General features: G+C 48.7%; 1 protein-coding gene across 1 annotated transcript; it reads right to left on the minus strand.

Annotated features, from left to right (window-relative positions):
- Positions 1 to 11,024: 11,024 nt before the first annotated feature.
- Positions 11,025 to 57,592, minus strand: IKBKB (inhibitor of nuclear factor kappa B kinase subunit beta). The gene is made up of 22 exons (XM_065899976.1): positions 57,576 to 57,592; positions 56,887 to 57,009; positions 46,215 to 46,309; positions 44,581 to 44,698; positions 42,182 to 42,251; positions 30,119 to 30,207; positions 29,005 to 29,094; positions 26,770 to 26,894; positions 23,430 to 23,537; positions 22,151 to 22,280; positions 21,658 to 21,852; positions 20,914 to 21,028; positions 20,167 to 20,290; positions 19,502 to 19,653; positions 19,282 to 19,343; positions 18,198 to 18,307; positions 16,968 to 17,017; positions 16,783 to 16,882; positions 16,443 to 16,590; positions 14,491 to 14,618; positions 12,161 to 12,251; positions 11,025 to 11,125 (listed from the first exon to the last, which is right to left on the minus strand). The coding sequence occupies exons 2-22, from the start codon at positions 56,989 to 56,991 to the stop codon at positions 11,060 to 11,062; spliced, it is 2,271 nt and encodes a 756-aa protein (XP_065756048.1). The 5' UTR covers positions 56,992 to 57,009; positions 57,576 to 57,592; the 3' UTR covers positions 11,025 to 11,059.
- Between the last annotated feature and the right edge of the window lie 14,210 nt (positions 57,593 to 71,802).

The following is a 71,802-nucleotide window of genomic DNA, read 5'->3' on the forward strand; positions in this document are numbered from 1 at the left end:
ACAGAATATATTACTAAGTGTCCATGTCACTCACATTCTTTCCATTTCTACCATTACCGTCTCTGCCCACACCTTCCTCTTCTCCCCAAGCCCCAGCCCAACACCCATCCACAGAACTGGGCTTCTACCTCCAGGGATTTTTTGTTCTTTTTTAAAAAAACTTTTAATTTTAAAATAACTATAGATTCACAGGAAGTTCCAAACAATTACAGATTTACAAGAAGTTGCAAATACTCTATAGAGAGGTCCCACACACCTTGCACCTAGTTTTTCTCAATGGTCACATCTTACAAAAACCAGGTAACTGACACTGATTCAATGTGTGCGTATAGCTCTGCGTCATCACATGCAGATTTGTGCAACCACCAGCAGAATCAAGATACAGAACCATTCTATTACCAGAAATATCTCCCTTGGGTTATCCCTTAAACACCCCCCCTCCACCCCTCCAACGTTACTAATTCCAGGAAATCACTAATTTCCCTGTATTCTCCATCTCATAGCGCAGTCATCTTGAGAACGTTGTATAAATGGAACTACACAGTGTGTGACCCTTGGAGACTGGCTTTGTTTTTCACTCAGCATAACGTCCCCGAGGTCTATCCAAATTGTTGCACGTGTCAATAGTTTGTGTCTTTTTATCGCTGAGTAGTACTCCACGTTATGACGTACCACAGTCTGTTTAACTATTCACCTGTTGTGGGAAATGTTGCTTCCCGTTTTTGGCTCTTAAAAATAAAGCTGCAATGAACACCTTCCTGTGTGGACGTAAGATTTCATTTCTCTAGGATAAATGCCGGGAATGTGATTGCTGAGTCGTATGGTACCTATTTAGTTCTTTTAAGAAACTGCCAAAGGATTCCAGGGCACCACTTTATACACTACGAGCAACGTCTGAGTGATTCAGCTCCCCACAGGTTCACTAACACTTGATATTGTCACCATTTTAAAATTTACTTGCTTTGTAAGTGATAATGATATTGTATCACTAATTGTTTTAATTTGAATTTCTATTGAACATCTCTTTACATGATTGCCACCCGTGCATCCTTTTTTTTCGTGAAATATCTCTCCATGGCTTTTGTCCATTTTCTAATCAAACTGTCAGTAAAAAAAAAAAAAAAAAAGTTAAGTTTTGAGAATGCTTTATATATTCTAGATGAATCCTTTGTGAGATACATGGTTTGCAAATATTTTCTCCAAATCTATAGCTTGTCTTTTCATCCTCTTAAGTATCTTTCACAGGGCAAAAGTTTTCAGTTTTGATGACGTCTACTTTATTGATTTTTAAAATTTTATGGGCCATGATTTTGATATAATGTCTGAAAACTTCACCAAGCTCTACACCCTGAAGATTTTCCTACAAGTTTTGTAGTTTTACATTTTACACTTAAATCTACGATCCATTTTGAGATATGTGTGAGACAGGTCAAATTTTTTATTTTTGCTAATGGATATCCAATCATTTGTTGAAAAGACTAATCTTCCTCCATTGAATTACTTTTGCACCTTTGTCAAAAATCTGTTGGTTGTACTTGTGTGGGTCTATTTCCGGTTCCTCTTTTCTGTTCAGTTGGTCTGTGTGTCTACTTTTCTAACCACTAGAATGTCTTGAAACTGGTAGAGTCATTAATCCAGTTCACACTTCTCTTTCAGAATTATTTTAGCTATTTAGCTCCTTTGTGTCTCCATATAAATATAAGAATAATCTTGTCTATATCTACCAAAAGTATTGCTTGGATTCTGATAAAAATTGTGTTAAACCTATCAACTTGGGGAGAACTGATACTTTAAAATGTTGAGTCATCCAATCCACAACATGGTATTTCTCTCCATTTATTTAGTTCTTTGGATTCTTTCATCAGCATTTTATAGTTTTCAGCATACAGGTCCTATACATGTTTTGTTAGGTTTACACCTAAGTATCTTTTTTTTTTTTTTTTTTTTGCCTTCGGATCCATTTTTATTTTATGATTTTCAAATTTCTTATTATTCTCATTTTTTTATACAATTTTAAAGATTACACTTCATTTACAGTTATTACAAAGTATTGGCTCTATTCCCCGTGTTGCACACACACCCTTGTAGCCTGTCTTACCCCCAATAGTTTGTATCTCCCACTCCCCCTCCCCTACAATGCCCCTCCCCACTGCCCCCCTCCCTGGTAACCACCAGTTTGTTCTCTACGTCTGTGAGTCTGCTTCGTTTTTGTTATATTCACTAGTTTGTTGTATTTTTAGATTCCACATATAAGTGATATTATACAGTATTTGTCTTTCTCTGACTTCTTTTACTAAGCATAATGCCCTCCAAGTCCATCCATGTTGCTGCAAATGGCAAAATTTCATTCTTTTTTATGGCTGAGTAGTATTCCATTGTATAGATGTACCACATCTTCTTTATCCACTCATCTGTTGATGGACACTTAGGTTGCTTCCATATCTTGGCTATTGTAAATAACGCTGCTACAAATAGTGGAGTGTATGTATCTTTTCAAATTAGTGTTTTCATTTCCTTCAGATGAACACCCAGGAGTGGAACTGCTGGATCATATGGTAATTCTATTTTTAGGTTTTTGATGAATCTCTATATTGTTTTCCACAGCAGTTGCACCAATTTACATTCCCACCGACAGTGTGCAAGTGTTCCCTTTTCTCCACATCCTTGCCAACATTTGTTATTTATGTTCTTTTTGATGATAGCCATCCTGATAGGTGTGAGGTAGTATCTCATTGTGGTTCTGATTTGCATTTCCCTGATGATTAGCGATGTCAAGCATCTTTTCATGTGCCTGTTGACCAACTGCATTTCCTCTTTGGAAAAATTGTCTATTCAGTTCTTCTGCCCATTTTTAAATCAGGTTGTTTGTTTTTTTTACATTGAGTTGTATGAGCTGTTTATATATGTTGGATATTAATACACCTAAGTATTAATTTGGTTTTGAGTAATTATAAATGCTAGTGTATTTTTAATTTGGGGTTTCATGTGCTCATCTAGTATAGAATTTTGAATGTTTATCTTTGTATTCTGTGACTTTGCTTAAGTCACTTTTTAGCTTTAGGAGAGCTTTTGTAGATTCTTTGGGATTTCTACATAAACCATCATGTCATCTGCAAATAGGGACAGTTTTATCTCTTCATTTCCCATCCCTATGCCTTTTATTTCCTTTTCTTGCCTTATTGTGCTAACACTCCTATTACTATGTTGAACAGCAGGGGTGAGAGAGGACATCCCTGCTTTATTTGAAATGTAAGGGGAAAGCACTCAGTCTTTCACCATTAAGTAAAGTGGTTGTTGTTGGGTTTTTGTAGATGACTATTTATTCAGTTGAGGAAGTTTCCTTCTACTTCCATTTTTCTAAGCCTTTTATCTTGAATGGGTGTTAAATGCTGTCCAGAGTTTTTCTGCATCAACTGATATGATCGTGTGATTTTTCTTCTTTAGCCTCTTATTATGTGATTACACTGATGGATTTCCAAATATTGAACCAGCTTTGTATCCATGGAAAAAAACCCCACACTTGGTCATGGGTTATAACATTGTTGAATTTTCATTAATATTCTGTTAAGGATTTTTGCATCTATGTTCATGAGGATGTTTATGTGTTAACCTTCATTTTCTGTACTGTTTTTGTCTAGTTTGGTACAATGTGAATAGTGCCTTCACAAAATGAATTGGGAAGTATTTCCTCCTATTCTGTTTTCTGCAAGAGATAGTGTAGCATGTGTTAATTCTTTCATTGTTTGGTAGAACTTTCCAATGTAACCATCGGGGCCTGGAGATCTCTTTTTCAGGGATTTTTAAATTACAAATTCAATTTCCTTCATGGCTATAAGGCTATTCAAATGATTTCATATTCGATGAGTTGTGGTAGTTTGTGCTTTTCAAGGAATTGGTTCACGTAATCTAAGCTGTCACACTTATTGCATAGAGCTGTTCACAGTATTCCTTTCCTATTCTTTTGATACCTGCAACACTGATAATATCATCTTTATTCCTGATGTTGATAATTTGTGTCTTCTGTCTTTGATCTTAACAGAGAAGCAGCTCATTGTTTTATTGATTTTGTTTTCCTTTTTGTCAATGCCTTTGACTTCTGGTTTTATCTTTTTTGTTTTGTTCCTTCTGCTTGCTTTTGATTATTTTGCTCTTCTTTTTTTTAAGTCCTTGAGGTCATTTGGTGTTATAAATTTCTCTTTCAATTGGTTTAGCCGTATCCCACAAATTTTGATATGTTGTATTTTTATTTTCATTCAGCTCAATGTATCCTTAAAATTTCCTGTGAGACTTCCTCTTTGGTCCATGAGCTACATAGAAGCATTTTTTTTTAGTTTGCATATGTTTGGGATTTTCCTGCTATATTTCTGTTACTCCTTCCTGGCGTGACTCCACTGTGGTCAGAGAACACACTCTGTATATAAATTTTTGTGATTTTTGAGGTTTGTCTTATGAGCCAGGATTTGGTCTATCTTAGTATATGTTCCATGGGTGCTTGAAAGGAATATGTATTCTGTTGTTGTTGGGGGAAGGCTCTGTAAATGTTGAGATCCTGTCGGGTGATGGTGCTGTTGAGTTCTTCTATATCCTTTATATATTGCTGATTTTATATAGTTGTTCTATGAATTGTTAACATCCCCAACTATACTTGTGGACTTGTCTTTTCCACCTTGCAGCTCTATCAGTTTTGCTTCATATATTTTGCATCTCTGTTGTTTGGTGCATATAGATTTAGGGTTGCTATGTCTTTCCATGGACTGCTGAAATTTATTACTATGACGTTCTTCCCTGTCACGGGTAATTTTCTTAGCTCTGAAGTATAATTTATCTAATATTAATATAGTCACTCCTGCATTTTTTGATTAATGTTTGCATGGCATATCTCTTCCATCCTTTTACTTTCAACTTGCTTTGATCATTATATTTGAAAGGAGATTCTCGTAGACAGCATATATTGGGGTCTCTTTCAGATCTGCTCTGCCAATATCTATCTTTTAATTGCTGCATTTCAGTCTATTTACATTAAATATAATTATTGATGTGTTAAGGCTCAAGTCTCCCATTTCATTTTAGGTTGCTTTGTTTTTTCTCTGTGCTTCTAGCTTCTCTTTTTCCTTTTCCTCCTTTTCTATAAGTTTCTTGAACATTTTTTAGGATTCCATTTCAATTTATTTATGGTGTTTTTGAGTGTACCTCTTTGTATACCTTTTTCAGGTTGCTCTAGGTATTCTATTATATATGCATATCTTATCACAGTTTGATACCTGAGCCTAAAGTGTCAATTTACGAATTCCCTCTGAATTCAAGTGAAGTATAGGAACCTTGCCTCTTTGTATCTTTTACTCTATCCCATTTATAGTAAAATTGCCTTAAATACTTCCTGTACATACACTGAGAACCGTATCAAACCATGTTATAATTTCTGCTTCAACCACCAACATAACTTAGAAAACTCCAGAAAAGAAAGTCTATTATATTTATCCATACTTTTAGTCTTTCTCTTATTCTTTCTAACTTACTGAAGTTCCAAGAATGCTTCTTTTATCCTTTTCACTCTGTTTAGAGAGCTTCCTTTAGCCATTCTTTTAGGGTGTGTCTACTGGCTACAAATTCTCTTCATTTTCTTTGATTTGAGAATGTCGTGACTTCCCCCTTCATTCAGAAGGCATTCCTGAATATACCTCTAGTAAATTTTAGCTGGACACAGGATTTTGGGTTGAGAGTTCTTTTCTACCAGAACCTGAAAAATGTGCCACTTCTGACTTCCATGGTTTCTGATGAGAAATCTGCTATCATTCAAATAGTTTCCCGCCCCCCATAACTAAGGTGTACCTCTTGTAGTTCTACACATTTTTTTCCCTTTATCTTTAGTTTTTAGGGGTTTGACTGTATGTGTCTTCATATACACTTCTTTCTTTGTGGGAGTTTATCCTGTTTGGGGTTTGCTCAGCTTGTTGAATACACAGGTTTATATTTTTTGCCAAATTTGAAGGATTTACAGGTATTTGTTCTTTGAATACTTTTCAGCTACACCTCTTTTCTGCTCTCCTTTTTGGGACTTAGATGACATAAATATTAGCTCTTTTGTTATAGCCCCACAGGGCTTTGAGGCTCTGTTGTTGTTTTTTCCCAATGTTTTCTTTCTTTCTATCGTTCTGTTTTCAAGTTCACGGATTTGTTCCCCTCCATTCTGCTGCCCAGCCTATCCATTGATATTTTTACTTCATTTATTTTACTTCATGTATTTTTCAGTCCTAAAATTTCTACTTGGTTCTTCTTTACATCTTCTGTTTCTTTGCTGAGGCTTTCTATTTTTGTTTGTTTGTTTCAAGCTAGTTCATAATTATTGTTTGAAGCATGTTTAAATGAGGGCTGCTTTGAAATCCTTTTCAGATACTTCTAAATCTCTGCCACTTGGGTGTCTGTGTCTGTTGGCTTACCTTTTCTCAGTTGAGGTTTCCTAACTCTTGGTATGACGAGTGATTTTGGAATAAGACCTGGACATCTGAGTCTCAGGTTATGAGACTCTGGCTTTCATTTAATTCCTGTCTTAGCAGGCCTCCTCTGATATCCAGTGGGGGAAGCAGGGTGCTATCTCATCACCACCAAGTGGGAGTGGAAGCCCAAGCTTCCTGAGTGGGAAGAGCTCTTCCTCACTGTTGGGTGGCAATAGGAGTCCTGGCTCCCCAGTAGGTCTGCTGTCTCCTGGGGGCAGGAACGCCTCATTCCTGCTGGGCATTCCCCACGTGGTCTCCCCTGATACCAGCAGGAGAGGCCTTGTTACTGTCCAGCATCAATGAAAGTCCCAGTTCCTCACCCCATCACTCCAGTGGGGCACTTAATTATGGCCTGATGTGTGTGGAAGTTTAAGTTTCCCCCTTGGTCTTTGCAAGCAGGGGTGGGGCAGTATGTTTTGTGATGTTTGGCTGCCATACAGTGGTTATCGTTTACATTTCTCCTGTTTTGTGAGGCTGCCCCGTTCTGACCCTTCACCTGATATAGTGAGTTGGGCGCACACCCACAAAGACATGCCCATGTCCTAGTTCCCAGAACCTGTGAACATTACCTTATACGGCAAAATATGTGATTCAGTTAAGGACTTTGAGAGGAACTCACCCTAGGTTATCTGGATTGGCTCGAAGTCTAATGACAAGTGTCCTTGTAAGAGATGCACAGGGGAGATTTGACAGATAGAAGAGAAGGCAATATGATCACATTGGCAGAAACTGAATAGATGTAGCCACAAGCCAAGGACCACCTGGAGCCACCAGAAGCTGGAAAAGGAAAGGAACGTATCTCCCCTACAACTTCTGGAGGGAGCACAGTCCTGCCAGCATCCTGATTTCAGAGTTCTGGCCTCCAGAACTGTGAGAGAACACGTATCTGTTGTTTTAAGCCACCCAGTTTGTGGCAACTTGTTATAGTTTGGTACTGTAAAGTGAGGTGCTACTGTTAAAAAACTCAAACTGTGGAAATGGCTTTCAAATTATATAATGGTTAGATGCTAGAAGAATTCTGAGATGCATGAGAGGGAAAGCCTAGGTTGCCTTAAACAGACTATTGGTATAAATGAGTGTTAAAGAAATTGATGATGAGGGCTCAGAAAGTGAGAAGCATGGTAGAAAAAGTTTCTAATGTCTCAGAGGATACATACATCGTCATGAACAGAATGTCGGTAGATGTGAATGTTACTTGGCTCTGCCATTGTGTTCTACCACTATGTGGACAGCGGAACTTGTAAGCAATGAACTTGAGTATTTTATTGCAGAGATTTCCAAGCAAAGTGTTGAAGGTGCGGTGTGATTTCTCCTTGCTGCTTACAGTAAAATGCAAGACAAAAGAAATAAATTGAAGAAAGAACTGTTAAGAAGAAAAGCAGCAGCATTTGATGATTTAGGAGATTCTCCATCTATCCATATTGCAAAGGATGCTAAAATTAAAAAACTCACTGTTGGAGAGAAGTCCAAGGGTGCAGCTGGACATCCTTTTGCTGAAGAGATTATTTGTGTAACTCACAGACCCACTCACTCATCTAAGCAGAAGCCAGGAATAGAAGTGGAGTTATCCAAGAAAGACCTGTGGATCTTTTGTTAACTGTGTGGACTCCCATGACATACACAGGAGACCACAAGATTATTAAGAATGTTATATCAGCAGAAACAAGCTTGGTCTGAAAAGAACAGAGAGAGGATGGCATAAGTCTATTGGACTTCTGAAACTCAAGAGCCAGGAAATGGTTAACAGAGTTACCTGGTTGTAAACATGTGGTAGCTGTCAAGACAAAGGAGGAATGACTCTGAGGGCAGAGCCATGGGTGCAAAGGAAGAGACTGGAAGAGCAGTTACAGAGGCAGTGGGTGCAGAGGCAGAGGCCTATGAAGCTGCCTTGGGTTCAGTGGACAGAGCCTCAAGTGACAGAAAATCATTCTCAGGACTTGGAACCTAATGGAATTTACCCTGGTAGATTTCAAACTTGCTTCAGGCTAGTGACTCCTTTATTCCTTCCAATTTCTCCCCTTTGGAATGGGAATGTCTATCTCGCCATTGTATTTTGGAAGCAGACAAATTGTTTTCTAGTTTCACAGGCCCACAGATGGAGGGATTTTGTCACAGGATGGATCATGCCCAGAGCCTGCCAGACCTGATGTAGATGATGAGATTCAAGACTTCTGAGCTGATGATATTTAGATTTTGGTCTTAGTGTTGATTCTGTAGTGGGTTGAGACTTTTCGGGATGGGGTGAATATATTTTGCATGTGACGAATGTGAATTCTGGGGGGCTAGATGGTGGACTGTAGTGGGTTCAATGGTGGCTCCCCAGGAAGAAATGTCCACATCCTAATCCCCAGAATCTATAAATATCGCCTTATATTGTAAAACATGAGATCAAATTAAGGGTCTTGATCAAATTATGTGCCTCTTAGGCACTTATCTTGGATTATCCAGATCAGCCCTAAATTCAATCACGAGGGTTTTTTATGAAAGGTACACAGGGGAGATTTGACAGATAGAAAAAGAGGTGGCAACGTGACCACAGGGGCAGAGATGCAGCCACCAAGTCAAGGATCTCCTGGACCCACCAGAAGCTGGAAGAAGCAAAAAACAGAATCTCCCCTAGGGACTTTGGAGGACTTGATCTCAGACTTCTGCCTCCAGACCTGTGAGAATAAATGTCTGTTTTAAGCCATATAGTTTGTGGTGATTTGTTACAGCAGACCTAGGAATCTAACAGAGTTGGAGAGCAGCTTCTTTGTTTGTGCCATTGGTCGGCATCTCCAGCCTCCGTCAGGGACACAGGAGGCAAGAGTAAAACCCAGGGAACTCACCACCACATGACCGCTCAGGGCCAAGGTCCCTAGCTGGTCTGCCTCCTTCTCACTGCCTTTTGGGGTCTTCTTATCTTTGTTTATAAATAACATCCAAGGATCTCAGCTGTACTAGCAGGAGGAATAGGAAGAAAGTACATCTGCTCCACGTTTTGGAAGTGGAAGTCCCACCTCCAGAATTTTCACTTTTTCAACCAACTAGCATATTCCAGTTACATCACTCGTTTTAAACATTAGCTTTGGTAATGTCCTTCCTTGCTCAAAATTCTTCAGTGGCTCCCAACTGCCTATAAAATCAGCCCCTGACTCTCAACTCCACATTCATTCCCTCCCTAATCTGACCCTGTCCCAGCCTACCTTTCTGGTATAACGTCCCACTGTGTTCCTCACCAGTGTTTCCAAAATCACGCTTTATCAAACTCAGTTCTTTGGGACGTTAATCAATGTTACATGCACATGGGAGAAAAAAAAAAGGCTCTACTGTCAAATGAGTTGGGTAAACAGTGGATTTAGGTAGATTTAAGCCAGTTTATTATAATAGATCTTTCAGATTCTTTAATAAACCAGTGCACAAGGTGAATCTCCAAGAGGCAGTTAAAGCATGAAGCGTTTCCCCAACTTCCCTGACACGGAACCCACTGTACCGCCTCCATGGAAGGCACTCTGTGAAACTCTTCTCGTCCCACTTTCTTCTCCAACCAGACTTGCCTGTTTGTTATCATCTGAGCCTGCTGTTACAGGAAGGAGCAGCTTTTGTGAAACGTCCAAGAGGCCTTGCTGGTGCTCTGGCACTGTTTGATCAGGCACCACTCAATTTCATAAAACTTTCCATTAAAGCTGGACTTTGAGTTCAGAAGTCCCAACCAGAGGTATTATAAAAATAGACTGTGGGACTTGAATCATGTTACAAAATAGAGAATCTGTTTTTAAAATATAAATCCACTTAATAATACCGCTGGATGACACGAGGGATGGGAACTGCCCCGTCAACCCTGCCGCACCTAGGGGCAGGGGGTGTGGGCACAGGGGTCAGCAAGCTGGTGGTTGACAGACATCTTCCTCTTCTTTCCTTCTTCTCCATGGCAGCTTGCTCCCGGGGACTCTTTGGGACCCACAGGAAGGGAGACGCTCTCCCCTCCTGGCACCAGCGACTCACTATGGCTGGAGAGACTTTGGACGGGGAAAGCAGCACTCACCCAACCTGGCCCAAGGTCGTAGGCAGAAGGAAAACGTTAGCAGCCGTGAAGTCAGAAGAGGAGGGAGGACCGGGCTGGGCCGAATCCACGGTTTCAAGAGAAGCCAGATCCAGATGAAACCTTAGCTGTGAAGACAGGTGGATGAGGCCTCTGGAGATCAGGAGGGGTCAGGAGAGGACAGCTAGCACCAAGTGCCATTCATACTTCGTCCTAAAAGTCAGTTTGACGTGTGGCCAGTGGTCTGTGGAGCCACTGTACTCGGAGCACTTCTCTCCGCGCAGAGGCAGTGGCTGCCGTGGCTCCACCTCCCCAGACGCCGTGCTCGGCATCCTCGTCTGCTGGGCCTCCGTGGCGGAGGACGTCCAGCGTGCAGATAAGCTGCTGGCACTGCCAAGGAGGGCTGCACCCTCAGTCCACGGTGATGGTCATGGCTGCTGGGGAAGCGAGATCTCCATCTGGGTGCCGAGGACACCAGACGCGACGCGGCGGGGCCCCGGGGGCCTCGGGCCAGGCAGCCCGGCAGGGTCAGGGCCGCCCACCGTCAGGAGGCCCGCTCCAGGCTGTGCTTCTCCTCCTCCCCCGACTGCAACCAGCTCCAGTCTAGAGACTGAAAGTCAACGGGCACGTTAAAGACACCGTGGCCACCTAGACAACTGCCTTCTTCGGCAGGCAACCAGCACAGTTTAGAGGGAAACTGAATTCCTCTCGTTAAGACAGTCTTGTTTCTGCAGGGTACCCCTGAGGTAGAGCTACGTCTGCAAAACCATGCCGGAGCTTTTCTTCAGATGGGCTTGGAGCCCTGAGATTCCGGGAAGGTGATTTAAGTATTATTACTGCAGCTCACAGCACTGACTCACGCTCACTGCGGGCAGCTGGTACCCTGGGCTAATCTCAGCTCTCGACCTCCAACCTCACCAGGTGAAATGGCCTGGTCACACTTCCTTTTCGTCTGGCAGAAGTGCAAACGGGCAGTGAAAGGATCCAAGTATACACGGCTCGGAGGAGGAAGAACAGTGAGAAGAGACACAGACAGCAGCAAACCAGAGAAGGACACTTGAATAAATAAGAAGTGGTTACAGTGAGCAGTATCCCCTCCGATTCTTCCCCCAAATGAGAAGTTGCGGAGACGCCAGCATGTGACTGTATCGGCAGGAAAGGCCAGAGAGCCAAGCGGATGATTTAGCACCCTCTCCGCAATTTCAGCTTTGTCTCAACGTACCTGCATCTGGACTCGTTTTTCTTTAGGTCAGCTTCCCTATAACTAGGACTGCTAAGCCCCGAGTCCCTGAGAGGCGGGGCGGTGACGGGCTCTTGCTTTGTTCCTGGAGCCCAGCACTGCACCCCACACACAGATGCCCGGCAATTGTACAGAAGGTGCAGCAGGGGAGAGGCCTTCTCACAATGATGCTACCTTCTTCGTAAGCAGCGAGTGTAGCAAGGATGAAATGAGATAATGCGCACAAAGCACCTGCACACGTTCAACAGGCATCAGCAGTTATCACGGTGCATAAGAAGTATGTACTAGAAAATCCTAAGTGTACACTGCGATCGAGGAAGCACGGCATCGCCTTTCCATCTGCTTTTTCTCGTTTGCTGTAGAAAGAAAGGGCGTGGGGCGGTGGGGCTTCCCACGGGCCATTACCCTTAAGCTCTGGTCCTGGTCCTTCATGGTGTCCTGTAGGACGTTTTCCAGCTGGGTGCACAGGGTGTGTGCTTCAGCCACGAGGTCTTCGCTAAAAAAAACGATTGAATTATTAGAACGTGGTCAATGTTAACTTTTCAAAGGTGTTTACGGATACACTAAAGAGCTTCTGGAAAGATTTTTAAAATTAAATAATTATTCTGAGGCTGAGTGTCTTAAAACACCATGTTATTGCCTAATTGATTTCATCTGTCTAGTTAAGTGCTGTTACAGAAGCTCAAATCCAGCTACGAGCATCACTGTTCACCATGTGAAAAAGCAGCGACCTGGCTTAATAACAAAGCTCTTTCTGACTTAACTAGATTCTCTCCAAACTGCCATAATCTGAAGATCTCTCCCAAACCACCTGTTTTCCACTTTTTGAAATGGACAAAAATATACACACCATGCAATTTCCCCAGATGTCCCCAGCTCACTGAGATCTGGGGGAAGCAAGTTCTGGGAACTGATTTGTTTACTGTGCTCTCTCCTTCTCTCTGATGAGAAATGCATGTGTCCCCCTGAGAACCCGCCACAGTAAGAAAGAGGAGAGCAGAGCGAGCCATCTGTCCTTTCTAACCTTGGCTCGAGGGCGTGGAGACACAGACAGCAGCCTGTGCCCCCGGGACGACTTCTCCAGAGCTTTGAGGATATCATGGAAAAAGAGTGACAAATCCAGGAGGAAGGGCCCTCGATCCCCTCCTCTCACCGTGAAGGGGGCACTGATGGAAGGAACAGAGCACAGCGCTGCCCAGACTCATCCATGGACTACTAACCAGGCTCCAGGCTGGCCCCAGAGGCCCCGTGAGAGGCACAGGACCTGGTTACCATCCTCAAGGAGCTAACAGTAAGTTGGGGAGAGAATTAAGAATCCAAAACAGGGACTTCTCTGACAGTCCAGTGGTTAGGACTCTGCGCTTTCACTGCTGAGGACCCGGGATCAATCCCTGGTCAGGGAACTAAGACCCCGCCAGCCAAACGGCAAAAAAAAAAAAAAAAAAAAAAAATTAAAAAAAATTAAAAATAAAAAATCCAAAACAGTAGAGGCTACAAACCCCCTAAGTACAGGAACAGGATTTTTAAAAACAGCTGTACTGAGATAAATTTACAAACCGTAAAGTTCACCTATTTAAGGTGCACAATTCCATAGTTCGAGTACATTTATGGAGTTGTGCAACCATCCTGGTAATCCAGTTTGGAATGTTTTCATCACCCAAAAAGAAACCTTGTACCTGTCGTCAGTCACTCCCCATTCCTGCCCCGCCCCCTGCCCTCAGCAATCATTAATGTATTTTCCATTCTATAGTTCTGCCCACAGGAACCGATTTTAACTGTCTCCAGTGCCTGGGGCCCAGCAAAGGGAAGGTGCTGAATAAATGTGAGACTGAACCAGAAACAAAAAAAACCCCACAGGTGGTCCAGGAGGAGAAGGATCCCTGTGCTCGTGTGCCAGGGCCGTGGAGGAGGTGGGAGCAGAGGTAGGATGGCTCCGGGGAAAGGTGTCAGCGGAGTCGAGGTTCTGGAACTTCAGGTTGCAGGAGGGTCAGCCAGGGCTGGTTAAACAGGACTGCTCCACCCCACCCCGAGTTCCTGATCCCAAATCTGCATTTCTGGCAAGTACCCAGAACCCACCAATGCTGCTGGTCTGGACCAGACTTTAAGACCCCTGACGGCAGAGCCAGGAATCTGCCCCGGAGCAGTGGGTCAGAATGCTGAGGTGGCTTGAAGGCCTGAGAAGGTTCAGGCTTGGACCCCGAGGCAGCAGGAAGCCATGGCTGGTCCCTAAATAACTTGAGGAATAACTCGATCAAAATGGTCTCCTGTGAAGGCTGATTTGACCAGAGGGGCCTGGAGGCAGCACTAGGCGGGGAAGCAGGGAGGGAAAAGTTCGCTGGAAGGGCTCTGGGGCTCTGCTCCCAGCTCTGTGACAGGGGTGCAGGTGATGAGTGGGGCAGGGAGAGGCCACGGGAGGGACCAGTGACACGCGACTCAGGCGTGGAGGCCAGGGCATGCCCGCAGGGACCTGGTTCTACGAGCAGACCGCGACGGGTGGACTAGAGGACAGCAGAGACTGGCCAGCACTTCCAGGTTCCCATCCAGCAACGAGCAACGTGACCTCAGACGAGGAAACCTTAGTCAGCAAGCCAGGAGGAGCTCTGAGAGCAAAATACCCCATCTGTCCCCACAGCGCCCGGCAAAGGGAACAAACATGGAGGAACACACACAGAAGTGCCGACGGGTGACCGACACGCCCCTGACTCCTGCACTGGGCATGGCAAACGGGGACGCACCTCTTCTTGACGGCCTCGGGTAAGCTGTCAGGGGCTGGGCAAGGCTGCGACAGCAGCTGGCTGGGGTGACTCAGGCGGGACGTGTTCATGCTGTCTGGGCTTCCGCTGACGGGACCGCGGACCTTGCTCTAGATGACAAAACCAGGAAGAGAGTCAGCAGTTTTGGAGCAAACAGATGTTTCAAATTTTGCATTCACACCAGGGTATCTTCTTTTTTTCAAGTTTTTTTTTTTTCTATGTGGACCCTTTCTAAAGTCTATATTGAATTTGTTACAATATTGTTTCTGTTTTTTATGTTTTGGTTTTATGGCTGAGAGGCACGTGGGATTTTAGCTCCCTGACCAGGGATCGAACCTGCACCCCCTGCATTGGAAAGTGAAGTCTTTAATCACTGGACTGCCAGGGAAGTCCCAGGCACCACACCAGGGTATTTTCTCATGAGACAACTGGCCACGAGACACAGGCTCTTCCTGGAGAAATAGGTCAACATCGTTATTTGATGGTTTGCATTTCAGTGTAGAAACTGTTTCTGTATCTATAGGTGTGCTTTTTGGTAAAAGTTTCTAGGGGCTTCCCTGGTGGCGCAGTGGCTAAGAATCCGTCTGCCAATGCAGGGGACACGGGTTTGATCCCTGGTCCGGGAAGATCCCACATGCCACAGGGCAACTAAGCCCGTGCGCCACAACTACTGAGCCTGCACTCTACAGCCCGCAAGCCACAACTACTGAGCCCACGTGCCACAACTACTGAAGCCTGTGCGCCTAGAGCCCGTGCACCGCAACAAAGAGTAGCCCCTGCTTGCTGCAACTAGAGAAAGCCTGTGCGCAGCAACGAAGACCCAACACAGCCAAAAATAAATAAATCTATTAAAAAAACCAGATTCTAACTACAGAGAGATCTGAGGGCTCTCTTTCATTAGTTGGGTCACTTAACGAACTCCTACAAGGAAATTAGAAGGAAGGTGTGTTTACTCTTTCCAAGTAGAAGACAGACACACAAAGGTCCTAAGTGACTTTCTGTGACTCGCACCATCCGCGGGACAGAAGGAGACTAAGGTGTTCTGACGCCCCAGGCTGCAGTGGCCACTCCACCTTATGCAGCCGTGCTCCCCTGATCCGTGACCAAGTCGCTCTGCTGTCACCTCCTCAACTTCCCTGCAGCCCACACGGCAGCGCGGTCTGTCCCACCAGCTCGCTTCCAAGACACAGCTTTTACCCGGCTCTTCTCCCTTCTCTGTCCTGGGCTCTCTTTTGTGCTGAGGGTTCTCTCTGAGCAACACTCAGTGGGATCACAGCTACGCTGAGACGGCAGGCACAGAAAGTGTGGGCTGAGTGCTGCACGGCACAGGCACAGCTCAGGACCCACCAGGCCACACGGGCACGTGCTGCTGGGGCCGCATGCAGATCTCCAAGAACCTGGGCGTGTGACCTCGTCTGGAAAAAGGATCTTTGCAGGTGTAGCTAAGGAGCCTGTGAAGAGATCACCCTGGACTATCTGGGTGGGACCTGAATCCAGCGACAAGTGTTTTTACAAGAGATACTCAGAAAAGAGACACAGAGAAGAAGGTCACGTGGAGACAGAGGCAGAGACTGGAGGGATGCTGCCACAAGCCAAGGAGCACCAGGAGCCACGGAAATCGAAGAAGAGGTGAGGAAGGAGGAGTGATTCTCCCCTCCAGCCTCCAGAGGGAGCCTGGCCCCGCAACACCTGGATGGCGGCCTTCTGGCCTCCAGGACCGTGAGAATAACTGTGATAATTTATCACAGCCGCCACCCGCACAATAACACAAGGACACAGGCGCCCACCCCGGCCCTCCGCACTCACACCAAGTCACGGAGCAGAGAAGTGGAAAGGGACCGGCAGCAGCGGAGCGCTGGTGGTGGCCCTGCGGTCCCCACGCCGGGTGCGTGGGCTGGGGACGGCAGCACAGGGCCCCGCCGAGGGTCACTCACACAAGCAATCTTCAGGAGGTTCCAGAGCTCCTTCTGCCGCTTCTCCTGCAGCCGAACCACAGTCTTCTCGTCCTCGCTCATTAAGCTCACCACCTCCTCCACCTTGGGCAGCAGCTCCAGAGCCTTCTGCTTGCAGACCACAGTCTTACTGTGAAGAACAAACATGACAAGCTCCAGCGGCACATGGGTCAGAGGAAGCAGGACGCAGCCCCGGCAGTTAAGGCTCCGCTCGGCCGCTGCAGGTGGAGGTCCCGCGGGGCTCAGGTGAGTGGGCGAGGCCTCGCACACAGCCCGCCGCCCCTCCTCACTCCACGCCGCCGGAGGGAAGGCAGCCTGATACCTGAGCTGCGTATAGATCACTCGCACTTTCTTCTCAAAACCTTGGATTGCCTGCAGGAGCAGCCGCACCATTTCCTGACTGTCGCCATCAGTTCGCTGGTCTGCAAAGAGGGACGGGGTCGCACGGTCCGCGGGGGGCTGGCCTGGTGCCCAGGTAGCGAGGGACCCGGTAGGTGGCCCACTCACCTCGGGGCTTCTCCCTCAGCCTCCGGTAAAGCTCCCGCGCCTGCTCTTCTCTGAAACACACGAGACAGCAGCTTTGTCAGCATCGAGCAGAGGTCAACAAGCTCACCTGAAGCGCCGGGGCCAACTCCTGCCGGCAGGACTACTGATTTCTAGAAGCCAGACGGGCAGCACATCCCGACTGGAGCAAATGATCGTTCCTGGTGATGTTACAGGTGAAACCCATGACAAGGGAAGGCTCGCCTCATTATCAAAACTGAAACACCTCCAAGGGTCTAGTGAGAATCTTCAGGACAGGAGTCTCCTCTGAATTCCCTGCCCGCCCGGTTCCTGCCATCAGGACCCTGGGTGCAGTCTGTTGCTGGACCTGAGCCCGGAGAACGCGGCCCCCGAAAACTCAAGCCCAGGAGCAGGCACAGACGCCCTCCCTGTGCCCCTAACACAGTGAGATGGGCTGACATTCTCAGGGGTGACTTTTGTTTGAAAACCAGAGGAGAATAAAGGGTTAAATGACTTGAGAAAATATGGACTACAAATAACTAAATTTCTGATGTTCGGCCCCTGGTCCTAAGAATCCTAGTAGAAGTGTCAGAGGACATGGCTGAGCCCCAAGGAGGTAGCTCCTGAGGGGTCCCGAGGCTCACCTGCCCCTCCTGTCCGCTCCCAGGGCTGCAGGTGGGGCTGCTCTGCCTAGGTACCCCCCTGCACCGCCCTCCCCCTCTCCCGGAGCCAAGGCCAAGTTCCTGATCAAGACTCAAATGAAGTTTCCAGATCCCACCTTCTAAGACTTGCCAGGCTCCTCCCCTGTTCTACTTTCTGCTCCTCGGGCCACAGCGAGTGAGGGTGGGCTGGGCGGCCCTGGCGTCTAATATGATACTTTGGTCAAGCAAAGGCTCCTGGGACGGCAGCCTCCGTAGTTCACAAGACACCGCTGGGGGCGTTATCTGACCTGGTCCCCGTAACTGTGAGGTCCGACATCGCTGCTCTATCCTGTGAGGCTCAGAGTGACGGAGGTGTGCCAGTGCTCATCTCTGCATGTGCCGAGATGACCCCCCAGGGGCCGAGCTCCAGCGGGGACGGGCCCAAGGGGCTCCACCGGGACCGCACTCGAACCATCCCGACACACACACAGAGACACACTCACACACAGACACGTTCCCATACAGGCTCACGCTCACACAACACACACACACATACACGTACACACGCGCGTGCGCGCACACACACACTCACAGGTCGTCCAGCGTCCCGCCCTGCTTCCAGCCCAGGGGGCTGCGCTGCAGGTCCACGATGTCCGTCTGTAGCGCCATCATCCGCTCCACCAGCTGCTTCACCTCGTTCTCCTGAAGGAAGAGCAGTGCTGAGGCCGAGGACGCAGCGAGAAACTCCCTCCGGCCTCACCGCGGACCCTCAGCTGACCAGCCGGAAGGGAACCGGACTTGGAGCCCTGCAGTCGGATCTGGGGTCGGCCACCTGTCAGCTGTGTGGCCCTCGGGCAGGTTACCTGACCTTGCGCTGCTGTTTCCTCCACCGTAAACTAGGCTCTCAAAGGATTGCGTTAGGGTGAGAGGAGACAGAGCAGGTCGGGGCCTGGCCCGGTCCCGGCGTGGAGAAGTGGCCAGGGCACATTCTCTTCTCTAAACTCGTCGATTATTTCAGGGATTACACCCACAAGTGCCAAGACTGGGGGTGTGCTCGTGGCCCTGTGGTTGAACAAGGTACTGCCGATGGACACCCACCTTTAAGGAGGCATATCGGTACTGATTTATAGAAACAGATGTTAAGACACGGAGGTGAAACTCCCTGCCCAAGTTCACAGGGAAAATGGTGACAAAGTCCAGGAAAAAGCCTTGGAGACCACAGTCTTCCATTTGTATGAGGTCTGCTACGTCACACCCTGGCCTCACAATCAACACTTTTCAGTGGCATCTGATTTACACTGTCCTAAGACTTGCCCCTTAGACCCGTTCTTTCCTGGGGATGTCTTGTCCCAAGGAGGTTAGGACAACCTCCGACGAGACAGCGTGCTGCTCCTTCGTCCAAGGCCCCTTCTCGTGGAAAGAGGACAATTCACGTCGTAATCCTGACTCCAATTTGTGCAGCTCCCGGACCTGCCACGGCAGGGCCCCCTGCACTGTCCCCCACCCCCTGCCTCTCCCCCTCTTTCCAGCAAGTCCTAGCTGAGGGCAGAGAGCTGGGAGAGGAAAATCTCATTTTCGACATACAAGCTCGACCGAGCACGCAGTGAGAAAGGGGAGGACAGCAGTGAAGAGGCTCGCGCCCTTGGCCGGCCTGGGGACCCCAGGGTGCCTCCTACCCGTCCACAGAGCTCCACGGCCTGCTCCATCTCCCTCCAGGCCAGCAGCAGCTTGTCTGACGCTGAAAAAAAATGGAAGGAAAATAAATCTAAAGCAAAACTAAAACATCCCCAAACCCAAACAGAAAACAAGCGATTCAATGGCAAGGGGACAAAAGACACCTCGGAAAGAAGAAGAAAGGAACGGTCTCTCGGGACCCATCACAAACAGTACACTCACTGATCCCAAACTCTTTCTGCTCACTGTACTTCTCCAGGTCAATCTGGATGCTGGTTTTAAAGAAATCCAGCTTGGCCTTGAGCTGCTGAGACATAGAGGCCATGGAATTCTTCATCTTGGACAGGCAGCTGTTGTTCCGGAGCAGATTCATCCTGCAGGGACCCCGAGAAACAGAACCGTGGGGTGTCTCTGGCCTCCAAGTGCCAGTTCCCGGACAAGAGCAAACCCAGCTCAAACACGACGGCAGGCCCCTGCTGTAACTGGTATAACCGCAACAAGAGCAGCCACCTATAACCGTAACGACAATCTCCTGGCCCTCGGCAATGGGTGAGGTTCTGCTCCCAAACTGGAGTTAGGCCAAGTACCACACGAAGTGACCCAAATCAGCCACAACCCGGGGAAAGAGTCAGCCCGGCCTGGCAGGACGGTCAGGGGAGGGTGGCCGACCCACGCCGCAGCAAGCCCTTCTGCGGCCCCAGCGCCGCCCGCTGACCACACTGGCCTGGTCGGGTCTGACGAAGCCTCCCTCCGTCCCACCCTTCCAGACCAGCGTTCCCCTGCTCGCTCTCCCAACGGCCACCCCTGGGCCCTCGCCTCTGCCACCGTCCTGCGGCCGGGCCACCGGGCAGCTCTGAGCAAGTGAAGGCGAACCACCGGGCACGTACATGGCGGCGCGCTGGCCCTGCTGCAGGCGGCCGCAGTCCTCCTTCAGGGCCTGGATGCTGTGCCAGACCTGACCCCACACCTTCCTCAGCTGGAAGAACGGGAGGCTCCTCTTGGGCTCTTGCACTGGCCAGAGACACACACGACCGTCAGGGAGCGGCGCCCGCGACGGACCGCCTCCGGCCCGCGGAGCTCGCAGGCACATCTACACTGCGCCGTTAGGTAACGCTCTGCTGCTACACACCATGTTGGCTGCTGGGCCTGGTTACCGCCGCAGACATTTTTGTGCCCTGCTAGAGCACAGGCACGTCAAAAGTTACAGATGCACAGAACACCCCGGAAGGTAGACCCAAGAAGTCAGGCAGCATCGGTTTCCCTGGGGAGCTGGGGAGACGGAGGCGCTTACTGCCTACCGTACAGTCTTTTTGATTTTTATGGTATCGTGTGCACGTATCGATTATTAAAATATGAAGACGACTTCAAACATCAAGACAATGGTCACGTGGCTGAATTTCAGTGGCCTGTCGGTCCTCTGTTTAAATGAGGTTGACATTAATTGAAGATGGATGTCCTTTCCTCTCTTCACCTGGGCTACTCCTCACGGGTGCAAGTGAGGAAGGCTGCCTGACTGAGGGCCGGAGGGACTCATCTTCTCAGGGGCGACCCCTCCCTCAGTCCAGGGCTCTCCCTCCAGCCTCGTCCCAAGCACTGTAGGTAATTATCTTTTAAAGAGATCACGCTGTTCTTACGGATGCAGCTGACGCTTTCAGGCTGGGGCCGTGGGGAGATCTGGGTCTCATAGGCGACCCTGTTGTTGTCAAAGAGGAAAACGAGATCCATGTCCAGGGTGCGGCCCTCGTTCAGCTGCAAAGGGACAAGAGCAAAATGAGGCCTCGTGGACCCAGCCCCTCCTTTTCTCAAGCAACAAGGGGGGAGTCTTCAGAGGGTCCCAACAGCACCGTCCTCAGAGAGCAGGTGCCGGGCGCCCGCTGAGCCTTTCCTAGGGTCCGCGGCCTCTACTTCCCTTGGCTGTTCCTTTTACACTTATTCCCAAATGCAAACCTCATCTACAACTTACTCTGTTCTGTTTTATTCTCTGCTTGTCTTTATCGTGCAACTTAGATGGTTTGCTTTACTGTCTAGTGACTGTCTCTCCTGCGTTAACTTTCCAGCTCTTTCTGTGCAGCTGTCAGCACGGTTCTGCACACATGAGGTGTGTCAAAAATGGTTTTGGTTGACTTGGAAAAATGAAGCATCACTTTGGCAGCAAAGGCAAAAGAAAGGCACTCCCAGTGGTCTGGAAGGAACAGGCGAAGCGTGGGGTGACTCAGGTCTCCTATCAGGTTCACGGGATCTCGCATTCCAACCTCAAAACAGGCAGGCGCCTGCCCTGCGTGGTAACAGACTGCCTGGCACGACGGAGTGGGACGGGATGGGCGATCAGCTCTCCGGGGTCGGGTGGGGCTGGGGCGCCTGCAGGAGGCCGGTCTCACCTTGCCGTCGGAGGCGCACTGAGCGGCGGGCTTGTCGGGGGTCAAGGCCAGACCCGCTTCCTGCAGCAGCTCCTGGTCCTCCTCAGGGATGCCTGTGTCCTGCTGGATCCGGGCCTGCAAGCTAGGCAGACTCTCGTCCTCTGCCACGGGGTAGGTGTGAATGGTGCCCGTGACCATGTTCAAGACGTGAACCAGCTGCAACGCAACCCAGGACAAACCACCTGACACTCCCGCTTGCTGGCCCGGATCCTCTGCTACTCCCCACACCTCCCAGTCTCCCAGAGGCCTGGCCTGGAGAGGAAGGCTAGCGCTGGGCCACACACAGGAGTCTTCCCACTCCTGTCCGTCCACAGCTACGACCTCGTGACCCACAGCGGTCAGCAAGGGGTCCCATCATCCTCTCATGTGGAGATGCCCTCGTGGGAGCCTGCGTTTGCCCACTGGTCGGGCAGCTGATGGCTCGCAGCCTTGGGCTAACTTGGCGTAGGCTCACCTTCAAGTTTAAGATGTCGTCCAGGGCCTTGAAGCAGCCATTGGGCCCGTAGACGGGGTCGGTGCCCCTCTGTCGGGGGTGCCACATCAGCATCAGCTGCAGCCACTTCTCCAGCCGCTGGGCCAGGACGCTGAGAAGAGGGGGCCGCGTGCGTGTGTGTGCGCGCGCGTGCGTATGGGTCCAGAGCCAGCCTCAGGGCCCCGCGTGGGAACTGAAAGGCACTCACACCTCACACGCGCGTGACCATCACGCGGACGGGGCCAAAGTGATCCCTGAGGATGAACTAACCTGAGGAAAGACGAGCCTTTCCAACAAAACGACTCACTCAGGCGCTCACCCCTCCCGGATCCGCGCCAACACCCTCACATCAGGGCGTCTTGGCAGATGGCTGTGCGAGAACCTCAGGAAGCTTCCTATGTGCTTCCTAGGCCCGCCCCACCTCAGGAGAACCGCCCACACCATCCAGACCCCTCGCTGCCGATTCGCTTTGTTGGTCACCCCGGGGACCCCTCGGGGGGTCCACATGACAAAGTTCTCACTTCTCCCGGCCCGGCGGGGCCCTGCCGGCACCCTCAGAGGCCCTCGCCACGCCCCCAAGAAAGCCCTGCAGAGGCCAGCACCGCTACGAGCTGCCTCTCCTGGGCCCACCCCCACCCCCCATCTTTCCCCATGCCTGTCCTGCACGTCTTTCCAGATTCTTCCAGAAAGTTCCAGCCCACCCAGTCATCCTGCACAGCTAGTCCACTCGGTGCCTCTCTCCCCATCCTCCAAACACTCATGCTCACTGTGCTCCGTGCTCCTCAGCTGTGTGTGGCCGCCTGGCAGCTTTCCTCTGTACTAGCCCCCAATTCTGATAGGATTACCTGACTGCTCACATCCTGGCTCTAAGAGCAGACGGCAGTGCCGTTCAAACCGCAAAGGTTTGTTTGCTGACAGTAACACACGATTAGGCTGCAGGCAAAGAGAAATAACGCGTAATCCCCTGGCGGTCAAAGGCTTACAGCTGACCAGAAGGTAAACCCTCTGCAAAACCAAATGTCACGCGAGGTAGAAGCTTCTTGGAGTGATGAAAGGTACAGGTTGCTGTGTAAATTCGGGAAGGAGAAGACTTCTAGATGGGGTTGGGGGGAAGGCGTTCTAAGTTTAACACTGAGATAGACTATGCCAGGTGCCGGCCACAGCAGGATGTCCCGATGTCAGAGCTACCAGGACGTCGGCTCTGACATCCATTTCTAAAACAGGAAGGACACGACGCGGAGGGGAAGGCCTGGGGCCGTACCTGTTGAGGTTGCTCGGGTGGGGTAACGAGCTGGAGAACTTCACGGCTCCGTTCAGGTCCTCACTAACCACAATGTCCATCTCACTCTTCTGCCGGACTTTGGAGTGCCTGCGGACGCAGGGCCTGGTCTGTCACGCTGCTTGTGATGACCCTGCATCACCCAGCAGGCAACAGCCCCTCTACACCGGTAGCCTTCCACTTGACAACTGGACGGGATGCCCCTAGGTCACTAGTCCACCCCTTGGGATGCCGGCCAGTGCATGTGCGTCCTGCTAGGATGCTTCTCTGAGAGTTTAAGGCCGTCAGTACTGCCCAGTGAGTGTCACTGACCTTCAGGCTTGTACTGCTGATTCCTGGCCTCACCCTGGCTCATCCTTATCTTTCTTCTACTTTTCATCAAACACAAAACTCTCACGTTTTGGTAGAGGATGAAATTAGGACGTGCACACCAAGATCACTGCATGAGGATCCTGTTCACGTGAAACCTGCACGCACCACACACTTCCCTCTTAATGCATGTGGCTAAGCGTTACTTCTGATGGTGAATGAACAGTTATACTTCGCAACTTAGAGACCCTTCTGATGTATGTGAAATAGTATTTGAAGGAAGCAAATTTTTAAACTGGTTTCAAATCTTCTCGGTGACAAGGGTGATGACGTAAGTCTGAATAATGCTTCACAGATAACCAAGCACTGACTGTGAACATGCCCTTCTCTGCCCGATGACCTCATGTGGTAGACAGTTTTCAGCCACCCATTCAGCGGTAAGGAAGTGAAGATCAGGTGACCTGCCCAAGGTCACACCACCGGGGCCTCAGATCCAAAGTCTGGTGCTCCTTCTACTCTGTCTAAATGTCTACATCCTTCCTTTTCAAAAACACGTAAGAAATTCAAATGCAAAATGCTTTAGCCCTGAAGCCTCACTGGCGAGGGGTGAACCGGACCATGTGGAACACACGTAGCCTGGAAGAGCTGGGGTCCAGCTGGAACCTGCCTGCTCTACGTCAGGCTGTCATTACACACAATGGGATGGTCCTCTGACAGAAACTCGGTCTGTCAACGGGAAACCATACAGATAAAGAAAAGGACACAGTAAGTGAAATGCTCACTGCTTAGGCCGGTCCTAAAATGTACTTCACAGTAGCTCAGTGACAGGATAATAAAGCTCAAATTGCATTTGTCCTGAAATTAATATCTACCTGCCATCTGAGATGAGAGTGAAATTGCTAAAGCTGCCTGAGGCATTACAAGGCAGACAAGACAGACACGTCTCACGGCTACTAGGTTTCAGAGATGTCCACCTGCAAGTGGTCACCCAGCCTCCCGGCTCCATACAGGAGGCTGGCTCTGCAGACAAAAAACTTACTATGAAGATGCCAGGCCATTAGAGATAGCTTCAAATAGCATTTCTTCTTCTAGTTCTAATGGACTTTAACTCATCTTGTTATAAATAATGGAAACGCTCGACATTTGGACTGAAAAAATGCAGTAATTCCTTGGTTAGTTAAAAACACTATAGATGTACAGACATTTAAAGTTTTTGTCATGATGGTTACATGATAAGGTGTGACTAATGTAATGAGCTAATTCAACACTCCAGAACGCAGCTCAGGAGCGCTGCCTCTTCTAAAGTCAGTCCCCACAGGAGGGCACTCTCTGCCACGTCACCAGGCTCCTCGGGAGCTGGGACCGTGCCTGGTTCATCTCTTCCAGTGTCTGGCATGTGAACGGTGACTGAACTGGACCGCGTCACACAAAACTACTCTTCTGGAATTGATTTCAAAGGCTACATCTTAGTCTTATAAATAAACAATCTCATGATGTAAGTACCTGTCCTTTGAAAAAGTCAATGTTTTCGCTACTTCCAGAAGATACTGAGAAACGTGACAACAGCCAGTGTGGACCCACAGAGGGGCAGCGTCGTACGTTCCTGGTGGAAACGTTATTTATACAAACTTTCTGTGGAGCAATTTGTTAGTGCACATGGAAGACCTTTAAAATGCGGATAATCTTTGATCTGTTGATCCCATTGCTAGGAATTTATCCCAGGGAAATAACTGCGGACATACAAGGATTTCCCTACAATGATGTTATTCTTGGTGTTATTTTAAGAAGTAAAAATTATAAACCACTGATTCTTCCAGTAATGGGGAACAGGTTAAACCAACTACAGTGGAACAGCAAACAGATGTGACAGAGAACATGGAAAAACAGAAAGCATTTTCTGTAGCAAGTTTGAAAGGCAGGTTCTGTGAGAGTATGTAGGGTAACCTACTTTGTTTTTTAAATAAACACAGGCACAATGAAGAATCTGGAGACACAGAGATATGTTCACAGCAGTTGGAGGCAATTCTCAGTGTAAAAATCCTGGAAGAGCACGTACAGGGCCAGTGTGCACATTACACTGTCACTGAGGTAAAATGGGGTGGCACACATAAATGAGTTAACAAACAGGTACATGCCCATTTGCTTGTACACGTACAAGACATCCTCAGAGGTGGACCCAAGATCAAAAGGACCAAATGCCTGTGGGGAGGAACCATAACTTTTCACTTTTATACTCAGAAGTTTGAACCGCATGAACTTACCACTGCTCCAAAAAATAAAAACTGGAGATAAAATATAATGCTGGACAACAGTAACATCATTCCAATTAGTGTGGTCTCTCAAGGAGTCATTGTGAACGAATCCTAACTGATTTAGGGGGATGTTAGTTTTTAAATGATGCATTTCAGTAATGGTTAACTTTTATGTATGCAATGAACCACACGTTAGTTTTATAATCAGAAAAGAAGTTTCAAAATATAGAGTAATTTTTAAAAACTTAATTGTATCCTTTGACTTTTTTTATTAGAAAATCTCTTTTTGGAAATGTATTCAGTTCACATTTTAAGCCACTTTTTGACGCTTTTAAAAACAGTAAAATTTGTCAACAATAAATTTTCATGTAAATACAGCTCATAATTTGTCATGTGAACATGCTATTTGTTTGTTTACCAATGCACAGTGTTTTCAGTGTAAGCGTACACTACACACACACTCTGTAAACACAAGGACCTCCTGCCCTGCACAGAGCAGTCATTTACACAGTACTGGATTTAAAGCTGTTAAGGTTCAGAATCCAGGTTGACACTTAACAACCTTCCATCGTTCCAGGCTTTTGGAGCTCAGACTGCCCACGTGCCAGGTCTTAACGGGACTTCCTCTGGGTGAGAGCTCACAGGTGTCTCAGGCCCAGCCTGGGGCGCCCAGTGAGACAGCACAGGTGAGGTGACATCTGACAAAGACAGGGGCACACTACCCGCTTTGGGCGGCCGGCCCGCCCCAAGCCCTCACTCACCACTGCACGGGCTGCCAGTTGGGCAGGAAGGGCCGGAAGCCCGTGATACACTCGAAGGCCAAGGTGCCGAAGCTCCAGTAGTCCACAGTCACCGTGTACTTCTGCTGCTCTAGCAGCTCAGGGGCCTGTGGTGACAATGTGGGGACATACCTGAGCTGCTCCCCATCTGAGGGTCTACCACAGAGGGGGGCACCCAGCCTCTTATCGTGCCGCACGCTCCCTGGGCCCCGCTCCAGGTGAGGAGGTGACCACGTGTTCAGCAGGTGGTCCCTAACATCTCTCTGGACCTCATTCAGTCCCGGTGCTGAAACCAAGGGCCTGGGGGTATTTTAGGTGAACCGGAGTGCAGCGTGTATCCTTTTCCCAGCACTGTGCAGGGAGGGGAAGACAGGGCACGGACAACAAAGGAAAGTGATCCCGGCTATGCACACCCGTTCACAGCACACGCACTGCATGCCAGCTGGTCCCCTAAAGTGGTGAGGTCCACAGCATGCGGTCGGACAGCAGGATGGATTGTTGCAGTCAGGTAGGAAAGGTCAGATGCATGGCCGCTGCCCAAGCAGAGAGGCTGGGACAACCAAGGAAAGCTTCCCAGCACAGGTGGGACGGGAACGGATCAGAGTGCCTCAGGGCAGACAGCCCAGAAAGGACCATGACAAGCGAAGGTGTGGAGGCAGGACTGAGCACAGGCTGGCTGGAGGCATGACACTCATGAAGGACCACGGAGTCCGAACCAAGAGGAAAAACGTGGGGACGCACAGGTCAGCCTCTGTGTCTGGTTATGGACAGAAGTTTTAGGTCCGCAAGTGAACAATCTGGCCGAGCATCCTTGTCAGAGCCTGGGGTCCTCACTAACTGCTGCTGAGCTGACGAGGGGTCCAGAGGACACCGGGCAGGACCCACAGGGTCACGTTATGTGGACACACGTGCTGAGTCACAGCCCCGAGTCCCCGCTCTGAATCCTCTACCCCCCAGAGCAGGTGATAAACCGGCAGTCCACTGCCTGGTTGGGGGGTTAGTGGGAATTATGGATACGCTCAAAAGGACCTCAATAATTGCTTTCTCTCTTTCTGTATGAGAACCACGTAGGATAATTAAGCTCGTCGAGCCCAGTGGCTTTCAACCTTTTTTTGTTTTTCTTTTTTAAATTGTAGACTCCTTTAATCAACATGTACTGGTTATCATCTGCAAACAATCTATTACCAAGTTCTGCTGGGTCTCTTCCAGGCATTTCTTGAACCATCCTCTACATCCTCAAGGCCCTCCACCAGCTCGGACCAGTTCAGTACAACAGCCTCCTTACCACTCACCCACTACCTGCAATTCACCTGCCACGCTGTACCAAGCATGGTCTCTTCAAAAGGTAAACCCAATCCCTCTCACACTTAAAAACCTTCCACGTCTCTCCAGAGGTTTCAGGATAAAGTTTAAAATCTCTAACCCAGCCAACAAGGCTTTGAATAATCTGTCCTCTACCTCTCTCTCCAGCCTCAACTCGAGATACCCTCTTCCTTCTTCTCTGGCTCCTGCCACACCTTCTGGTCTCCCATGTCCTATCCCTTTACCTGGAACTTCCTCTCTCTCCCCCTCCCCCAGTCCCCCTTTCCCCCACTCATCCTTCAGGTCCCAGACCAGGCTAGGTCTTCCTAAAATATATTCTCATAACACCCTGAACTTTCCCTTTGCAGTATTCATCACAATTGTAATTTCTTCATTATTTGTGTATCAGGGTGATGCCTGCTTTCCTCCTAAACTCTAAAACTACACTTGACCAATATTTCTTGGATGAATGAGTGACTCAAATAGAACCGCAGTATTAAGACCAAATAACAAAAAGAAAGGGTGGGAGCTCAAAGCTCAGCCCTCTCTCCTCCATGGCCCCTGAGATGCTGCGTGGAAACTGGGGCCCCTACAGACCAGCAAGAACCTGGTTTAAACTCTTTGTCCTCAGACAAAATACTGCAGCATGAGAGGTTATGGGACTCGTGCGAGGGCCCGGGAGCAGACCCTTTTGATATGAGAAGACGACCACATCCCTCCATAAGGCCTCTGCTAGCAAAACGTGCTGACTTGAATGGATTATGAGTCTGACCTCATACAACAGTTCCTAGGCACCCAGGAAACATCCAAGAGCCGGCAAACTTAGATGGCAGAAAGCAAGGATAGAGGAAGAGCCCCACAGACACAGCCATCGGACAGAAACTGACACACAAACATGGAAACCCCGTCTCTTACCAGGTACTGCAGGGTCCCCACAAAGGAAGTGCACAGACTGCCCTGGTCCAGCTCCTTGGCATATCCTAGGTCAATAATTTTGTGTATTAACTGAAAAAAAGGGAGGAGAAACCTGACGGTTATGAGAGTATACTGTCCTTCAAGAATTCTGGATGTCTCTGTTAGAGCAGAGGATATTTCTGAATTTCCAATCCTAAGACCCTACGTTCCAAAGGACCACCAAATACACAGGAGAATGCCCTAGACACGGTAGCTTTAGGCAAAAGAAACAATGTAAAAACGCCAGGCACATGTTCTCCCTTGCTCTGCGACCAACTGCCAGAGGAAGGTCAAAATTAGCAGACCACGCAGCAGCCCTCAGGACTGCTAAACCTAGACGCAAAGGACCAGGCCAGCTCCTTCCCAGCAAATACCTTTAGTTCTCAAATCTTAGAACTGACAGGAATAAGCGTGAACTGGGCCAAAGGTGAGAGCTAGGACAGGCGTGGGTCACACCTAGGATGCTGAAGGAAGCTGCGTGGAAGAGATCAGACAGTCCGTGAGCTGAGTGACTGCATCCCACTCAGCTGGGCCCCTGCCCGTCACCCAGCTGAACAAACAAGGCCAGGAAGAGCACAGGGCCAAGCCCTGCGGGGAGGTTACCCCACACCCGAGCAGGGGGCCCCGGAAAAGGTCCCTGAGAGCTCTGGGGAAACTGCAGGCTGGACCAGGCCCCATGGGCAGGTGCCAGCTCCAAATGCCTCCTCTCAGCCACGTCCAGAACCAACTCATAGATGGACTCCCTGTCAGCTTCAAAAGCTGAGGCTCTCAAACAGATGGAAAACAGAAAGTCCATGTCCAAGAAGTACAAGTCCCAAAGGCTGGGGGTGTCAGCTGGAAGATAAACATTATTTTTCTTATCAGATTCCTGCAACTTGGATGACTAACAATGTGGTCCATTCAAACCTGCCTCAATCTGCAAGCGAGAACTTTTCCGCGGAATTTCGTTTCAAATCAAAAAGCATTCCCAGAGAATCAAAGCAAATCTGTGAGCAAAGAAACGCAAACACACAAAGCGGGTTCCTCCCCCACCCAGCTGCCACCCGCCCTCCCCAGGCCCTGGAGGGTCACTCACTCTCTGCTCCCCTTGCTGCAGGACGATGTTTTCTGGCTTTAGATCGCGATGGATGATCCTGTTTTCGTGAAGGTATCTAAGTGCAGAGGCTGACAGGGTGGAAAGGGGAGTGAGTTTTCGTTAAGCCTGGACAATGCTTTTCACTTGGAATCGCCTACCCAGTGAAAGATGATTACCGCGTGCCCCCGACACACACCCTGACTTGGTGCAGGGGACCACAGTGGAGGGACGGGGACCGGCAGACACCCCTCCGGTGAAGGGAAGGGGACCCGGCTACGTGAGCAGAACTTGGACCAGCACCAGAATCTGCCTCGTTCACGCAAAGAACTCTGAGCCTTCCACCCACGAGGTCACCAACTCCAGTCTTGAGCAGCGGTTCTCAAACTGCGCTGCCTGGACCTGCAGCACGCAGACTTGTTAGAAATGCAAAACCCTTGGGTCCCAATCCAGACAAAGTGAATCAGAAACCTGGAGGTTACCCCACAGTCTGTGTTTTACCAAGCCCTCCAGGTGATGCTGATAAAGATTGAGAAGGGGAACTTCTCTGGTCTAGAGGCTCAAAAAAAATCTAAATTCTGCTGGGCAGGTAAGGGAGAAGGGCCCTCTGGGCAGAGAGCACTTGGTCATCTGCTGTAGAGTCCGCAGGGCAGAGATGGCTCCAAGGAGGAAGTGGGGGGCTCTGGAAGGAGAGAATGGGGGCACCTTCAATACATCTGACAGTCCAACGTGTGCCTGTTATGCGCCCCATTCTCTGCTGGGTTCTGAGGGACATAAAATCAGGAGGGCATGGTCCCCAACTTTAAAGGGCTCAGAATCTAGCTGGCAAGGAAGGAGCCTGCACAAGCTGGCTGTGAAGTCACTTGATACCACAGCTTCTGCCGTGAAGAGCAAACATGACTATGCGACTGACCCAGCATGGCCAAGGCTACGACTCCAAGCAGGACGTGATTTTTACCCCTAAGAGAGGTTTAATAACTTCAACAGAAGTCCTAACAACCTGTATTACAAAAGAAAAAATTGAAGAAGTATTGGAAAGAGATAAAATTACCTTTAATTGGAAATGATCTGACTCTATGCCAGGAAGACTCAATAGACTAAAAACTGGGAAAAATTTAGTAAGTTGCCTGGAGGCAAAACAAGTATATACAAATCAATAGTTTTTCTCCCTGTCATAGATCCAGTTGAAAGGAAAAAGAAAATAAAATCCCATTCACATTAGCAACAAAAATTCTAAAACACCACAGGATAAATTTAGCAAAAAAAAAGTAGTGTCATGTGAGGAAAACTATATGGCATAAAGAAAAGCAATACAAATAACATAAAGAGGTTTTAAAAATTCATGGCAACTATGGAGAAGAGTATGGAGGCTCCTTAAAAACCTAAAAATAGAGTTACCATATGATCCAGCAGTCCCACTCCTGGGCACTTACCCGGAAAAGACAAAAACTCTAATTCAAAAAGATTCATGCACTCCAGGGGACTTCCATGGTGGCACAGTGTTTAAGACTCCATGCTCCCAATGCAGGGGGCCTGGGTTCGATCCCTGGTCAGAGAACTAGATCCCACGTGCATGCTGCAACTAAGAGTTCACATGCCACGACTAAGGAGCCGGCGAGCCACAACTAGAGTCCACCTGCTGCAACTAAGACCCGGTGCAACCAAATAAATTAAAAAACAAACAAAAATATACACGCACCCCAATGTTCACAGCAGCACTATATACAATAGCCAAGACATGGAAGTGACCTAAGTGTCCACTGACAGACGAATGGATAAAGAAGATGTGGTGCATATATACAATGAATACTACTCAGACATAGAAAAGAATGAAATAACACCATTTGCAGCCACATGGGTGGAACCGCAGCCACATGGATGGAAACAGAGATTATCACAGTAAGTGAAATAAGTAGAAGGGTAAAGAGAAAGATAAATATCATATATCACTTATATGTAGAATGTAAAAACTTATTTACAAAACAGAAATTGACTCACAGACATGGAAAAGAAATGGTTACCAAAGGGAAAGGCGGGGGGGGGGGATAAATTAGGAGGCTGGGATTAATAGATACACACTACTATAAATAAAACAGATAACACGGACCTACTGTATAGCACTGGGAACTCTATTCAGTATCCTGTAATAAACTACAGTGAAAAAGAATCTAGAAAAGAATGTGTGTGTGTGTGTGTGTGTATACACACACACACACACGCATGTATGTATAACTGAATCACTTTGCTGTACACTTGAAATACTGTAAATCAACTACACTTCAATTAAAAAAAAAAAGAAAGAAAGCTTTATGGCAAAAGACATTATACACAAAGCAAAAGACCAAAAAAAGGGAAAAAAAATATCTGCGGCACATATGCCAAAAAGCATATACCTAACAGACTAAAGCTACTACAAATCAATAAAAAAGCAACCCAGATGTTAGGGTAGCAAGAAAACTTTTGTTTTTCCTTTCTTGAACCTCTATTTTTCAAAATCATAATGTTATGTTACTTTTCTAATAAAAAAAATACATAGCTTTTTACTTTAAAGGAACATAAAAAAACAAAGAGGTGGGTTAGATAGATGGCTCCAAAGTTTTTGGATTCAGACCAGTAGAACTAAGAATAAAAACTGAGGATGGGGTCCAAGAGAAGATTACTATATTTCTATTCTGCGAGGTTAAGTTCATCTAAAAATAATAAATATTATCTACTATCACCGTAATTTAGTAATTAATAATGTAAAAAAGGAAAGACCATTTTAACACATACACACAAAGAAAGCAACCCAGTAGAAAAAAGGGCAAAGAACAAGTGAAGCGGTAACTTACAGGAGTAGAAATGAAACGCAAACCGTGAACAATTATGCAATTATGCACAAAGTCGCTCAAGCTTACCGGCCGTCCACAAAGTGCACATTAAAGCAACACTGAGGGACTTCCTTGGTGGTGCAGTGGTTAAGAATCTGCCTGCCAATGCAGGGGACACGGGTTTGATCCCTGGCCTGGGAAGATCCCAAATGCCGCGGAGCAACTAAGCCCGTGTGCCACAACTACTGGGCCTGCGCTCTAGAGCCTGCGAACCACAACTACTGAGCCCACGGGCAACAACTACTGGAGCCCATGCTCCTAACAAGAGAAGCCCCTGCTCGCTGCAACTAGAGAAAGCCTGTGCACAGCAACGAAGACCCAACGAAGCCAAAAAAAAATACGTTAAAAAAAAAGCCACAATGAAATGCCTTTCACCTCTTCAGCTGGCAGGAATTTTAGATGAGAGATAAAAGGCACTCCCTACGTTGCTGGAAGGAGTAATAACTGCTGTGCAATTGGGGGAAAGAAATATGGCAAAAGCTATTAAATTTTAAGACATACATATCATCTGACCCTTCATTTCCGCCTCTGGTAATCCAGCTTACAAAATCAAAAGCACTATCACACACAAATACGCATGTGGACTGCACAGTGTGGAGTGAAATAATTAGAAACTAATGGAAAGTCATCCATCAGGGAACGGCTGAACAAATTATGGGAAATCCATAATATAACAGGCAATTATTAAAAATTATTTAGGTTTATATTACCCAACTCAGAGGGATGTCAATGATGTAATGGTATGAACCTTTTTTTTATTAGGAAAAAAAAAGGTAAAAAGCAAAAGTGATCATAACACTAAGAGAGGTTTACTAACGGGTTCTCGGCCAGGGCACAGCAGGGAGGGGGGTAAGAGAGAAGTCCTCCACAGAAACCAAGGGATCAGATATGCTGATTAAAGACTTTCATGCTGAATGTTTCCTGAAAACACTGGAGAAAGTCTAACTGAGAGTTAAATACCCAACTTCAGGGACTTCCCTGGTGGCTCAGTGGTTAAGAATCTGTCTGCCCGGCTTCCCTGGTGGCACAGTGGTTGAGAGTCTGCCTGCTAATGCAGGGGACACGGGTTCGAGCCCTGGTCTGGGAGGATCCCACATGCCGCAGAGCAACTAGGCCCATGAGCCACAACTAGTGAGCCTGCGTGTCTGGAGCCTGTGCTCCACCACAAGAAAGGCCACGATAGTGAGAGGCCTGCGCACCACGATGAAGAGTGGCCCCCGCTTGCCACAACTAGAGAAAGCCCTCGCACAGAAACGAACACCCAACACAGCAAAAATAAATAAATTAATAAAAAATAAGGAATGATATTTTACAAAAAAAAAAAAAAAAAGAATCTGTCTGCCAATACAGGGGACACAGGTTCGATCTCTGTTCCGGGAAGATCCCACATACCGTGAAGCAACTAAGCCCGTGCGCCACAACTACTGAGCCTGTGTTCTAGAGCCTGTGAGCCACAACTACTGAGCCCGCATGCCACAACTACTGAAGCCCACGTGCCTGTAGCCCATGCTCTGCAACATGAGAAGCCCGCACACCACAACGAAGAGTAGCCCTTGCTCTTCGCAACTAGAGAAAGCCCGCGTGCAGCAACAGACCTAATGCAGCCAAAAATAAATAAATTTATTTTAAAAATAAATAAACACCCAACTTCCATCTTCTCGGGGATGTTCCATCCGCACATTAAGTCAAATCGCAAAACCGCTCCTTAAATCTGCCCCTTTTTCTTTTTTTTAAAATAAATTTATTTATTTGTTTTGGCTGCCTTGGGTCTTCGCTGCTATGCGCAGGCTCTTCTAGTTGCAGTGAGCGGGGCCCACTCTCCCTTGTGGTGCACGGGCCTCTCATTGAGGTGGCCTCTCTTGTTACGAAGCACAGGCTCCAGGCATGCCGGCCTCAGTAGTTGTGGCACGTGGGCCCAGTTACTCCGTGGCATGTGGGATCCCCCCGGACCAGGGCTCAAACCCATGTCCCCCGCATTGGCAGGCAGACTCCCAACCACTGTGCCACCAGGGAAGTCCCTAAATCTGCCCTTTTAAACCCAGCCTTTGACCATAGGGTTTCAACATTTCACACCTGTTCCTTCTTTTCTTTTCTTTCATAACTGGGTACAGTGATTGGCTTAGGTCCAACAAACGTCCAAATGAAGGAACACACTCGCTGCTTTCAAAGTGTGCCTCACCAAATCCCCCCAAACACTGTTCTCGGTTACAGTAACTTTTAAAGGACATGCTTCTTATCAGCACTTTCATTTTTATTTTACTAATCTTTATTAAAGAACCAAAGCAACGTGTAATAACAAGTACTAATAATTGCACAGACACGACATTGCACACAGGGATGCTGCCGCTGCTGCATGTGAACGAGTGGCCAGCGGAAGCACCCTGTGGGGAGACCGGGCATGCCTGCTCAGTGACTGAGTCACAAAGGCCTGCTTGGGTATGTGACACAGTGTCAGGGTGTAATACATAAAGGCGTGGGTCAGTTTGTTCAAGAGCAGGATATATGAACATTGAAACTCACTGTATTCAGAGCAAGGAGAAACACAGACTGAGGCAAGGCCTCTGAAGTTAGATGTGAACCTCTCAGAGCCAGTGACACGGGGCACAAGCAGGGGAGGTGTCCCAAGAAGCTCCCAGGGAGGGCAATCAGATCACACGGAGAGCGCTGCTCTCGACACTACAAAGATTGAGAGTTGTCACCAGGTCTTTAGGGAGGACAGAGGGCAAGCTGGTGACCAAGCCAGTGATCACTATTAACAGCTGTCTACTGTTATGCTTAAGCAACTGTACATGACAAACTTGAGTCCTCATTTCGGGGGAGTCATTTATTCTCAAATGCTTTTTTGTCAACTTAATAAAGCCCAGAATTTAAAAATCCTATAGGTGTTGTTATACACGGTTTCTTGGACCGAGTGAAATGGTCAAAACCTTGATGGGCAGGAGCTCTTAGACAGCTCCCCTTACGGGATCAGTCTTTAAAAGGCTTAGTTCAGTCTGACGGTGCCTTGTTTTACACAACGGTACCTCAGGAGAGTGTCATGAATTGTAATTGTCTCAAGCCAAGAGAATCTAATTTGATTTCAGTTGGATGGAACGTAAGAATCTGAGATGAAGAACAACACCTTTGTGTCTGAAAGTTTCTTAAAAATCGAAGACCCTAATAATAGAGGTACTACAAGTGTATAGAAATGGAAAAGCACACCACAAAGCAGAAAAGCCTGCAGGTTAATTTCTCATGTTCCAGTGATAGAAAAGTGTTGCCAAGCAGTACTCCGTGTGAACTTTTTTACACCACGCAGTGGCATTTCCTAGGACAGACGCTGCTCGGAGGGGTCCGTATCTGCTCCCTCCTGCTGTCCTTGTCAGGAACAGCACCCAGGTCTGGACCCCAGCTTTCTCTCAGCTCAAGAGGGAGACACAGACATTATAACTGAAGACGGTGGCACTCCTGGAGTTCTTACTGATGAGCCAGAATCCCAAACCACACTCCACAAATTAGGGGACAGGACCAGCTAGACTCCCGTGTCGAGAAACAGCTGTGTAAGGATCGTGTCCATGAAGCCTAGTGACCATACCCTGAACTGAAAGAGATTACTAAGCTCTCTTGAGAATATTGTTGCTCAGGATACAGTCCTGAGCAACAATGGAAGAAATGGAAAGATAAATGGACCAGAGAGCTGACGCAGAGATTAGAAGGGAAAGAAAAGACAATTACCAGTTGGTAACTGAGTCACCAGTCTGAGTCAGCAGTGCGGGAGAAGGGCAAGAGGACATTCGTTCACACAATAAAAACTGGCCGCATGCCTACTATGTGCCAGTCGCTTTGGTGTCACTGGGCTTTCCAAGCAAAACAGGCTGGAAGGCCAAGTGCAGACATGTGGAGATTTAGTCCAGCTAACGGTTTCTTGGCTAAAAGAGCCCCTATGCCTCATCGGCAAGGCAGCCACACCAAGTGCTGAGAGAAAAGTGCAAAATCTTCTCTCATTCATTCAACCATCCTCAGAAGTGTCTTCACACATAAGTGTGCCAGGTGTCGTCAAAAATGTGCCACTGGATCGAACCGTTTTCTTCACTTACTGCACAGTCTGGTCGATGGGCCCCAAACCCAGAAGTCAGTCCTTACTGTCAAGGACAGGCAGAGGTCACATAACAATAGCAAGGAAACCAAGTCCTGAGTGGAGGAGGCCACGAGGGCACGAGAATCCCGAAAGCAAGACCCACTGTGCTCGCCAGGCCAGGGCGCTCCCCACAGAGTGTCAGGTTGAAAGCGCAGGGTCGTGGGGAGGGGCCGGAGCGCATTCTAAAAAGGAGCGTGTGGACAAAGGCTCGCAGGGGGATGGAAAAGTGGGTCTTGAAGTTGGCTAGAGGGGATCAGGAGAGATGGGAGGCTATGAGGTTTGGTCTTGATCTAGTGGTGGATTATGACGAAAGCATCCTTTCAGAAGCACGAAAGATGGGTTAGTAAAATGGGAATAAGGACTCCAGGTAAGTGATGTGCGGCGACACTGAATGAGCAGAGGTGGTGGGAACAGAAAAGTGCGATGCTCAGCGCGAAGGAAAGGATGGAGACTTTTTTTCCTTGCGGTACGCGGGCCTCTCACCGCTGTGGCCCCTCCCGTTGCAGAGCACAGGATCTGGATGCGCAGGCTCAGCGGCCATGGCTCACGGGCCCAGCTGCTCCGCGGCATGTGGGATCTTCCCGGACCGGGGCACGAACCCGTGTCCCCTGCATCGGCAGGTGGACTCTCAACCACTGCACCACCAGGGAAGCCCTGGATGGAGACTGTTTAAATGGGATGGTGAGGACCAGGAAGAGGGCAGATTGTAGGAACAGACGAGATTCGAGGTCGGCAGCCGTGTCGGGTAGCTGGCAGAAAGACAGGGCCAGTGACCCAACAGAGAGGACGTCAGGAAGGGATCGGCTTTAAGGAAAACGTCTAGGACTTCAATTTGGAAGTGACTTGGGGAGAAATGTTGTGTAGACGTGGATATGGAGCTGAGGGTGGAGGTCAGCGTTCAATGTCCTGACTTTGGAAAAGATTTGGTGGATAAAGATATCGTGAGAATGGCCCGGCATACAGAATACTAGTGGAAGCGGCGGGCGGTCACCCAGGCGCAGAGAGGGACACACAGGCTGGGGCAGGAACAGACACAGCACCAGGACAAGGTTCCAGGCAGAAGATGATGCATGAGGACCGCGGGAAGCAGGCAGGCTGGGGCACTGCAGCAGATGTCAAAGACATTCTGGGCAACCTTTCTGAAAATCAGAACCTGAACAATGAAAAAGCAATATTCAGAGTCAGAAGGGCCCCCAGGGGTCACCCAGCCCAAATGCCTCATTTAAAGCTGAAGACGCGCAGGCCCAGAAAGTCACCTCGGTTTTCCAGAGAGGCAAGGCCCTCGTCAGAGGCAGCAGAGCTGGAGAGGCAGCGAGGCCAGGACTGAGAGCAGCTGTCTTCTCTATTATGATTACATTCATTAATCTGGTTATTTACGCCTTTCCGTATATTTTATATACAAATGACCTGGATTGCTGAGACCAGGTAGTCATCTTTTATTATAATCAGCAGTGCAGTCAGAATGTAAGTATTCAACAGAATAAGCAAAGAAATCCACAATTACATAAACACAAAACAGAGAGCCCAGTGTTCTGATTCCCTAAAGCCCTGAGTTCCCTTTGGAACCCTCCCTGGGGCTGGAGGCCTGCTAGGAGCAGCTCTAACAGGGACAGAGATGGTGACTCAGAGAACGGAGCACAAACAAAATGGGGAGCGGGGGCCCTGAATGCTTAGAGGACAGGATGGTCGGTCACCACGGTACCCCAGCCACCTGGAGAATCAAGATGGGTGCAGATCTAAGATCTAAGACGGTGATCGCTTACTGTCCCGCCCAGCTAGCCTGGGTGTGGGCAGGTCCCCGCTCTTTGGGCAGCAGAGACCTGGGCCTCCAGAGTGCATAGGGGTTTGCTGTCAGCTGGCAGAGGGAAACACATGGCAATGTTTTCCAAAGGATAACGAGCACACTGTTTAAATAGGGTCCACTGAGATACAACTTCCTGGAGCTATTTTAGGGTTGCTTTACGTGGAAGACAGAACACTTCCAGCTGCCTCTGCCACCTGTCCCCAGACCTCTTACTAGCATAAGAGCAATGTTCTAACAGGCCTGTCCATCCTGGCACAGGACACGGGCTCACCCACGCGCTTGCCGGGCGTCTGCTCACTCACTCATGCGTACTCTGCAAGATCTTCTTGAGCAACATAAAGCTCACTGGAAAAAATCCCGCCTACGTCTATCATCCTGACGCGGCTTTGAGTGAGCATCTCTGGGAGGCCAAGGGCACCGAAGAGGTTAAAGGCAAGTAGGTGTCACCCAGAGGAGAAGGTCGTGAATCTGACCTGGCAGGCAAGGGTGGGGCTCTGCCCTTATCTGAAATCAACCTGGCAGGGACCAGCAGGGCAGCTCCACAAAGGGGACGTGCGGCCGGCCCTTGGGACAAACTGGAACAAAACAGGTTCAGGAAATGTTCCAGAATACAAAAGAGTTATGTTGGATGAACTCGCAGAAAAACTTTCGGACTTGGTCTCTGTGACGACATCCATGCAAAATAAATAAACTTCATGAATCTCGTACACAAATCATAAAAGGGAGTGAAAGTACAATACAGGCTTATCAGCAACCTCCACCAAAGCCTGCAAATCAGGGGGCCTGATGGCATCCCAGAGGCAGCCACTTCCGGGGAGGGACGTCTCAGAAGACAGCCACCTGCCTGGCTCACTGGATCCCAGCCTCGGGTCACAACCCAAATGAAGGCGACGGAGGTTTTCTAAAAGGGGTGCTATGAACCCAAACCCAGGGGGGAAGGACAGGAGGAAGGGACGAGCACGGGCTCACTGCACGGTAACGCGGCGAGCAGAGCGTGTGCTGGGATTACGTGTCCCACCTCCCTCACTCCACCCTCCTAACGGTTCTCACGTGGTGAGTTATGTTCCCACTTCACAGCAAATAAAGCTGCTGCCCTTAAGAATTAAATAATGTGCCCTAGGTCACACTGCCAACAGGTGGAAGCGCTGGTATTTGATCTGGGAGTGTTAATTTAATTATATGTGGACAGCAGTTCTTTTAAATAAAAAAATAGGTCCTTATTCTAATTTCCTTTGGGATTTATTTCATTTGTTTGACAAATATTTACAAAGAAGCTGCTACATAAGGTACTACTGCTGTTCCAGATGCCAGGGACACAGCAGTGACTAAGTCTCGGCCTTCACGGACTTAAGTCTAGTTGACTAGTACTTCAAAGCCTCATTATTTCCAACCTGGGGCCACAGAGAGGAAAGATAGGGAATCAGCGACCTAAAGACCTTTGATATTCATCCACCGAAAGGAGAACGGAGCCACATAAGCACGTGGAGTGAACCAGTCTCCTGTCTTCATGACTGATTTACATGTAACTTACACACAGACACCCTGAATGCATCCCAGGAAAGCTACCGCAGGAGGCCAAGGTAACTGGATGTGACACGTGCCCACACCAAGGGACGCGTGACCAGCAGAGGCTCCATGAATATCACTACAGTCACTCGAGGCAGTAGAAGGCTGCATGAGCAAGTAGACGGTTTCGTGCACTTGAGCCAATAATTTAAAGACTCTCTTAATAACGACCTACTGAATGCACAAATAATCGAATGAGGGGAAGCACAACATTTGAGGGAAAAACATACAAAAAAATGACCTGAAGCAGCTCTAACCAGAGAGAAACAAAATCACAGTTGCCCATGAAGAGCCAAAGAATATTCCCCAACCTCCTAACCTGCCTTCAACCCAACAGAGAATAAACTGATGATGTGGCCACTGGGGCAAAAAACAGGTCAATGTGTAAGCACAGCATGGATGGGCCAGGGTGGGGCAAGGTGTCGAGGGAACAGGTGGGATCTTGGCCTAAGGCCTGGACGCCCTAGGGAGTCAGAGAGGGCACCTCCCACACACCCACACGAGGGAAGCAGTCTGGCCGGTGACGGACGCCCATGCTGGTCACGCAAAACCGGTGCGATGTTTTCACGCTGCGCACCTGAAACTTACATGTGTTACCTATCAGTTATACCTCAACAGAGCTGGAAAAAAAACCCCAAACTGGTGCCAGGTCAACTTGCCCTCACCGTGAACCCCATCCACAGGACAGGGACACTGGCTACAGGGGGAGAGGGAATTTTCTACGTCCGACCGCTCGGATCCTAACCTTAAGCATGTCATCCCTCGGTTCCGCTCACTTCCTTCTTGCACAGAGCGAGAGGGAGGCAGACCCGGAGCCGCGGGGACCAGAGGACCCCTGCCCTCCCAGGCCAAGCGTCAGCCAACACAGCTTTACAGACATGGTGAGACGGTAACAACTGGTGAACCTGGGTGACAGGTGTGTGGGTTTCACTACTCTTCCGACTTTCCTATATGTTTGATATTTTCCTAAAAAGAAAGTTTGAACGCATAAAAGGAAAAAAGAAAAATACAGCTTCGAAGAGGTTGTGGTGGCAGAGGGGTGAAAATGACGTCATTCCCCAAATCTGGGGGCAAAGGCTCAGTTATGAACTCTGGGCACCTCTCAACTTTAGATCCTTGCACCACCAACCTCGGAGGTTTACCCCTAAATAATAGCAGGCGCCAGGGTGAAGGAGACTGGATCTGACCCCTGCAGGCTGAGGTCAGGCTCCCGCTCCCCAGGCCAGCCGGGCTGCCAGCCAGGCCTTCTCTGAGGGCCACGGACACCCTCCTCGGAGGACACCACGTGCCCCAAAGGGATAAACAAGGCCCGTTTTTCCTAAGCCTGCGGCCAGCAAAAGAACTGCCAGTGTGGAAGTGGAAAAATTCACTGCCAAGGGATGAAATTCATTCAAAGGACAGACAACCTACTCCATCACTGGCTGTTCTGGGAAAGTAGGGAGTGGAGCTTTTAGTGGGAAAGGAAATCTCTTACCCTATATATACCATCGTTCACTTCATGACTTAGTCTGGAAGGAAGGGAAATCTATTTGCGTTCAGTGCCGGCCCGACTAGGCCCTGCTGACATCCCCACCGTCCCCAGTCCTCCACCACCGTCTGTCCCCGACAACCGCATCTCCATAGAGACCGGAGGACCAGTCATCTCCCCTCCTCGCCCCCAGAGGCCTCTCCCCAGAGGGCATGGCCTGACTTCCAGGGCTGGGATTTACCGATGTCGCTCAGCAAGGTGAGGATGGCTCCTTCCCGCAGGCCACAGCAGTTCTCAAACTGGTTCAGGTACTGTCAAGAAGGGGAAAGAGGCGTCAGGGGGAGCGCTCACCAGCCACCAATGCGCCCACAAGTGCCCTTCACCAGCCAAGGCCGTCTGAGCACTCCCCGGGCCCTGGGCCTTGGGGACCTGGGTGGACAGCCAGCCCGGGCAGGAGGAGCAGGGTCGGTCCAGGCGGGGAAGGAGGAAGCATCTGAGAGCTCCTAGAAGCGCTCCCATGTGTAACCCTAACCCTAACCCTGAGTCATTCTCAGGGTCTCACCTGTGCCGCGGTCCTGGGGGACGCAGGCCCATCTGAGCTCAGCCACAGTTGGTCCACTGCTCTCGAGAGCCTGAAGGAGCCACTGAACACCTCCCTCCGACCCCTTCCCCGACGCGGCCTTGCTGTGGGGTGGGGATGACAGCAGGGCCCGGGCAGTGAGCACTTCGTACGTGCCGGGCACCTGGCAGAGCCGCGTGGACGGGCTCAGTGCAGCCTCACCTGCCCCATCTCACTTCACCCTTTCTCCCGCTCCCCTGCCCAGGCCAGCACTGGCGGCATTTCCACTTCACAGGTGAGGGTGCTGGACGGGAGGGGTCCAGCCATCCGTCTGCCACCACGGCCGCTGCACAGCAGAGCTGCCATAGGACACAGGTCCACCTGAGGCTCGTGCCCAAACGCTCAGCCCCTGTGCCCTCCTGGCCCTGGCAAGCCTGTCGAGGGACTCCATCTGCTGCTGGAAGCTGGCCTCAACCTCAGGAAGTAACTTCCCGACAGGGTGCCCCGTCGTTAATTCACACCCACACCCACGCACATCCGCCAGCCGCTCCCTGCGACAGGCACACACACGGCACTCCTTCAATCAGCTCTGGCTTTTACCCTCGCTCCCGTACTGGCCAAGCTTGTCTCCCCAGACCAGGTGCGGATTCTGAACTTTCTAGAGATGCGAAAGATGAGCCACCTCATTTGGAGAACAAAGAGGACAGACCGCGGGCACCCCAGGTGCCCTGGTGACCACGTGGACCAAGGCCCTGTGGGGTACAATCGCTTCCCGCGTCCCCTGCACCATCCTGCACCCCGTGCCAGGTCAATCACGCCAAAGTCTGTGTCAGTCTTCCCTGGCCAACGGCTCCCTGCTGCCTACAAGATGACGTCCAAAGTCCTCTGCCTCTGTAAGCTGGTCACCTCCCACCCCTCCCACGCTGCCCTCTAAGGACTGTCCACTCAACTACAATGACACGGCTTTATCTCCCTAAATAGCTGCAGTTAGGAATCAGACAGCTGTCAAAGATTAGGAAGATAAAGGGGAAAATGGAAGTGTTGTCAAGTTCCCCATTTGTCATCGGTTATCAGTCCCCGGCCTGCGGGTTGCCAATGACTGAGCTCACATCCTGCCCTGAACCCCAGGATGAGCCCATCTCCCAGGATGGGAGAGCCACCCGGGCACACCAGCCCTCATGGAAAGTCTCCTTTGGAGAGGGAAGGTGGGAGGGGCCGGAAGAGTGCTGGGAAAGCACGCGATGCCGGGTCCCGGCAAGTGCTGAGTACGGATGGAAGAACTGCCTGGCCATCCTGACCGCGCCCCCGAACAATGCAGACCTTTGTCCAGAGTGCGAGGTGAGGGGGGTGGAGACGAACAGGCAACCTCTTTTCAATACAAAACCAGCTTCTGCCCAGAGCTCTCATGGTCCTCGTGCGCCGGGCGCTATTCCCTTCACAGACGGAGGGGGGCCTGCGGCTGGGACCCACCGGCCGTGACCCAGCCTCTGCTGCTGCAGCTGTGTGAGGCCCGGACACCCACGTGGGCCCTCGGGGCCGCGGGGCCCACCCTTCACACAGGATCCCATCCATTTTACCCACGTCACGGGCTGCTGAGAATCACATGAGGCCACGTGTAACAGCGGCTTGTGACACTGTTCCAGAGATCGCTGGGGAGGGGGACACACAACGGTCCCCGACACCCACCCCGCAGCGTGCGTTCTGGCAAAGGGACGTGGTGGACGCAGCAGGAAGAAAGGGAGAGGGACCCAGAAGCTGAGTCAGTGGGGCTCTGGGTCCCCAGCCCAGCTGGCCCAAGCCAGTCCCTTCCTGCCCCGCTCCAGGACCCCGGGCGGCCACATCTGGGAGAAGCCCTCTGATCCGGGCCAGTGGCCATGACGACACCGAAGGGCTCAAGTGGCCCCAGCGTGCTGAGGGAGGAAGACCCGTCCTGGAGTCTGACCGGCCTCTCCCTGCGCTCGGACCTGGTGGGTCTTCCGCGTCATGTCAGGGACAAGCCCCTCCCTGCCCTCCGTGCACCCGCAACCCCGCGACCCCGCCCCAAGGCTCCCGAGCGCCCTACCCGGCCCCCGCAGCCTCACCTTCCGCAGGTCCCCTCCCTGGCAGTACTCCATGGCCAGCAGGGGCAGGTCGTTGGGAGCCAGGCTCTGCATGCCCTCGGGGACGTCCCTGGCGGCCACCACGTTGGGGTGGTTCAGCCTGGGGGGAGGGAACCAGTGAGGGAGGGCGGCCTGCAGGCACCGAGGGCCCTGGAGAGCGAGCGGCGGGGCGGGGAGACGCGGGGCTCACCACTCGCCCAGGGCCCGGGCAGCGTTCCTGTCGGTACCGTAGCCCCAGCTCTGGGCGCCCCGTGCAGAGCTCCGTTCTCTTCAGAGTGCCCTTGGCCAGTCCTCCCTGTATCTCCGCACTGCTCTGAGGCAGAGAAAGCAGGGGGACTTCAGATCTCACACCACTGGGCGGGGATGGTGTGTGTGGTGTGGTGTGGGGGGTGTGTGTGTGTGTGTGTGGTGTGTGTGTGTGTGTATGTGTGTGTGGTGTGTGGGGGGGCTGGGGTGTGTGTGTGTGTGTGTGTGTGTGTGGTGTGTGGTGTGGTGTGGGGTGTGTGTGTGGGGTGTGTGTGGGGTGGGGTGTGTGTGGGGGGTGTGTGTGGTGTGTGTGGGGTGTGTGTGTGTGTGTGGTGTGTGTGTGTATGTGTGTGGTGTGTGTGTGTGTGGTGGGGTGTGTGTGGGGGGTGGGGTGGGGTGTGTGTGCGTGTGTGTGGTGTGTGTGTGTGTGTGTGTGTGTGGTGTGGGGGGGGTGGGGTGTGTGTGTGTGTGTATGTGTGTGTGGTGTGTGTGGGGGGTGGGGTGTGTGTGTGGTGTGTGTGTGGGGTGGGGTGTGTGTGTGGTGTGTGTGGGGGTGTGTGTGGGTGTGTGGTGTGTGTGTGTGTGTGGGTGTGTGTGTATGTGTGTGTGGTGTGTGTGTGGGGGGGGTGTGTATGTGTGTGTGGTGTGTGGGGGGGGTGGGGTGTGTGTGGGGTGTGTGTGTGTGGTGTGTGGGGGGGTGTGTGTGTGTGTATGTGTGTGTGGTGTGTGTGGGGGGTGGGGTGTGTGTGTGGTGTGTGTGTGTGTATGTGTGTGTGGTGTGTGTGGGGGGTGGGGTGTGTGTGTGGGGTGTGTGTGGGCCCCACACGAGCGCGCACACATGCACCTGCAAACAAGGGGACACCTCCCCTTTCCCTGAGCTCCAGCAGGGAGCCCCCGTTTGGGACCTGTCGGTCTGTGAGCTTCCCCACATGCATTCCTGGCCGGGAGGGCACCCTGGAGGAACGGACAGCAGCAACAGGCTCAGGGCACGGGAGACTCACAAACCAGCTCGGAATTGGAAACACTGGAGAAAAAAGGACTTTTGCCAACAAAGGAAAATTCACTGTGATGGCTATTTTAAATAATTTAATATAACAAAGAAAACCCCCAAGAGCCCTTGGCAAGGCCAAGTGGTGGCTGTAACTGCCACTCCTCCAGAAGTCACCCCTCTGGACAGTGGGGCTGGGGTCCTTATTGAGAGACTGGGATTTATGACTCTTGCCCAGACAGAACTGGGGCTGCTGCTACACATCCCAAAGCTCGGCCTGCTAGCTCCCTCCAGAGTCATTCCGACGTCCCAGGCCCCCAGCCCTGCGGCCCCCCAGCCCTGTGGTCCCGCACCCGGGCGCACTCGTGCACCAGGCCCTCACCTCCTCATGATCTGGATCTCCAGGCACCAGCGCTCGCGGTTCCGGGGACTAAGCTCCTGCCGGCACTGCTTGATAGCGATCTGCTCGCCCGTTTCCTGCGGAGGACACGTATGGGAGGATCAGAGAAAGCCGAGGGTCAAATCCGAAGCTGTCTCCCTAGGACCTGGAGCACGGACCGCCATCACCTCCAGGCTCCCAAGGTCTGCATGGGTGCCCACTTGAACAGACGTCCCCCCGTCACCTCCAGCCCGTCACGTGGGTCCCCACCAGCCCCAGCTCCCAGCCTTCCCCCTCCCCTCATCTCTATCCATCCCAAGTCCACATGGAGGCCTTGCTCCGTCCCCACCTCCTCCACGAGACCTCTGCCGGCCACTCCTGCCCCAGAGGGTCCTCACTCCTCAGACCCCAACGCTGCTGGACGTGACCTCCGACCCATGCAAAGGGCACTTCCCTGCACTTCAACCTAACAGTTAATGCCCTGGCTTCAGTCTTCATGCTTCTCCCTCTGGGAGGTTTTTCTCTCCAGAGAGAATGCAAGCCTGGTATAGAAGATGGAACACAGGCTGATTCAAATCCCGATGCAGCCATGTACCAGCTCTGTGACCCTCGGCAGACCACGAGGCCTGGCTCAGTGTCTTCAGCTGTAAAATGGGAACACTGACACCCATCTTTCAGGGCTGTCATGGAGCTGAGCCCCTAGCAGTGTCCAGCCCTTAGGGGTGTTCAGTAACACTCTTGGGGGCAGACCCATGTCACACAGGCACTCCAGGCATGTAAAACCCTTCCAGGCTGGGCTCTAACCTGCCTTTCCATCACCCACCGTCGACTCCACCCCAGGCGTCTGACGCCAAGTCTAGGTCAGACCATCGGCCCGGTCCTGTGCTCTAGGGTCTCTGCTCTGGCTCGTGCAGATGCCAGGCACTGACCCCCCCACTCCTTCACTGTACTTACCTACCAAAGACTTACTTTCCATAGGGTCACAGGGTTATTTTCTCTTTTCTCCGTTAAACTATGGGCCTGTCCCTCCTCGTGCGTTTAACCTCTAGTGCAGTACCTGGCACAGTGCCCTCGATGGAGGCTCCGTGAACGAAGGCAATCACTACAATTCTCGTGAATGAGCGACTGCCTGGGCCCCGAGAATAAACTCTTCCCTTCCCCTAGGTGTCTAGACAGAATCAAGGACAGCGCTCGGCCGCCACCTCCTGGCTCATGGGGCCCCCAGGACGGCCAAGGGTCAGCAGCTGCCCTGGCCATGGCTCTGTGGCAGCAGCCTGGGTGCTGGCCCTGCCATCAGCGAGCAAGCCGACCTCCACCCCTACCCCGCGAACCCTACACACCTGCGGCGAGACCCCTTCCCCCAATAGCCCATGTGCCATGAGCCCTGGGACAAGCCCCAGCTGGTGGGACGGGCGGAGTGTAAATCCAGCAAGAAAAGGCTTCAGAATGGTACCAAAATCGGACTGGTGCCCAACTGAAGGATGGGTGTCCTACAGGCCCTGTCGGACCATTGTCTCTGTTTATGAAAAGGCATACCGTAAGGAATCATAAGCTCTGTAAGTGCAGGAGTTCATTCGGTACAGACGGGACTTAACAGAGGCATGTTGAGGACGTGGCAAGGTCCCCAGGAACACATGCTTCCCGAGGGCAGTGGAAGTGCATCGTGGTCACATGTCCACCAAACTAGCCACTATCCCTGTGAACAAGGACCCACCCAGGAGGAAAAGGAAAATGGGAGTCCTGGACAGAGACAGACGGTGTCCACTAAGACCCCTGACTCGCTGGTCAACAGACCCATCCCTAAAACCGACATTCAAGAACAAAAGTTTCGGGAAGAAGGCGGAGGCATTTTTTGACCGTGACGGCTCCAAGGCCTGAATCAGGTACTTGCCACACCTCCAGGGCACTCTCAGAAGTAAGTGGCTTTTATCAAATCCCCACGTGGCTGTGGGTAAGCCTCTGTCGTGCAGTTACCTCACGTGCTTATTTTTTTTTCAACAGCTCTACTGAGCTATAATTCACATATCATTCAATTCATCTGTTTAAAGCACACATGTGGAGACTTACTTCCCTGGTGGCACAGTGGTTAAGAATCCGCCTGCCAATGCAGGGGACACGGGTTCCAGCCCTGGTCCGGGAAGATCCCACATGCCACTGAACAACCAAGCCCATGCGCGACAACTACTGAGCCTGCGCTCTAGAGCCCACAAGCCACAACTACTGAACCCGCGTGCCACAACTACTGAAGTCCATGTGCCTAGAGCCCGTGCTCCGCAACAAGAGAAGCCACCACAGTGAGAAGCCCGCGCACCTCAACAAAGAGTAGCCCCTGCTCGCCGCAACTAGAGAAAGCCCGCCCACAGCAACGAAGACCAAGCACAGCCAAAAATAAATAAATAAAGCATACACGTTAATGGTTGGGGCACATTCAGAGTAACGTGGCCAAAGCCACAGTCGGTTTTAGAACACGCTCATCAACCCCCAAAGAAACCCCACACCCATCAGCCATCACTTCCCGTTTCTCCCCAACCCCCTCCAGCGCCAGGCAACCACCCGTCTACACTCTGTCTCTACAGATTTAGCTGTCTGGACATTTCATCTAAGTGGGATCATACAAGATGTGGCCTTTTGTGATGGCCAGGCTCACCCTGCAGTGGTCCATGCCTGCCTCTGTGCCAACACTCCCTGGTGCCAGGCAGGCACTGATGGCCAGGCTGTGCCACATCGTTCACTCACTTTGCTCTTAGAATCCTGATCTCTGGCCTGGGTTCAGAAACCCTATTGAAGAAGAGCTGACCTCTTTCAAAAACTGTCAGTCCTGTTGCTCTTGAACCCATCACTACAGCTGGACGAGTGAACTTGGGTGGACGTTCAGCTAATACTTGTCAAGAGTTACGGTGTGTGTCAAGAGACCACTATTTCTTTAATCGATGTACAAACAGGCTTGAGTTACATCTCACAAGACGTTCCATCCTCTACAGCGTGAACTTCCCGATTCCTCTGCTCTCGAACTGATTTGAATCTGCTTTCGAGTTTCACTTCCCACTAAGCGTTCAGGCTAGAACGTTTTCGCCCAGTTCTCTGGTAACTTCACCAACAGCTGCTCTGACATGTGTCTAGATGCTTGTTTCCAGGTGGGTGGGATCGCACAGGAACCCAGGCTGGGATGCCGAGATCTACCAATGAGAGAAGACTGACGGCCAGGCTGTAAAAGGAGGTGACGCCACTGGGAGCATCCACTCAAGCGTGTGACGTTGTGATGGACAGTGCCTTATGCAACAGTTTCGAAGAAGATACTGCCACGCATGGTGTGTTACCTCAGGATGTCTCTGAGAGTTTAAAAATCTGCACCTACTTTAACTTCAATACACAGAACAGTGTATTCATTTTCTATTGCTGCTACAACAAACTGCCACCAGCTTACTGGCTTAAAACAACACAAATTTATTTCCTGATAGCTCTGGAGGTCAGAAGTCTGGCAAGCGCCTTGCTGGACTAAAATCAAGATGTGGGCAGGCCGTGTCCCTTTCCGGAGAACGCACATCCCTGCCCGCCCCAGCTTCTAGAGGCTGCATTCATCCCTTGGCTCATGGCCCCTTCCTGCAGCTCAAAGCCATCAGTGACCAGCTGAGTCTTTGTGGTTGCATCACTCTGACACTGACTCTCCCGCCTCCCTCTTCCACTTTTAATGACCCTTGTGGTTACAGTGGGTCCACCAAGATCACCCAGGATAATCTTCCCATTTAAGTCAGCTGATTAGCAACCTTAATTCCCTCTGCCACATAACCTAACATAGTCACAGGCTCAAGGGGTTAGGATGCACACATTTTGGGAGGCATTGTTATTCTCCCAAGCATAAACAGTATGCTTCCTTCATAAAGATAACAGGTAAATCAAACCCAAAGGGTAGACTTATTAAGTGACTTAGAAAATATTTTATAGACTCTACCTGTATATGCTGGGTGACTGTAGATAACTGTAGTCTTTTGCCCAACACAAACACCAGAGCTAACACACAGCCATCACCTGGCCCATTCCAGAATCCACAAATAGATTCTGATATTGAAGACTGATCCAACATTGGTCTCAACTGCCAAACCAAACCTAAAGAGCGAACTTAACGATATGAACACGGAACACATCACAGACTAAGTGGGCACAGACACCAACACTGACTCTGGACAGCTCAGCTTCGTCCTACGGCGGCAGGGGAAATCCTGACTTCCTAGGCCTGAGTGTCCCATGCAGACACAGACACCACTTTTCTTACCCGGTGGCCCTCTAGGAAGTACTCTAAAACATTCCCGTTTTTCCAGGAGTAATGTTTCATTTGAAACAGAAACCCAAAGAGAATGACCTTCCATTGCTAAAAACATACTGGCTCTGGAAAGAGAAATTCAGTTCATCGTAAACAGACTACGAAGATGTTTTTGAAAGTCGGGTGGGGGGGGGCTTGGTTCCCCAGCAGCAATGACACTCGAGGGCATGGATGACTGTCTCCACTTGGCTCGGAACCTCCCACTCTCAGCTCAGTTCTCTGGAAACCCAGACTCGGCCCAAACCATCGCAGTATCTGACGCCTAGTAAGTTGGGGCAAAATTTAGAAGTGATGTGTATTTTGAGAAAATGGAGAAAGGGGCCCACAGTGGTACCTACATCAAAGGCAGTTGATTATGAAGGTCCTCTGAGTGTCTGTGACTCTGCCTTTTGCACAGGAAAACACGAACCTCGTGTATAAACGTGGGTATACTCTGAAGTGAGGGCGGCGGGGGGGCATGCATCCTCAGACTTCTGAGACCATCAGATGGTGCTCTTCTAACGACAAGGCGACATGCACGGGAAGCCGAGAGGTCCCTCCACACCCTGAGGTCAGAACGCTGACTCTTGTTATCACGGCAACCACCCAACAGGCCTCTGTGATCCAACAGGGGGATTAGAAATACCTTCCTTGTTCCTTCTCAGGTCCTCCCTCCAAGATGAGTGTTTCAGGAAGGAGGTGCGAAGCTGGGCCCAGAGAGATCCTAGGGACAGAACCCAGGCCTGAGAGTCAGAAGGCCGAGGTCTGGCCGCAGCTTCACCCCTGATTCAACCCCGGTGACCAGTCTACACCGAGACAGCTGACTCCACCCAACTCCCTTCGGAGTAAACACCTAATGGGCACATCGGCCTCCAAACCCACCCACGTGGGCTCAGGGGTGAAGCAGGTCAGATCATGATCCCTGTACTCCGCCTGGTGAATGTGCGACCTTGAGCCCATTAGGCCTCTAGGTCTTTATCCACAAGGTGGAGGCGACCCTACCCCTGCCGGTGCTGTCAGTTAAACGAGACAGAGCATCTGATCCTTGAGGGCCTGGCGCACATTCCCGCAGCACCATTCCCTTCCTAGCCCTGTGTAGGCGGTGCTCTCCCCGTCCCACCACCTGCAGTCCACCTCCCGTGAAACCCTGCTTTGAGAAGCCTCCGGACACCTCCGGGCATCGACGAGACAGTGTGGGTAAAGCACCCAGCACAACTGGCAATGACATTCCCGATGAACAGGAGCCGTGATTATTTCCTCATGGTTTGGTGCTCACATTTACACTCACTTGATATGTTCCTGAGGATTCACTTTATCCCCTCGACTAGAGCACAGTATGTCAGGGTCACCTCCGTTTTTCCCTGATGGACCCCTGACAGCCTCAGGCCCGTGCTCAAAGTCTTTAAGACCTGAAGACACACAGACAGGCTAAAGCGAGCTTAGTGTCGTCCAGTGAGGGGACAAGTAGAGCCAGCGCCACGTCTAGAGGGACAACCGGTGTGTCCTCGGGGACCAGGGCAGCAACTCCCAGCCTTTCCCTTCACAGCGCACAGAGTAAGTATGTGGTATCTGTGAGGTACCCTGGGACGTGTCCAGAGGCTTCCAGGGCGTAGCAGCGCCACATCTGGCCCAGACAAGCTGAGGGCAGAGGGGATCGATAGCTTCTTTCAAATCCGTGTGGGAGGCTGTGGCCCAGAGCCCTGAAGCTGCCGACACCAGAGCCAGGACTTGAGCCCAGGCTGTGCGACTGCGAGTCCTGAGTTTTCTCCCCCTCGCTCCCGAAGGGGGCTGCAGCTGAGGTCACTGAGGTTCCCGCCTCTTCTTCTTCTTCCTTTGTGTTTGACAAACACCTTACTGAAAATATCAGCCCATCCAGAAAGTACTGACCCTTGGGCTGAAGATTTAAGGGAGTATCCACACAGCAAGGATTGTCAAGGCCCATGCTTGGTAAGAGAACCAAAAAACTCACGGAGACAGGTAGGGTCATTTGTTGCACTGCCCTTCCTCCGTGGGAAATACTCACTTTAGGGTTCTCTGTTTAGCAAGGAAGACTTATATATTTTGTCATCCAAAGGGGTGTTTTTCCTTTAGTGCTTCAACTGAGCCTGTTCTGGGGTGTCCCTGACCTTGGATCCCCACCTTGGAGAAGCCCCAAGCCAGTGGAGGAGGCATGAGGCTGGGATTCAAACAGATGTAGGTTCAGAAGATTCCCGCTCCTTTACTTACTAGCTAGTTGACTTCTCTATGCTTCAGTTTCCTCAGTTATAAAATGGGAGTAAAGACAACAGTACTTCCATTTAGGGTGGTTGAGCAGACTGGAGATAACGCATGTGAAAACACCTCGCCCATGCTGGCATACAGGACGTTCTCAATAAATGATGGGTCTGGACTTCCCTCACGGCGCAGTGGTGAAGAATCCACCTGCCAGTGCAGGGGACACGGGTTCAAGCCCTGGCCTGGGAAGATCCCACATGCCGCGGAGCAACTAAGCCCGTGCGCCACAACTACTGAGCCTGCGCTCTAGAGCCCACAAGCCACAACTACTGAAGCCCGCGTGCCTAGAGGCCGTGCTCCGCAACAAGAGAAGCCACCACAATGAGAAGCCCCTGCACGGCAACGAAGAGTAGCCCCCGCTCACCACAACTAGAGAAAGCCCGCACGCAGCAACAAAGACCCAACGCAGCCAAAAATTAAAATTAATTAATTTTAAAAATACTGAAAAAAAAAATGGTGGCTCTGATCATTAGTCTGACTCATCTGACTGAGGACACCAATGCTTAGGCTCCTTTATGCTTCTCCTGTGATGAAGGACAAATATTCTCTCTTGTAGACAAGGTACATGGCGTATTAGGAAAACGTACATGGCTGTCATGTCGAATACAAGCAATTACTGTGCCCGACTGGAGTTAAGTAACCACCACCCTATCCCAGCTGCTCTCCTCCAGAGGTTCTGAAAGCACGCTTGTGTTCTGATTCTGAACACCGATTAAAGACCCTCCCCTAAGCACCCAGAGCAGCCCAGGGATTTCCCCAAGGGGGGAACGCCCGGAGGACCTGGAGTGCTTCCTGGACGGAGCCAGGCCCCGGGCCAGTGCTCACGACACACCTGGGAACGCTAGACACCTCTCCCCCAGCCCCTCGCTGTCCACTCCACCCCTGTGTCCTGCCAATGTCACCCTGAAAAGCTCTTAAATCTGCCCACTTCCCCCCACGTCCACCACCATCAGCCCAGTCCAATCTCGCACCCGGACTGCTCTGGAAACCTCTTACTTAACTGGTCTCCCCAACAGACGGGGCAGTGCCAGTGGGGGCCCAGTACCGGATCCCGAGAGCTGACTGCTAATACCCAGGAACTCGGTGAGAAAGGAGGTTAAACCGCCAGCGGCAAGAAACAAGCCGCGGTGGGAGCCTTCACGCTGCAGGAGTAGGGGAGTTTTTTCGGAGAGCTGACCTCCCAGCCCAGCACTGCCTGGGCCCTGCCATGTGTTCCTGCAGCCCAAGCGGGGCTCCCTGAAGCAGTCCTTCCCCTCTCAGCCCTTCCGCTCACATCCACCTGCCATGACCTACCCCTCCCAACCCCCCCCCCCCAAGGGGCTGTGAACAGGCCACGCCCTGGGCCTGGAATCCTCCTCCCGCCTTCTCTGCCTGGCTAGCTTCCACCAACCCTCAGGGCTCCTGTCCAGCGCTGCTTCCTTGGGGCAGCCTTCCAGACCCCCTGACGGACCCCGGCCTCCAGTACAAGGTCTCACTGCACCGGGCCCCTCTCCTGGGTCGCAATGATCACAGCTGGGAGCTTACATTTATAACACTTGATGAATGGCTCTTTCCCTTCTCCAGAAACCAAGAGTGAATGACCCTGTGCACCTCACACACGTGTAACACGAAGAGAGTCTCTGGTGGGGGGTGGGCAGTGAAAGAAGCCCAAAGCCAGGCAGAGCCCAGGCTGATGGAAACACCCCTAGGCAGAAAACCACGCAGTGCGCGAGGCTGCCCGAACGAGCGAGGGTGAAGGGTTCAGTGAGAACCAGCTCCCGTGGGACGAGGGGTCCTGCCTGCCGGCTCTGTGGGAGGTGGTCTACACGGGGTCCTGGAGGCAGGGGCAGAATGCACACAGAGACGTCCAGGAGAGAGGGGCTCGTCCCACACAGGGCTCAGCTGGGAGCCGACGGGGGAGAGGCAGGGAGTGGAGGGGCCGCAAACAGGAGAACGAGAGCTCGGCCTTTGGCTTTCTAAAATTAAGGTTTCTGAACAGGAGAAGAAACAGGAAAGCAGTAATTCTAGAGAACAAGTCCATACACATACATATACACACACATACACACACACACACACACACACACACACACACACACTCTCTTGGGCTCACAGCTATAAAGCCAGAAACAAACTCCAACTGACAAGCGTATTCCAAGCCCAGAGAGCAGATGGAGGCCACTTGGGGTGAGACGTGGCAGACACTCGGCACATCCTGATAGAACTCCTCCTGCAGGAAACCAAGACGTCTCCAGTTCAGCTGCAGCGGGACACTTGCTATAGTCAAGACTCCAGAAGTCCTGGCCTATCTGGAAGCAGCCCGGCCCAGGTCTGCGTGGGGCTGTGGAAGGATCTGACTCTCCTGTCCTGATGCCAGGCCCCTGGCTGCACCCCCTGCACCCCTCCCCCAACCCCGTCCCAGCCACAGGGTTGGCTGGAATTGGCGTCTCCTGGGTGAGTGTAAGAATTACCAGCTGCAGGACTGTCCTCTGCCCTCCAGCTCTGGCTCTCACATTCCTCCAGGGGCCGCTTCATCCACTCAGAGCTGACAGGGTTCAGGGCAGGGCCTTCCAGCTGATACAGGAGGGTGGCTGTCTGAGATAGCCCTCTGCCATGGCTGGCCGGGGGCCTGGATGACCCTCCCTGCTGGCTGCAGCCAGGCTCCTGGGAAGCGGTACAAAATTTTCCATCTCTTGAGTCCAAAAAGATGCTCGCGGCCCTTGATTAAAAAGCAGGAGCCTTCTTCCCTCAGGGGCTCTGGCATGTCTGAATTTTGGGTCAAGAAACTAGTATTATCTATTTGGTGAGAGGGGGTTCCCTCAAGCAGTGGTCTCCAAATTGGGTATACGTAGGGGTTTCCCAAGACTGGAATCCAAAAAATAAACAAGAAATGAAGCTTTCCTGATATTAACCGTACAGCACCGTCCTCAGATCATCTGTCAGGACACGTGCTGCTTCTGACACTCGAGGGATCCCAAGGAAAATGGGCATTCCATAGGCAGGGGATGGAGGACGTGCTGCAGGTTCCATGTGCCCCATTTTGGTAGAATTATGGATGGTATTATCCGATTTTAACAAAATAACTCTCATAAAATGGACGAATGGCTTAAAGACACTGCTGTGGAGAATTTCAGTGCATGTAACACCAGTACAAACAAACAGTAATATGGAAGACCTAACGCTTGTGGGATGAGAAACTCACGTCAGACACATAAGGAATAAAAACAATGAGGATCACTTTGTTATACAGCAGAAACTAACACACAATTGTGAAGCAATCATAGTCCAATAAAGATGTTTAAAACAAAACAATCAGGACTTCCCTGGTGGTGCAGTGGTTGAGAGTCCGCCTGCCGATGCAGGGGACACAGGTTCGTGCCCCGGTCCGGGAAGATCCCACATGCCGCAGAGCGGCTGGGCCCGTGAGCCATGGCCACTGGGCCTGCGCGTCCGGAGCCTGTGCTCCGCAACGGGAGAGGCCACAACAGTGAGAGGCCCGCGTACCGCAAAAAAAAAAAAAAAAAAATCAGGATCTAGCAGAGCTATAAACAAATCGGTCCAAAGAATTCAAAACTATAAAAATTATTTGAAATACGGATGTTCACCCACCATCCTTACCGATAATTCTCACTTTCGTGTGTCTCTGTATAATTCGTGCTATGAAGTATTGCAAACAATACTGGGAAGACATCATAATTGGTAAGTACTTTAAATATTTTTTAAATTCTTTTCAAACATTTGAAAATATTTTATTATTTTCACACTTTAGATTTTTCTATTTTTGCATGTTTCATAACATGTAATATATTACTACACAATGTATTAGTAGGTGTTAGTCTAAGGTTAGCATAGATATATAATTTTCAATATATATAACTGAAGCTGAAAGCTTAAACTTTTTTTTTTTAATATTTATTTAGGTGACACAGTCATTAAAGCTTGGAGACCACTAACCTAGAGTCAGCTTAGGGGCCCTGAGGCCCCCTCTCTCACTCTCTCCCAAGAAGCCCATGGCCAAGGTGAGCCCCGTTCACCCAGGGAGCCCAGGGTCGGGCAGAGGCAGTGAGGGGGGAGCCTGCCCCCAACCCCGCCGCCCCCAGCTCTTCCCAGCGGCACCGGGCCTACCTGATTGTGCCATCGGATGACGTTCCCAAATCCCCCTGTCCCAAGCCGTTCTTTCATTTCCCAGGCCCCGCATGTCTGGGTTGGCAGGGAAGGTGACCAGCTCATAATGATGTCCTGCTAACTCTGTAAGCAATTTGGCGGTGGGGGACAAAAAGCGAAAGTTAAGGAAGAATAGAACACAAGGAGATGGACAAGAGATACTACAGACCTTCCATGTGAAAGGAGAAAAATCGGAAGTGGTTTTCACCTCGTACATAAACCAGGTTGTTTGGTTTGGTTTTGGTTTTGGTGGCCAACTCCGGCCTTTCGCAGCCCCTCCACCGACGGCCCCCTCCCCAAGCTGTACGGAAGCAGCAGGGAGGAGAGTCCCTCAAAGGACAGGGCGCCCCACTGCCCAGGACCTGCAAGGGGTTCCCCAGCCGGGACCCCGCCCGGGCGCCTCCCCTCCCAACTCCCCGCGGTCCCTGCGTCACCGCGGCGCGGACGAATCACCGCCCCGTCCCGGGCCCCCGCCTCGCGGCCGCCACCCGGCACCACCCCGCCGGGGCCGGGCTCCGGGGCCTCCCAGCTCCCCCTGCCCAGGAACCCCTGACTCAGAACCCGTCACGGGCGTCTCCGCGAGCCTCGGAGAGGAGGGGTGCGAGCCCGCCGGGCAGGTGACACCGGGGGCGCCCGCCCAAGGGACTCACCTGGCGGCGGGGCGCGGGCGCCACCCAGACGACATTAAAGTGCGGGAATCTCAAACCCGCCAGCAGAGCGCCACTTCCTCAAACACTTCCTACTATGACGTCACGGAGCACGTGGGCTGCGGCCTTAAAGGGACTGCGCGGCCCAGGCCCCGCCCTGCTCCGCCTGGTGACCAGCCCTAAGAAACGCCAGAGTTCTCTTTAGACTTAGCGACTTAGACCTGGGCGACTTCTGGGACAGGGAACGTGGGGATTTCCTCACCTGGCACCGCCGGGGTCAGCCTGACACGCTTCCTAGACTTTGAACTGGGGGAATTTCCCGGCCCCTGCTAGGACTGGTTTAGGGACAGTTTACAGGAATTGCCGTGGGCCTCCTGTTATCGGGCTGCGCTCCCTGCCCTGTCTGGAGGCTCCTTGGCTCATATCGAGAATGATAAGTCACACCTGTCGTCCCTAGGAGGAGTGACAGCCCCCGTTTCCTCCTTAAAAAAATAAAGAACAAGGGAAAAAATCCAGTAGCGTAACACAGAACTGCAGGTTCAGCCCCATGACGTCTGGAAATTGTGAGAACAGCTGCTGTTAATCGGTCATCACCTACCTACTTGGCATCATAATTAGGTTTTTACTATTGACTGTCTCAGTTCGAGGGCCTCATGTTAGCAGACAAAGGAGAGGCCTGTGTGTGTTGGTATATTTACTCAAGCAGGAAAAAAAGTATTAAGGGCAACCTGAAGATAATAGCTCACTTTATAGAGTGCTTACTGAGTGCCTGGCACTGTCTAAATTCCGTACTTGGATTTCCCCATCCAATTGTCAAGACCGTCCTACAAATTGGACAGTACTGCATTATTATTATCCCCATTTTACAGATGAGAAAACTGACACACAGAGCGAAAAATCTTTATCCCAAAGTCACAGCCTTATGAGAGGATGATGATCTGATGTTTAAACCGCAGCAGCTGGTTCTTGGGTGCACACTCTTAAAAGTAGCATACTAGTAAGTTCAGAAGGGAGCAAACTGGATTTTGAATCCGGGTACTGCTGTTGAGAACCTCTGAGAATTTAGGGCAAGTTATTGATACTTAGACCATTCTAAGCAGCCATTTCTCTTCTTTAAAATGTAGGCAGTATTAATGGGTGGACTTGGAGGGTATTATGCTAAGTGAAATAAGTCAGACAGGGAAAGACAAACACTGTGTGGTATCACATATATGTGGAATGTAAAAAATACAACAAACTAGTGAATATAACAAAAAGAAGCAGACTCACAGATATAGAGAACAAACTAGGGGCTACCAGTGCGGAGATGGAAAGGGGGAGGGGCACGATAAGGGTAGGGAATTAAGAGGTACAAACTACAACGTATTAAATAAATAAGCTACAAGGATACATTGTACAGCACAGGGAATAGAGCCAATATTTTCTAATAACTGTAAATGGAGTATATTCTATAAAAAAATTTGAATCACTATGTTGTACACTTGAAACTAATTATATTGTAAATCAACTATACCTCAATTTTTTTTAAAAGGTAGGCAACATAAGGGTGAATTGCATGAAATTATCATTTTTTTAAATAAAACAAAACCAGTTGAAACATCAGCAACAAAGATTAGCAGTTTCATCTGGTTCAGCCTAAAAGCAGCAGGAGGTAAGAGGGCACACAAGTCAGAGACAGGAGGGCTGGGAGGGCGGGGGTGTTGTGAAGGACAGGTGATAAGATGGTAAGAGCCGTGTATTGGCAGGCGGATTCTTAACCACTGTGCCACCAGGGAAGTCCTAAGAGTCTCTTTAATACATCAATTTTTAAAATAAATTTATTTTCATAAATAAAATTTTACCGAGTTCTACAGGTGCTGGCCCCTCTCTAGAGTGTTTCCTGTATGACATCACAAAAGGTTTCTTTTTAATCCTGTCACCACTGAAAATCACTGTCCCTGAGAAACTTAGTGAGACATCCAGAGATATGCCAAAGAATTCTCATTTGCTCAGCTAAAAATAGCTTGGTTTTCAACTGAATATAAATCTTTCTGATAAGTCACATATTACTGGATTTTTTTTAAAAAAATTAATGATGGCCCAGGAAGGAATCTCTGGGTTTTATCATGTCCTGAGATGTTTATCATGTTAAGTCCCTTTTTCCCTCCAGATAAGACGCGTCCACTGCCTACGTCTGGTCTTTATCCTGTTCTAGAGATGACTGAGCATTTTTTACAAAAAATATTTTCAGATGCAGCAGAAAAGTCTTCCTTTTCCTTCCTGTTTTGAGGCTGAATGTGCTATTTAGGGTAATCCAGAAACACTGAGCAGCATGAGTGCCCCGCACAGCCCTGGGTACTGCTGGTCTAGGGTATCCAACTCTCATTAGGGGCACCTAGAATCTTACTGGAGGCATATGACTCACTGAGGGTCCCCAAGTGATGAGAGATGGGGACCAGGCAATACAAAGTCCTGTGCTAATTTGTTCTGCTCTAGAGGCGGTATGCTGTTGGTGATAAGGATAATGTTTCCAATGGGGTTATTTTAAAAATAAAAGTCTTCTTCACAGGGTAAGTCAAAAATAACTATCCTCTTGCTCGATCTTTGAGAACAAAACAGCTCTGAGCTCCTTTGAGTGAGAAAAGGGTTGTTTTCTGAGCAATCTGGGAGCTGAGTCATAGTAGGAGAAGCCAGCCTGAAAGATAGGAAAGCAATAAAACAGACCACTTGGCAGAGGGAGGATTTCCCCAGGCCCCCAGCCCCAGAGTCAGCTCTGGTTCAGTGATTTCAGCAACTCTTTCACTATCCTTCCCAGTTTGTTTTATCTCAGCCCTGCAGGGAGAGAGCTCTGCAAGTCAGGACCTGCTCCTTCAACAAACAAAAAATCTTTTGTTGCAAAAGTTGGAAAACTCATTCAGTTGGAGGACATAAAGAAATCCGCCTTTCTTCTAGGGGAGATGATGGGAGGTGGGAATGGGCTGGTGGAGATGCTGAGAATGAACTTCATTCAGCCCAGACCCTACGTGGCTCAGGGCAGAGCCGGCTGCAGTGAGGAAGGGAAGAAAATGTAACTTCGACCTCTGTGAATGAGACCTGGGCCAGTCTGGCCATCGTGCCTCAAACCTTGGGTGAAACACGGAAAGCTGGGGATTTGGGGCCCTGTGTCCCCCTCCTGAGAGGGATGATAGCTGGGGGAGGAAATCAGCTTGTAAGCTCCCTTCATTTGTACATGCACATGTTTTTATTCCAGTAAATTCGAATTAAAGAGGAAGGAGCTGATAAAGCACAGCTGCCCATCCCTTGGCTGTGGTGGTGGGGAAACCGTGGATGTGAGCTGGCTGTGTGTGCTCATACCTTAGGATGTTTCTTAGCTCTCCTTAGTTCTGAGCTCTTACCTGTACTCCACGGGAGCAGAGATTTTATTCCCTGCTGCATTCCTAGTGCTTGGAACATCACAGGTGCTCAGTAAGAGTCTACTGAATGAATGGGTGAATTGGCCAAGGCAAAGACTTGGTGATACTGCACCCTTTAGCATTTGGTTATAAGTGGTCTCTGGAGTCTGAGAGATGTGGTTCTAATCCTGGCTCTGCGTTTTCTTGGCTTTGTGAACAGGCAGTTCACTGGCCCTCACTGAGCCTTAGTTTTCTCATCTCTAAATTGGGGGCTAATAATCATTAAAAAGTCCACAAATAATAAATGCTCGAGAGGATGTGGAGAAAAGGGAACCCTCTTAGACTGTTGGTGGGAATGTAAATTGATACAGCCACTATGGAAAGCAGTATGGAGGTTCCCTAAAAAACTAAAAATAGAGTTACCATATGATCCTGCAATCCCACTCCTGGGCATATATCCGGAGAAAACCATAATTCGAAAAGATACATGCATCCCTATGTTCATAGCAGCGCTGTTCACAATAGCCAGGACATAGAAACAACCTAAATGTCTACTGACAGATGAATGGATAAAGAAGATGTGGTACATATATACAATGGAATATTACTCAGCCATTAAGAAGAATGAAATAATGCCATTTGCAGCAACATGGATGGACCTAGAGATTATCATACTGCATGAACCAAGTCAGAGAAAGACAAATACCATATGATATCACTTATATGTGGAATCTAAAATATGACACAAATGGACTTATCTATGAAACAGAAACAGACTCACAGACATAGAGAACAGACCTGTGGTTGCCAAGGGGGAGAGGGTTTGAGGAGGGATGGAGTAGGAGTTTGGGATTAGCAGATGCAAGCTATTATATAGAGAATGGATAAACAACAAGGTCCTACTAGCACAGGAAACTAATATCCCATGATAAACCATAATGGAAAAGAATATGAAAGAGAATATATATATGTGTATAACTGAGTCACTTTGTTATATAGCAGAAATTAACACAACATTGTAAATCAACTTATACTTCAATAAAATTTTTTAAAAAATAAATTGTATTAAATTTAATACAATTGTGGCCATGCCACAATTCCTCAGATGTTCCGGTCATGTCCTTTATGGCTGTTTTCCCCAGTTCAGCATCTAGCCAGGATCATACTTACATTTCATTGTCCTATCTCTTTAGTCTGCTCCAATCTGGAAAAATTCCTCGACCTTTCCTTGTCTTCCTGGACCTGTACACGCCAGCCCTTTTGCAGAATGTACCTCAGTATGGGTTTGCTTGACGTGATGTCATACCTTGATGGTACATCAGGACATCGTGCGGGGGAGGGCCATGATGTCATTTTATCCCACCTGTTACTGGTGCCTTTAACTTCGATCACTTGGTTAAGGTGATTTCTGCCAGATTTCTCCACTTGTAAAGTTACTATTTTCCCTTTGTGATTAAGGTGTAATTTGTGTAAATATCTGACTGTTCATCAATTTGTTTCTCATCTTTTCATGGTTTTTTGTTTTGTTTTGTTTTGTTTTAAAAGATTTTTTGATGTGGACCATTTTTTTAAAAGTCTTTATAGAATTTGTTACAATACTGCTTCTGTTTTATGTTTTGGTTTTTTGGCCCGAGGCATGTGGGATCTTAGCTCCCCAACCAGAGATCGGACTCCCACGCCCTGCACTGGAAGGCGAAGTCTTAACCACTGGACCGCCAGGGATGTCCCCTTTGGTGATGTTCTAACTCTATTGTTCCTTACAGTTGATATTCTACTGTAAAGAACTTGGTTTTTTAGCTGGCATTCTACAGTAAAGAAGAGCTTTCCCGTCTCCACCATTTATTTATGGATTTGTCTTGTTTATATTAGTATAAACCTTTGGATTCTTATTTTATTCAATGAGTTGTAATCCAATGCTATTACTTTTATTAATTTTGATACTTAAATTATCTCAAATGGCCAGTGAAAGCCACTTCAAGTTGGCTCCTGTGTCCGTTTGATGTGGCCCCATCATTCTTTGAGCCCTTCCTTATATTCTGGTAACATTCTGGCAACAAGATGTTCCAGGATTATCTCACACTTTCTATGCCACCATCCTGGAATCAGCCTTTTCTCCAAGGAGTCCTGGTTCCTTTTAATGGAAAATGATATTTGGAAACCAAGATCAGGGTGCTGGCAGCATATACATTTTCACCTAATTGATTTATCAGCTGGATATGATTCTATTGTATGTATGTAACATGATTTATAACCAGTCACCTGTTCATGAACATTTGTAGCGTCATCAGTTTTAGCTATTACAAAAGTGCACTGCTGTGAATACTCTTGGCTTACATTTGGGAATATATCTATAGAGCAGATTTCTAGCAGTGAAATGATCGATCAGGTTTATGCATTCAAAAATTTGATAAGATCACCCAGCCATAAAAAGGAACGAAATTGGGTCATTTGTAGAGACATGGATGCATCTAGAGACTGTCATACAGAGTGAAGTAAGTCGGAAAGAGAAAAATATCGTATATTAACGCATATATGTGGAACCTAGAAAATGGTACAGATGAACCAGTTTGCAGAGCAGAAATAGAGACACAGATGTAGAGAAAAAACATATGGACACCAAGGGGGGAAAGTGGTGGGGGGAGGGTGGTAGTGTGATGAATTGGGCGATTGGGATTGACATGTATACACTGATGTGTATAAAATGGATGACTAATAAGAAAAAAAATTTTTTTAATACAGTATAAGCAGAAGGATTAAATTAGAAACAAGCATTCCAAGGATTAAGAAAACAAGTAGATTGAATTGCTCAGAGCGGTCATAAGTAAGGGAATAGAACTTAAAAACTAAAAATAATAAATGAAGGACCAGGTTAAATTTGAATTGATAATTATGTATATTTAATCATATGAAAATATGAACATTACCCTACCCACAAGGTTAACTAGAGGTTTAAAGTATGTTAAATTCACCTATATAATACCCCAGAATCTTTGTTACAGAAAAGTCATAAAAAGGCAAGCGTGAGAGTCAGAGATGGTATGTGCCAGGATTTATTCAATTTATTTTAAGCTAAATTCTTTCTATTTTTAGATTACATATAATATCACAGTTAAATACACAAGGATGAGAGATACAATTGAGTAGGATAAATAAAGTGAAGGCAAAAACTTAACAAGAAAATATGGATATAAAACATGTTACATGATCAGATTCTAAACATGGAATCAGCTGGGCATATTGATCCTTTTATTAGGTCCTTGAGGCTACTAGGGATTTATAGATGGTTTCTGTCTCTAAGGTTTACACAGAATTCCCTATTCTTTTTAAATCACCACTTTCACTCAAACCACAGACTGCAATTTCAGTAAGTGCTGAACTTCACTATTTTGAGATCATTTAAAAACTTCATGATTTCCTCAAATTGTCCAGTGTCTACACAGTCTGCTGCTCTCTAGAAAATACTTCTCACAAACACACACTTGATTTTTTAGCTTAATCACTGAAGAAGCTACACACGTACTTCTCATGAAAAATGGGTTTGTTTGTTCTGTTAGCAAGATCAGCAGAGCAGTGATGTGCTCTGCACGGGGGCAGGGGACAGATCTACACCCACTTAGTGTTTGTCACAGTGAGAGAAGGTTGAAGTCAGTGGCTCCAGTAAGTAAGTATCTTTAATTTCACATGTACACTAAAAAACCAAGTTAGTCAAATTCCACTGAATAAAACATATCCGACTAACATGTATGAAAATTTCAAAAATGCTTAGGGATAAATGGCCAAGCAACCATTAAAACTAGCACGTTATTTACAATAAATGTATAATTATAAATCTTACTGGTACAGATTCACATTTGAAAATTTAGAGCAACTTTATAAGGTTTGGCAAGGCTTCTTCAATAAAGGTGGCACTTAAATGGAAAAAAATGTGATAAGGAATATGAAAAAGAATGCACATATTTGTATAACTGAATCACTTTTCTGTACAGCAGAAATTAGCACAACATTTAAAATCAGCTATACTTCAATAAAATAAATTTTTAAAAAAATGTGATAGGTATTTTCAATTATCCCTTGAAAAGATTAGAAAAGTACACTGATTCACTCCACATCAGTGATGGAGTGTCTATTTATCCAAATCTTGCTGACTCTAAATACTATCAAAAATTTAAAATTTTGTCAATTTGGTTATGGTTTTAAATGGATTTCTTGTGTTACAAGCGATATTAACTATCTTTCATTGGTTTATTGGCCATTTGTATTTCATGCTGCCTGGTCAAATTCTCTTCCCATAAATAGACATTCTCTTTATTCTTACTGATGTATACCTTCCTTGTAAATGAAGACATTAGCCTTTTGAAATTTTTTCCCAATTTATTTTCTGACACTCTTAGTGTGATTTTTAAAAAAACACTTCTGATAGCCAATTTATTGACATTTTGTGGCTCCTAGGCTTTATATTCTGATTAGACAAGCCTTCCCTACTACAAGATTATCAATGAACATCACTCAGATGTTCTCTTTATACTTTTGTGGTTTCTTTTTTTAGGTTTAATAGTCTATTTAGAATTTCCTTTTGTGTAAAGAATGAGGTAGGGATTCAGCACTGTTTCCCCCCCAAGAGGCTACTTCCAGACGTTTATTTAAACATCCATCTTATTTCTCTCTACACTGAAGTTTACCTTTATCAGAAACTTCATCCTCATTTGTCTTGAGAATCTATTTCTGAACTCTATTTTGTGTCATTCAGCTCTCTTTTATTCTCCAGGGAGGAAAAAGCTATTTTAATGACTGTACTTTATACTGTCTGAATATCTGGAAGATGACACATGATCTCATTTAAACCTCAAAACAACTCAGAGAGAAAAATGTTTCTCCCATCATTGCTAGTGAGGAAATGGAAAAGAGGAGAGGCAGCTTGCTCTGGGCTGCAGAAAATTTGCTAGGACCCCAGGACCCACCCTAACTTCTCCATCGCTCTCTGGGGCTTTTTTGAATGCGAGGCCTTCCAGCAGGGCTTAGTAGGTTCTGATATCCTGCTAGGGCTCAGAAGAGTCATTGGCTTTACCCTGTCACAATCAAAGGTCTTGCAGTTCATCTTAGATAGTCCCAGTTAATAGAAATATTCCTTGCTCTATATAACAGATGTTTCCGAAAGGTCATATTAACCAATTTTTACAAAGTAAATCCTTTTTCAAATGAACCAGAGGGGGGTCTCTGTTGAAAGAAACTTCAGCGATCTAGCACAGCAGAGTCCTCTTGCAACTGTAAAATTTTCTCCTTCACGGATCTTTTTGTGATTCATATTTAGAGGAGATATTCAGACCTCTTAAAAAGAGGCATACCTCCCCTCTTAGAGTCCAGTAGTGTATGGCGAGTGTGCCTGAACCAAAGATATTGGTGAAAGGAGCAATGAGGTTGGACTCCAAGGTAAAGATGAGTGTTTCCTGGAGAGCACCCTTCTTCTTTGTCCGCATCTGAAATTCACTGAACCGTTGCCTGGGAAAATGACCAGCAAGCTAATGATAGTATGGTGTAAGAAACCAGTTCATCTTCCTTAGACAGGAAACTTGAAATTGCTTTGTAAGGACAGTCAAAGGGTGGAAAAGCTGCTGAAGAAACTGTTTTCCACTGGCTCTCCTGCTGAGATGCACGGTTTTCTGCACCAAGATCAAGAAGGTGCCTATCTAGATGTTTCCTGATACCGCAGAGCTAAATTTTCGTGAGCATCACCTCGTGCCTGATCTGTGCTAGGGGTTTTATAAATCTCATTGGATCCTTAAATATAAGTTTTATTGTGTACACCTTTCCTATCTAAACACGTTTTAAATGCAAAATATACATCTCAGGGGGGAAAAAACAGAGCAATACAGAAACGTATAATTCGGAAAGTGGAACTCCCACAAGGCAACTCACAGAGATAAACTCATCTGCAATTTTTTTTCCACTTAATACTCTGTCTTGAAAATAGATCTGTGTCAGTTCTTATTCTTTTTGACAGCAGCTTCGTATCCCATCGGATGGATGTACCACTTCTTAACTGTTTTCCCATTGGTGGGTGTTCCACATTTTGGCCATTGCAACAGTGCTGCAATAAACATCCTTGTACGTGTATCTTTGCACACATGTCAAGAATTTCACAGAAATCCCTAGAAGTGGAATTGAGAGTTCAACAGTCATGCAGACGTAAATACTGTAATAGTCGTTGCCAGATGGCTCCGTGGAATGCTTATGCTTTACAGGCAAACTCCAGATAAGGGCTCTTGTGTCTCATGAGCTGAGGGCTGCCTTTCCCCTCGGAGCCTGAGGGTCCTAGATTCCCTTGTGATCACAATAAGATGAAACTACGGGCTACAAAACACAGGGGCTCCCTCTCCCTTTACTTTGTCGTCACATGCGTGCCCAGCGGTGTCCAGATGAAGCCCTCACTGTGCTCTGCCCGCCCATGTGATTTTCAAGCAGCCCAAGGCTTCTCCGCCCAGAGCCGGGTGGCTCCCTGGGTGCTGTGACAGATGGCTGGTGACCTGTCGCTGGGCCGTTGCATGCACAATCCACCTGCGGTACTGAGGGGGTGAAATGTCCTGACATGTCCCGTTGCTCTCCTCAGATCAGAGGATGTAGACCCACGGCTTCACCCAATCACGTTGCTCCCACTGCTTTGGGAGTATTGATGGGAAAGGGAGAGGTATTCCTGACTTGTATAGAAGCACTAAAACTGTGATTTCTAAACAAAGGGCCTAAAAGCCCCTTTAGGCCAGGGCTTTCCAGATGTTACCCCTTGTGGCTGATGTGCCCTCTGTGTGCCAAGAACACACAGATCTTGGCACAGCTGGCTAAGGCAAACCACAGCTTATGTATCCCTCTGACTTCCATTCAGAGGGAAAGCGCATTTGCAGGAGGTTTACCTGAGGGTTCCCCATATATCTCTGGCCTAGTCAGTGGGGGAATCAGTATCTGAACCCAGGTCTTACTGATTCAAAAGCCTATTCAACAAATGGTGCTGGGAAAGTTGGATATCCATGTGCAAAAGAAGGAACTTGGACCCTTACCTTATACCATATTCTACAAAAACTAACTAAGAGTGGGCCATATACAGCTCAATAACAAAAGAACAAGTAATCCAATTAAAAAACGGGCAAAGGTTCTGAATAGACGTTTTTCCAAAGAAGATGTACAAATGGCCAACAGGTACATGAAAACGTGCCCGACATCACTAATCAGCAGGGAAACACAAACCAACACCACATGAGATACCACCTCACACCTGTTAGAATGGCCCTTATCAAAAAGACAAGAGATGACAAACGCCGGTGAGAACGAGGAGAAAAGGGACCCACCATGGGTGGGGTTGTAAATTGGTACCACCACTATGGAAAACAGTATGGAGGTGCCTCAAAAAGTTAAAAGTAGGGCTTCCCTGGTGGTGCAGTGGTTGGGAGTCCGCCTGCCGATGCAGGGGACGCAGGTTCGTGACCCAGTGCGGGAGGATCCCGCGTGCCGCGGAGCGGCTGGGCCCGTGAGCCATGGCCGCTGGGCCTGCATGTCCGGAGCCTGTGCTCTGCGACGGGAGGGGCCACAGCGGTGAGAGGCCCGCACCGCAAAAGAAAACAAAACAAAACAAACGAACAAAAAAACAACAACAAAAGTTAAAAGTAGAATTACCGTACGATCCAGCAATCCCACTTCTGGGACTATATCCAAAGGAAATGAAAACACTCTTACGAAGAGATATCTGCACTCCATTGTTCATAGCAGCATTATCTACAGTAGTCAAGACGTGGAGACCACCTAAGTGTGCACTGACAGATAAACGGATACAGAAGATGTGGTATCTATACACAGGGAATATTATTCAGCCATAAAAACAAGGAAATCCTGCCATTTGCGACAACATGGATGCACTTTGACAGCATTATGCTCAGTGAAATAAGTCAGACAATGACAAATACTGTATGATCTCATTTATATGTGGAACCTAAAGAAAACAACAACAGCAAAAAACCAAACTCACAGAAAAAGAGATCAGATTTGTGGTTACCAGAGGCAGGGGTGGGGGGGGGAGGGAAAACTGGATGAAGGGGGTTGAAAGGTACCAACTTCCAATTATAAGATAAATAAGTACTGGGGGGTCTTCCCTGGTGGCGCAGTGGTTGAGAGTCCGCCTGCCGATGCAGGGGACACGGGTTCGTGCCCCGGTCTGGGAAGATCCCACATGCCGCGGAGCGGCTGGGCCCGTGAGCCATGGCCGCTGAGCCTGCGGGTCTGGAGCCTGTGCTCCGCAACGGGAGAGGCCACAACAGTGAGAGGCCCGCGTACCGCAAAAAAAAAAAAAAAAAAAAAAAGTACTGGGGATGTAATGCACACCATGATAAATATAATTAACACTGCTGTATGCTATATTTGGAAGCTGTTAAGAGAGTAGATCCTAAGCGGTCTTATCACAAGGAAAATAACATTTTTTCCTTTTTTTTTTACTATATACATGAGATGATGGATATTAATTAAAATTATTGTGGCAATTATTTCCCAATATATAAAAGTCAAGTCATTATGCTGTATACCTTAAACTTATACAGTGCTGTGTCAATTATATCTCAATAAAACTGGGGGGAAAAAGATTTTAAAAAATGGGCTGTAGACCTAAGTGTAAGAGCTAAAACTATAAAACTCTTAGAAGAAAACATGGAAGAAAAGCTACACAATACTGGATTTGGATATGACACCAAAACCACAGGCAACAACAACAACAAAAGAGATAAGTTTGACATCAAAATTTTAAAGTTCTGTGAATCAAAAGACATAGTCTTTTATTGAAAGATTGAAAAGGCAGCTCATTGAATGGAAGAAAATATTTGCAAACCATCTATCTAATCCAGAATATATGGAAAACTCTTACAACTCAACAACCACAACAAAACCCTATTTAAAAAAGGGCAGAGGACTTGAAGAAGTCCGTTGTCTCCAAAAAAGATATACAAATGGCCTAGAAGCACATGAAAAGATGCTCAACATCACTAATCATTAGGGAAATTCAAACCAAAACCACAATGAGATACCACCTCACATCCATTAGGATAGTTATCAAAAAACCAAAACAAAAACCAGAAAACAACAGGTGTTGGCAAGGATGTAAGAAAATTAGAACATTTGTACACTGCTGGTGAGAATGTAAAATGATAGAGTCACTGTGGAAAACAGTATGGAGATTCCTCAAAAAAAAAAAAATAGAACTACCATATGATCCAGCAATCCCACTTCTGGATACAAACCCAAAATAATTGAAAGCAGGGACTTGAAGAGGTACCATTATTCCCAATAACCAAAAGGTGGAAGCAACCCAAGTGTCCACTGATGGACGAACAAAATGTGGTCTATACACAATGGAATATTATTCATCCTTAAAAGGGTCGGAGATTCTGACATGTGCTACGACATGGATGAACTTTGAAAACATTACGACAAGTGAAATAAACCAGTCATAAAAAAAAACAAATAATGTATGATTCCAGTTATACGACGTGCCTAGAGTAGTGAAACTCATAGAGACAGAAAGCAGAATAGCGGTTACCAGGGGCCGGGGGAGGGGAAGGGGGAGTTCTTGTTGTATATTGGCAGTATTGTTTAATGGGCACAGAGTTTCAGTTTTGCGAGATGACCGAAGTCCTGGAGATGTTGGTGCTGGTTGCACAGCAATGTGCATAGGCTTGACACTGCTGGACCGCACACTTAAAAGGGTCAAGAACGTAAATTTTATATTATGTGTACTTTACCGCAAATTAAATTTCTTTAAGTTCACAACAGTTCTCCTCCAATGTAGGAGGAGAGCAACACTTTGTTGCTCAGAAGTGTGCCTCAGAGACCATCAGTTTCCTAAAAGTTCAGATTCCTGGGCCTTACGCCCAACCTATGGAATCAGACTCTAGGAAGAGAAGCCCAGGAACCTGCCTTTGGATGAGTTCAGACGGTTCCTAAGCCCACCAGTTTGAGAACCATTTCCCTACAACCAAGTGGCCAACTGAGGAAACATAGCAACCTTCCAAAACACCCCTCAGCCCAGGAAAAGCGACGGCTCGGACTTCGAAAGCAGAATGACACGCAAAATCAACTTGCTGTTGCCACAGGGCTGTGGTCTGTGAGCAGCCAGCTCCCCGCCTGCACTGCCTCCCTGGAGGCTCAGGACTCGGCCTTACAGCTGGGGCCTCGTCCACAGCTGACCTGTGTCACGCCTGGTTCTGACATAACCGGTAAAGTGGGGGATGATCACTGCCTCACCAGGTTGGTGTGACGGTGAAATGAGAAATGCCTACAAACTCTGCTTTGAAGTCGTATGTAAATATAAGTTATTATTATCTTGCAATTCTGAGAATAAACCGTTTTGGCAGCAACACACTCTCAGATCAGCATCTCCAATGCAGCAGAAGACCTTCCTCAATATGGTATAGAATAGAGCACAGGGGCAGAACTGATGCGCCGTCCAGCCTGGTACAATTTAGGAAATAGTTCCCATCATGTTTCCTGCCTTCCAATCCCTGGACCAATTACAAGAGCAGCCTCGTGTCGCTGGATGATCCATCGATAGCTGACAACGTAACATATGAAATTAATTATGGATTACTTCTCAAATCATTGCTATACCAACGCAGGAGCGCGGTAAAGAAGATTAAAAGAAGCAAAAGGAATTTGGCACACTTAAATCAGGCCTGTTTGCTGCAAACATCACCTGGAGCATCGCATGCATTAGAGGCACTGCCCGTCCCATCACATGTCTGGCAGCCACAGCACTGGGATGGCCAAGGACACAGTCCCCCTTATTTTATTTTTAATTTTTTTTTTTCGGTGCACAGGCCTCTCACTCTTGTGGC

The sequence above is a fragment of the Phocoena phocoena genome, chromosome 21 (genome assembly GCF_963924675.1).
Source record: "Phocoena phocoena chromosome 21, mPhoPho1.1, whole genome shotgun sequence".
NCBI classification, from domain to species: domain Eukaryota; kingdom Metazoa; phylum Chordata; class Mammalia; order Artiodactyla; family Phocoenidae; genus Phocoena; species Phocoena phocoena.

Coding starts and splice junctions, on each gene's coding strand:
- IKBKB (XM_065899976.1), bottom strand. CDS start 56,991: ATGAGCTGGTCACCTTCCCTGCCAACCCAGACATGCGGGGCCTGGGAA. Junction 44,699..46,214: donor GAGATCCAGATCATGAGGAG/GTGAGGGCCTGG, acceptor CCCTCCCCCCAG/GCTGAACCACCCCAACGTGG. Junction 30,208..42,181: donor CACCTTGCTGAGCGACATCG/GTAAATCCCAGC, acceptor CCACCCTGTCAG/CCTCTGCACTTAGATACCTT.